This window comes from Magnolia sinica, chromosome 7 (assembly GCF_029962835.1).
Source record: "Magnolia sinica isolate HGM2019 chromosome 7, MsV1, whole genome shotgun sequence".
Classification (NCBI taxonomy): domain Eukaryota; kingdom Viridiplantae; phylum Streptophyta; class Magnoliopsida; order Magnoliales; family Magnoliaceae; genus Magnolia; species Magnolia sinica.
In genome coordinates, this window is record NC_080579.1 from 38,223,592 (window position 1) to 38,295,680 (window position 72,089).

General features: G+C 40.1%; 1 protein-coding gene across 4 annotated transcripts; it reads left to right on the forward strand.

The window, feature by feature from the left end:
• The first annotated feature begins 3,754 nt into the window (after positions 1-3,754).
• LOC131251297 (uncharacterized) lies at positions 3,755-34,465 on the forward strand. Of its 4 annotated transcripts, XM_058251930.1 has the most exons (8): positions 3,759-4,407; positions 4,575-4,688; positions 4,782-4,858; positions 6,026-6,088; positions 6,177-6,278; positions 6,660-6,725; positions 33,271-33,337; positions 33,474-34,465. In XM_058251930.1, exons 1-8 carry the CDS (start codon positions 3,996-3,998, stop codon positions 33,752-33,754), a joined length of 1,182 nt encoding a protein of 393 aa, XP_058107913.1. In that variant the 5' UTR covers positions 3,759-3,995; the 3' UTR covers positions 33,755-34,465. The 4 variants fall into 4 exon arrangements, with proteins under 4 accessions (XP_058107914.1, XP_058107913.1, XP_058107915.1 ...); XM_058251931.1 differs by lacking the exon at positions 6,660-6,725 and having other exon boundaries at positions 3,755-4,407; XM_058251932.1 differs by lacking the exon at positions 4,575-4,688 and having other exon boundaries at positions 3,762-4,407.
• Positions 34,466-72,089: the final 37,624 nt, after the last annotated feature.

A 72,089-nucleotide genomic window follows, 5' to 3' on the forward strand; every position in this document is an offset into this window, starting at 1 on the left:
ATATGGAACGGTATGGGATAGGATACGGGTCTCACACAGCCCTAGCTATAACCTCATCAAATTCTTACAAGTGCAGGTATGGACTTTCATATTTAAGTCCAAGGAACTTTGGAAGGAGATGGATCACTCCAGGCTTGATATCCATGTTTTCTGTATTTCCTGGAAAAACCATACAACAAGTGGTGCTCACCCCCACTGGTTGTAAGTAATTTCATAAAGTGCGAGGCGGGGGTGCTTAATGCACATCATTCTCGTCTTGGACTTCTGCAACTTGAGATTGCAGCTAATTCACCGGTTGATTTACAGGTTAATTTACAACCATAACCTTAATTAACTTTGAGGATCTCGAGTGATGTCTAATCCTGTGATGGATAGATAACCCCTCAACTAATCCTCCTTCACTTAAAAGACGTCGAGTGTTGTCACGGACCCACTTAGGCATGAAACACTCTCAGCCCTCTATTTCAGATTTTAACCTAAACCTTAAAAAAAAAATAGGAATCTAAAAACAGAAAGAGAGAGAAATAGAAAGAAGTTACCAAATTAGAAGTTTCTATATTGGGATCCTACAAAAGAAAAAGGAAAGTGAGTTAGTTTCTAAAAAGAAAATAAGAAAGCAACCTAGTTTCTAAAAAATGAAAAAGGAAAGTTTCTAAAAACAGAAAATGGAAAGTTTCTAAAAAAAAATTATTTTATATTTTAAAAAAAAACAAAGTAGGAAAGTCTCTATCCTAGAATTAGAAAGTAGTTTCTAAAAATAGAAAATAGAAAGTTTCTAAACCTAGAATTAGAAAGCAAAGCTAATTTCTAAAATAATTCAGAAAACCCTAATCCTAAAAATAGAAAATAGAAAAACCATAATCTTAAACTCATTCTAAAACTAGTTAATCTCAGAAAAACGCAACCGTTAGTCTCCGACAATGGCACCAAAAATTGTTCACAACCCAAGGGTAAGGTCACGATGCAGTAATAATCTCGGTGAGACCGAGGTCGAATCTGCAGAGACTAATCTCGTGAGTAATTCTGAAAGCAAGTGGAAGTAGAACTAGAAAAAGATGTGAATCTAAATCTGGAAATTAAAGAGAGTAATTGTGAGGGATTTAATTAGAAACTTAAAAATTTAAAGGTGAGAACTAGGGTTTTCAAGGATCCACTTGTAAAGATCAGGGAGATCTAGTTTTGATTTAAGGACATAACTAGAATCAGAGTCTTATCTTATCCAGTTTGAAGATATCTCAATAAAATCAAATCTGAACTTCCTTTGACCTAATTCTCAATGGATGAGAGTTGTGAGAATTGGAAGTAATTTCATCACAAAACCATACCCAGGAGACAATGGCTCACAATATGATATACCAATATCATAACCAAACATGAGAGAATCATGAAGATTAGAAGGGATTCCATCATCTAACCATGCCCATGAGACGATGGTGAACAACAGGACTTACTAATTTCACAACCTCAAATCAGGAAAAGAAGATACTTAAAGCCATTGCAAATCCATTATAATTTGGGCCATAACAAACCATTAAAAACTGAAAGTTATTCTTAAATATCAAATTAGAATCAAAGAGAGTTGAACTTAAACATGAATCAAAGTAGTAGAAAACATCCCATCATGCTACAAGCTTCACCTCTTAGCCCTAGCTAAAAGGTTTAACCGACTATAGTTATGATTGGATCTAAAACCCTAGAAGAAAGCATGAAAAACTAAGGAAGAAAGAAGAAAGACGCTTGACGATGGCTCTCTGCCCTTGTGCTTCGCTCCTCCAAACCCTAAAATAATTAGATTGATTGATAGATGCCTAAGGATGCCCTGAGGACTGCTATTTATAGTTGTGCAACACCTCCTTTTGCACCTCTTTGGAAAAATTCAGAAACTGCCTCAAATTTACGCACCGTGCGTAACTTCGAGCGCTCCGTTCGATGACATTGAACGACCTTCGATGTCATCGAATGTGTCTTTTGTATGTGCTTTTTTTGCGCATTTGTAGCTTCATCCGAACTCTGTAACCTTTTATGTCATCGAACTTACCTTCGATGTCATCGAAGAGGCCTTCGATGTCATTAAGTATTGTTTAAGGAATCGATAATGTGTCCAAAACAGTCCAGAGAGTTAATTCAATTTTTTTAATAAATTCGATGTCATCGAAGAGACCTTCGATGTCATTGAGCAGTGCTTCGAGTAATCGAAAATGGTGCCCAATATGTCCAGTGAGTTTTGCCAAAATTTCACAGAAAATTCGATGTCATCAAAAAACGTCTTCAATTTGTCTAGCGACCAACTCAATTTTTTGTCATAAATTTGATGTCATCGAATGTGTCCTCGATGTCATCGAACGGTGCTAGATGACACAATTAATGTGTATTCTGCACTTGTTCTTTTGGCTTTGTTCCTTCTCCACTTGGTTTTCTTGAATCCTGGGACCTTGAAATATTTAATCTTTGTCTCCTAAGATCCATTCTTTGCCTTGGTGATCTTTGAGCGTCAAATTCATGCTTTTAACACCTTTTTCAATCCAAGCTCTTAAATTCACTTTGCAACACAAACATGAGTAAAATAGGACATTAAGCAGTATTATGTTCATAAAACCAAGATATAAATAGGGTCTAATATGCAATATTTGACCCTCAACACCTATTAAGGTTAGGATCATGTAGAGGTTATTTCAATTATTTTGGATTAAAGGTTAAGATCACTAAGGCACTCATTTTTAATTTTTTTACTCCATAATGCTTATATACTTTTGTATCTTCGGTCTTCAATTGTTAAGTGCTTAACCGGCTATGTAAGATTGACAAAAAGGTGGTACACTAACGGATGTATGGTGGGACGATGGCGGGCGAAGATGTGCTGGTCACATATATGCAGTGTTTGAATTATCTCCAATATTATCGAAATATCTTCGATAGTATCCATATCTCCATCTCAGCGATACCAATAGCACTGGTAGCGATATCAATAATGCTTGTAATATCAGAAATTTCAGGTATTAACAATGTATTGCTAGGTATGGCCAACGTATCAATATCGCTGATGTAATCGCTAATATTTTCAACTATGTAAATTCTAGGTGTTGCTTGTATTGCCAATGCATTAATATCGCCAATATTTTCAAATATGTAAATTCTAAGTAATGCTTGTATCATAAGTGTACTGACGATATTTCAATAGTAAATTTTTATTTCATTTTTTTTCTCATGGGCTTATGGTTGTATGCAGTGTTCAAATTGTAAATGATAATATCTCGATATTATTGATATCACAACATGCGGGATATTGAGAACACAATCTTTCATTTCATTTTTAATTGTTGATGATTTCTTGGTGAAATATCACGTGTTGTTGATATTTTGCAATATCGATGGATGTTTGGATGGTTAAGTAAGCCGGATGAGATGGTTGGACTGATTCTTATAATAACACATGCTTTTAAAGCCCAATAAAATGGAAAATTGTTACATATGCAATCTTTTTGTAAATTTTTTATTTCTAAATATGTAAATATGTCCATTTTAACATCTCCCGAAGTTTCACTGAAAATTCCACAATTTTTCCCATGTTTTCCTGCATTTCCTGTTATCAGCAATATTTTTGACAATATCGATATTGTTTTCGTATTCGGCTCGGAACTGGTAGTGATATTCTATACTAGGCTTCCTTGTATATTCTAGACTAGGCTCATTTTTCTTGAAGTGCAGGACATTTCAACAGCAAAGATACAAAATGCTAGATGCCAGGTTTGGGGTGTTTTGTTCTAGTTAGCCATTTGTTTCGCACATGGTGGACCACCCAATCAGTTGAGTTGCTTGATTTTGAGCGAGATGAGCAGCTCTGAGGATGCGCGAGCATGCTATGGTGGGACGACGGGCGCGCCAAGATGTTCCGGTCACATACACGCGCAGGGAATTAGCAATCCGCCAATCCCTCGATATTGAAATCTTCTCGCTTGAGTACTACCTAGCTGAGCGCCGCACGTCAAAGAAAAAAGATGGAGACGTGGGAAGCCCTTGATGTCGATGATTCAGATCTCCCCTCCCTCCTACGTCATTCCTCCACCCTTGTTGCTTGCAAACGCGGCACACCAAACAACCATCGTCAAGATCAACAACCCAAAAGAAGCGTTTCAAGCTCGAGCATTTCCCTCTCTTGTCTCCAACCCTGCTTCAAATCCCCTCACAACCCTTGCCAAACTCAACCAGAGAATCCTACCACCGCCGAACAACGTCCGTCCCCTGACGTCGACCGTGCCTACCATCTTATTCCCGGGCCCGCAGGTTCCATTCAAGCAGCCATGCGCCGACGGACCACTGGCATCGAAAATTGCTGCCCCATGCCTGACTACGAAGAAGAAGATGGAGATTTCAAGCGGAATCCCTGGCTTTGCGCCTTGGATTTCATAGGTATCTGATGTGAGGGAATTACACGATACTTTGGGTTTTCAGCTTTGGACAAGTGGGGCCGTAGTTTACTCATTCCGATCGAGACAATTCATTCGTCTTGTTGGGCTCACCCAAGATTCACTGCTTCCCCCTCTGGTTTTTTTTTTTTTTTTTTTTTCTTTTTTCAGTGCAGTTGCTGCATTTCTCTTCTTTATCTTTTATTATTTGTCTAAAAACTGCAAGGTTAGGATTGTCCACTGCACCATGGGATCCACTTGTACAAACTACAACCCAAGTTCAATGTAAATATTCTCTGGTCGAGCATTGTACAGTACATGTATGGAATTTTCATCTCTTCTCTAGCCACCGATCTGAAAAAAAAAAACATCTGCAAGTCTTTTCAGGATTGGATTCAAAGTCGCCTTTGCCACACTCGATCAAGACGAGTAAAAGCATGGACAGGGTCCCTCAGGTATTTTTCAACCTTGGAATATACTATTGTTGGCCCCATTCTTGGGCCAGCATTTCGTAGTTGTTGGCTCACCTTTCATTGATTGAGACCATTCATCTGGTGTGTCCTACAATTTCAATGGGTGGTTCTCCGAAGAACCCTTGCATCAGAAGATCCTTGCCATCCAATATTATACCTGCAAATAGATGGTTAAAAGTAAAAAGAAGAAAAAATGGAATGGGATATCATCCTCTATCATGAAGGCTGGGGTTGTGTGATTGAGGATATCTTTGTCAATCACCCAAACACCGTGGGCCCAACCAGATGAACTATCTGGATCAGTTAAAGATTTGCCTAACCTGTATGTAATGATGGCCCGAATGAGAATATCCATGGTTGCCTCAATGTTATACAAATCGGCAAACCACCCTATTTTTTTTCCATTCCGCATTTCACTTTATGGATTATGGGTCATTTGCAATCATCATCATCATCTTCTAAGCCTTATCCCAATTAATTGGGGTTGGCTACACGAATTTTGTCCCACCATTCTACTCTATCAAGGGCTAGACCTTCAGTTAGAGCATAGGTCATCTTTTCTTACTATCTCCATCCATTCAGATTCATGGTGGAAGTCTTGCTGCCAACCTGATGCGAACCTCCTCCTTCATCTGGGATTGGGACTGGCAATGAGAGCACAAAACTCTGACAGGCGCAACGCAATATAATAGACTATTAATAGTTTGCTTACAATCAATTGCTTTCTAATAGACTACTAGTACATAGGTTGATTACAATCAAAATCAGTACGCTGATTACATGAAACTACATTGCATAGACTTAGTGTGTGTATTGGAGTGGGCCACATGATCCTACCCATAGCATACCATGCATTGGAGGAAGTACTGTACCTGTGCTGGTTCCTGTATGATGTTCTGGAGTGATCCACGATCAAGGTAACCTTGGTTTGGCCAAACCAGATATCATTTTCGCTCAAACTGATATCTGATCGAAAGCTCCCATTCTGCGGTTGTTTTTCCTTATCTTTGATCTTCCTCTCTGGTTCATGCTTTTATATATATATATATATATATATATATATATATATATATATATATATATATATATATATATATATTTCTTTTCACTGAACTGCACAAGTAATGTTTACATTGGATTGATGATTAGGTTGTGGGAATTATCAAATCCTGCACACCCAATGGGCGTGGTGATCTGATTGTGACTCTGAAGGTATCATGCTTACATGATATATATTTTGAATTGGGATTCAAACGCACATGCACCATTGCAATTAAAATATATAACATTTTAATTTCAGGATCCTACAGGTACAATGGATGCCAGCATTCACCGCAAAGTCCTTGCAGAGAGCAAATTTGCAAGTGACATATCAATCGGCTCTGTTATCATTCTCCAGCAGGTTTTGCCTCTTTTTCATCCCATCATGATCTTACTTTATTCTACATTGAGGGTGTGTTTATGTGGGGTTTGAACTAAATTCCCTACATTTTTTGATTTTTCCTAATTTTATCAAGAGGTCCCTGGTGAGAGCAAAGAATGAATTAAAATGATGCTATTCTGAACTCCTTTCGTCTCGTGCTCAAAATGAAATGGATATAGCCATCCTATCTAATGTGATCATGACCACCCACCCCTTCCAACACTGTTCAAATATCATTTGTTTCTCATGAATAGTGAACTGTTGAAGAGCCTTATCTTTTTGAAACTAGGTGACAGCTTGCATAGCGATAGTTACATTGCATTGAAATCTTGTCGCTGATCAATCATCACTGACTTTCAGGTTGTTGCATTCTCTCCTACTCATTCGGCCCACTATCTCAATATTACTTTAAACAATGTGGTCAAGGTGCGCGTTCTTTTTGCTGTTGTGTGTGCCTGTGTTGTTCCTTCTTTACAAAAAAAAAAAAAAAATGATGATTGGAAATTCCACCTCAAAGTTATGTGCTAGCCAATACCTAGCCTGGGTAGAAAGGAAGGATTTGTTTCAGGTGGGTACTCAGTCACAAAACTTTTGGCAAGCAATCATGAAGCTTGTTGTTTGGCAAAACAAAAAACAAATATTGTAAAAACAATTCTTAATAGTTATTGTCATGTGTCATATATGGCATACACAACATATGTGGGGGTGCTTTAAGCTAAATTGTGGCACATGGTAGGTGCTCAAAGTTGTATGGTGGCACATGCGGCACAAGAGATGCATTGGTAGATTTGACAAATGTAGGGCAGTTGAAGCTAGAGGGTAGCATTTGTACACATTGGCACATTGACAAATATGGCATATATGGAGCGATCGAAGTGGATGAAGGCACATGTGGCACATTGGCACATGTGGGTTGCTTTGCAAATGTGGAGAATAGGAAAAGAAGATGGTGGTATCCGTGGCACATTAGCATTGGGATGCAAGAGTAGATGGATGGTGGTACATGTGGCACATTAGCACATGTTGGATGCTTCTCACATGCTGGGTGCAAGAGAAGATGGATGGTAGCTTGTGTGGTGCATTAGCACAATAAGACGCTTTACATGTGCGGTGGAAGAAAAGATGGATGGTGGCATATGTGGCACAAACAATATGGGACACAGACATGTGGCGTACAGTGGCACATGTTTGGGGTGGGGGGGGGGGGGGGTTGATATTGAAGATGGCCAATCATACATGTGGCACATGTGAGGTGATTGAAGATGGGTGGTGGTACATTTGGGTTTAACTATTGAAAAACTCATTTTCCTTCCATAGTGAAAAATGCCTTTTTTAGGGGTGGTGGCACATTTAGAAAATGCCTTCTGTACATGTGAATCTAAAATTATTTATCGTTGAAATTGCCAAATTTTGCACTTTTAAGTACTGTGGTTGTGGTTGATCATGTTCATTCAATGGAACTTCTTGCACCATTTGATATTAGAGCAGTTTTGTCTATGGGTCCTGATTTTCCAACCAAAATAAGAGTAAATACTTTGTGAAGTCTGCCTATGATATTTTGGGTGGAATGTCCATTGGGATTGTACTAGTGGCATTGAGCAAAGACTAAGTGTATTTATGCTTGGTGTATCTATGTAGAATTTCTATTTCCTGCATGTTGTCCAAACCACTTGTTTGTTCGGACATGATTTGTCTTCTTGACTAACCTGTGCACAGCAAGATCTGATCTAGGGGCATTTGTTGTTCATTAACCCAAGTTGAAGAATTGATTTGTTGATCGACCAAAAGGAAACTTTTGTGGAAGTCACTGATTGGTTGATCGATGGTGAATCTACACTTGAATAGTGGTTTCTTTTTCTTTTTTTTTATTCTTTTTTTAAATAATAATAATATTATTATTATTTATTATTTATTATTTTTATTATTATTATTTTTTAATCTTCACAAAAAAAGCCCTAAAAAACAACTATGTACAAAGGATGCAAACTGGCATGCAGTATTTATGATCAACTAGGAATGTTGATGGAGAATGTGGGATGAAGATTTGGATAGGGCAAAGTAGATGGGATTGATGCACACTAATGTGATGAGGAAGAAGAGAGAGGGGGGGGGGGGGGGGGGGGGGGGAATTTCCTTGTTTACAACCTTCTCTCGAACGAAGTGACAATCTACCTCTATATATTTACTTCTTCTATGAAAGACAAGATTATTGGCGATATAGGTTGTCGCTTGATTGTCATAGTAAAGAACCATGAATAACTCATTGAAGATATTAAATTCTTGAAGAAGTGACCTCAAACAGCATAGCCCATGGCCCTATATTCTACTTTAGCACTGAATCTAGCCACCACATTCTATTTCTTGCTCCTTCATGTAACTAAATTGCTTCCAACGAACGTGCAATATCTGAAGATAGATCGCCTGTCTGACACGATCCAACCCAATATAGCAGAATGTGGACTACGACTTTCCAATGCTAAGTCTGGGGCTGATACATAAACCGACTAACAACTCCTATGGAAAAAGATGTGTTTGGTCGCATGACTATGAGATATACCTTTCAGGATTCTCAAAAATTCTCCTTGGTCATTTGTCAATTTACAATTTGCCTCCATGCAGGTGTCGCATGTCTCTCATCATTTTGGTCTCTTCTAACTAAGAGGTTGAGTGCATACTTCCTTTATTTGTGGGTAATCCTAGACGCAGAGTGTGCCACGTCAATTCCATGAAAATACTTTAGGTGACCAAGATTCTTTGTTTAATGTAAAGTTTGATCTCACTAATTCCTCTTGCATTGCTGTCCATGACTATGTTGTCATCAACATACACAATCAGGATCACAATTCCCATTTCACTTCGCTTAACAAAGACTTAATGATCCACTTTACATTCATAAAAACCAACGAGGAGAAGTGTGTTGTTGAAAATTTTAAACTACGCATGTGCTGATTGCTTGAGTCTATATATTGCTTTCCAAAGTTTATAGAGGATTTAAGGACAACTCACTGCATAAACTAAAGATGGAGATGACATGCAATTTGAAATCCATTCGATCATTTTAAAGCCCTCCATAAGTGTTTTGACGTCTAAAATGTTGATTAGAGGGCGGGGGGGCCCCCTCTCCCCTCTACTCTTTTTAATTGTCGGCGAGGCGTTGTCTAAAATGTTGATTAGAGGGCAGGAGCACGGATACCTCCGCGGTATTGCGATGCCTAGGTTGTCTGACCCCCTCACTCACATCCAATTCGCTGATGACACCCTTATCTTCTCTGACGCCTTGACAGAATGCATCGAGAACCTCCTCATTGCCCTGCGCTGTTTTGAAGTGGTCTCTGGTCTCAGGATCAATATGAGTAAATCGAAGATGCTTGGAATTAATGTTCCTTCTCAGACTCTCCAGTTGTTTGCAGCCACGCTCGGATGCCATGTAGATACGTTTCTATCTTCCTTTGTTGGTCTCCCCCTCTCAGTGGGATCCCCGCCGAAATCTATGTGGGATAGGGTCACCAGCAAGTTCCAAAAGTACCCGGCCACTTGGAAATGCTGCTATCTATCTATGGGTGGTCGCTTGACGCTGATCAAAGCAGCCCTTTCTAACCTTCCCCTCTACTTCATGTTGCTGTTCAGATGTCCAGGCTTGGTTTTAAAGTCTATCGATAAAATTAGAAGAGATTTCCTGTGGTTTGGTAAGGAAAATCAGAGGAAAATTCACTTGCTTGAGTGGACCGAAGTATGTAAATTGTTCAGGGAAGGTGGTGCAAATGTTAAGAATCTGAAAGTCATGAATTCGGCGCTGCTAGGGAAATGGTCTTGGAGACTTGGCTCTGAAAAGGACGCTTTGTGGGCCTCGATTGTCAAAGGTAAGTATTGCTCCTCCCATGGTGGTTGGTGGCCTAAAGGCTCTTCATTCTATAAGGCTTCCCATATCTGGAAAGGAATTCTTAAAGCTAAAAGTCTAGTGATCGAGAACAACAACTATGTTTTGGGCAATGGTTCTTCTATTTGGTTCTGGGAAGACTTATGGGTTGGGGAAGAACCTCGTAAATTTCAATTTCCTCAAATCTATTGGCTTGCTCCCGATAAAGATATCCTCATCAGCAGATGTTGCTCTCTCACGTCAGCTCAAACTGTCTGGGACATCAGATATTTCAGAAATCTCAATGATAGCGAAGTGAGGGAGTTCACAGCTCTTTAGGATTGCATTTCTAAGACTATGCCGCACAGTAGCCAGCCAGATAGCCTTGTTTGGCAGTTAGAGAAATCTGGATTTTTTTCCATCAAGTCTCTTTATGCCTACATCTATCCTGTGTCGCACCCTTTGCAAGACGTTTCTCCGTTCATTTGGAAGTACCCTGTCCCTCTTAAATTCATTTGTTTCGGCGGCTTGCGGGTCGCAATAGAATCCTCACTATTGAAAACCTCGCTAAGAGAGGCATGCAGATTGTTAATATATGTCTGTGTTGTATGCACGAGGCAGAATCCGTGAATCATTTGTTGGTCCATTGTTCTTTCATGTCTCTTGTTTGGGAAGAGTTTTGTCAGAGATTCTCGGTTAATTGGTGCACTCCTGAATTGGCCGCCAATCTGCTCTCTTCTTGGAATGGTCTCAATCTTGGGAAAATCAAATCTATCATCTGGCACATGGCCATTTTTGCTATCTGGTGGGCCGTTTGGGAAGAAAGAAATGAAAGATGTTTCAACGATAACTCTTCTACCGCTAAGGTTGTGGGTTCTAGGGCTAAGAAGATGGTGATCGAATGGGCTACTAATGTTAAGGATTTAAATAATTTTGATCTTAGTTTTTTAGGCTGTTAGGGGCTTTCTGCTATCTCAGTAGATTTGCTCCTTTCTTTTCCTTGTTGTGCCTTTCCCTGTTTTCCCTTTTTCCCTTCTCTTTGCATCTCTTTTCTTTCTAGTTTAATGCATTTTCAGTTTGTTGCCTTTAAAAAAATAAAAAAAATAAAAAAAGTGTTTTGATGTCCGTGGAATAGCAAACTGGCAAATTCCGTTGTTGAAATTCAAAAAAAATAATAGTTACCATTGGCACAAAATCTCAGCGGAAGTAAGGTGTTTGTGGAGCCAAATAACCTAAGGATTAAGATTAAATTTTAATCAGATTACTCCACTTGGTCTTGTTTTCCAAAGATTCCGAGTAACGGCCTCCGTTAAAAAGTAAGGTGTTAGGCACCTTCTTTGATTGTGTACACGTGATCTGTTTGTAGTGAGATTTAGTATTTCTATGATAAGGAGAAAAAAGAAAAAGAAAAGAAAAGAAAAGGGATGTTTGCATATTCCCCTCACCTTTCTAATATTTGCATATTGCCCCTTGCTTTTGTGACAATTGCATTTGCCTTCCTTATCGTTCATTAACATTTATAGATTCCCCCTTGCCATTAGTCATTTCTAATGGCTGTTAAATTCAAAATGGATGTTGTCCAAGGTATTTCATAATGGTAATGGTGGGCGCAATGGCCACCACTGTTACCTTTACGATATGGGCTGTAACGGTTGTTATGGTCTCTCTCTCTCTCTCTCTCTCTCTCTCATTTTATTGAACCAGAAAACCTATATCAGCCCTATAAATTATAATGGATTTTTACGAAGCTATTACGTCCTTTACGGGGGGGCTGTTACAGGTCATTTTTTCCCATAACGGCCGTTACAACTCCATTACTTGTAATGGTTGCCACCGTTACCTTTGCGTAATGGCCATTATGGCCTTGTAATGGCCGTTATGACACACCATGTTGTCCCTTTCTAAGAATGAAATGACAAAAATGCCCTCACTAAGGGAAATGATAGATATGCCCTCTTCATTGCAACTCGTCTCTCTCTCTCTCGCTCCCCCCTTAAAAATACCCATCCAACTTGAATATATATATAAAACCCATCCAACCCGATTCCATCCCCACACCCTGTTGCCGTGTTTTGCTGTTGCAACCAAGGTGCCGTCTCTCTTAAGGAACCGAGTTTGGCTAGGGGAGGAAGAGGAAGAAGAGATCGAAAGGTCACACCTGACGCCTCTTCAAATTCTTACTGTAAACCTCATTAATACTCTTATATTAGTTTTCCCTTGATTAGAGAAGCCCATTGTTCTTTGTTTTGTGGTTTTATTACAAACAATAGCACCGTTGGAAAATTTTCATATCCTTTAAGAATGAATAAATATTCTTTGTTATATCATGGTGAAGCTCAAATTATTGATGATTTGAATCAATCAAAGAGCGTGTTCATCCTCATATTTAGGTGGTTCATTTTGTTCGCCATTGATTGAAATGTTTGGATCTTCGTATTAAGGTGATTCATTGTAAAAGGCAAACAAGGTGGGAATCACTTGATGGACAACCTAGGTTGATGGCAGTTTAAATATGAGGACACGCTACTAGATGTCATGCTCTAGATACACAAACTTTGAGATGGGCCTTTTAAATCATGGTGGCATGCACTAAAAACCATCCTCATTCTAGTCTCCAGCTTCCATGTGCATGTGGCATCCAACCTGTCCAACTAGTTGGCCCACCACGAGGATTACACTATGCAAAAGTCAGTCACATCCACTCATTGAGTGGACCAAACTTGTATCTTGCTATTTATTAGTGGCTAGACATTGTTTTCTATGGTGTGGCCCACTTGATGAGCATATGGGATGGATTTTGTATACTAGGCAATCCTCATGGTGGGGCCTACCTTTTGGAAGGGTTTGATGTTGCTTTCACTTAAAGAGGTTGGAAGTTATTTGGTGGGTGGAAGATAACTTGTCATCCAACTGGTTGGACTCTTCTTTATTATGCTTAGCTAGAAATGGGTGTATTTATGTCAATTCCCCTCTAGTGAGGGCATTTCCATCATTTCATTCTAAAAAAGGAACGGAATCCATTTTGAATGTAATAGCCGTAAAACGTGACTAGTGTTAAGGAGGAATTTGCAAATGTGAGTGAATAGTAGGGAAGACAAATGCAATTATCAATATCATAAAAACAAGGAAGAATATGCAAATGTCAGATAAGCGAGTAAGGATATACAAATATCCCTAAATAAAAAAAAGAGTCAGCAATGGGCATATAGAGAAGACGAAAATCTAGCAAGGAATGAAAACCCTATCTAGAGGGCCTTGGCCTTTTGAGATTCTTGTAATAAAGAGGAACTTTCGAATCTTCCACGAGCAATGGTTTGGGAGCCAGATCTCAAGATCCGAGAGGCCGACGGGCGACTCCTTGCTGATCGCCCTAAAGAAGATTGGAGAAGTCTTATCCTTTAACAGTTTGACTATCATTTCTTTAAGCTTAGCTGCTGCTTTTATTTTTCCTCATAAGGTATAAGGTCTAGGGGAATGAAGGTTTTCTCCGTCTTTTCCTGGAAACAAGGGCATAGAGGGGGACAAAGCAAAGAGGTTGAGAGTCCAAACTCCAAAGGGCCTTTGCTTGAAAGCATTGAATCTTATTTATTTAGTTGAGGGAGGTATTTTGTTAGTTTTGGGAACTTTCAAGGGAAAAGGTGCATAATAGACACATGGCACAATCCCATAGAATCTTGTGATGGATTTTTGATGAAAGAAGGAAAGTGGAATGTCAAGGAAGAAGTAAACGTTATGTGGAATGAGATGGCTAAATGTATTAGGAAAGTGGTAATGGATGTTTTAGGATTATCTAGATGAAAATAACTATAATGTAAGGAAACTTGGTGGTGGAATGACATGGACAAAAAGCCATTAAAGAGAAACGTTCATGTTTCAAGGCTTAATAAGGGACTAGAAACAATGAAAATCTTGAACAATATAGAAAAAAGCCAAAAAGATTGCTAAAAAAGGTAAGTGATGCTAAACTTAAGGCTTATGATGACTTTATGATGCAGGACAATTAACCACATGCTTTAAAAGCTCGAACTGTTAGAGCATGGGGAATTAATCCCTTTATCTCATAGCCCAGGCCCTAAGTCCATGGGTTAGGTTCTCGGCTGAACCCTTCTCATGAGCCCCAAATCCATGGGTTCCTCCCTACACGAGCCACCCGCCTCACACAGGCCCCAAATCTATAGGTTATGCAGGCTACCCACCCCGAGTGTGCCCCTGCATCCCACAGGCCACCCCACTTGAGCCCGGTGTGAAAATGCTCCCGCATTACTTTACAATAGATTTGTTACAAGAGAAGGTAAGAAAGATGTCTTCAAATTGCAAAAATGAGAGAGAGAGAGAGAGAGAGAGAGAGAGAGAGAGAGAGAGAGAGAGAGAGAGAGAGAGTAGGGGACTTGATCATGTGAGATGTATTAGGACTTGATCATGTGAGATGTATTAGGACTTGATCATGTGAGATGTATTAGGACTTGATCATGTGAGATGTATTAAGAGCGATGACTAGAGGGTACTAGTTGTGGACAATGAGATCAATGAATGGTGGAGAAGATATTTTCAAAACTTGTTAAATGATAATCACTTTGAAAGCATAGGGATAGAAGGAATCATAAATTCAAATGATGCAGAAGCAATATATACTTTTGTAGTATTAGGATATCTGAAGTGAAAGAAGCTTTGAGAAAGATGAAAATAGGAAAAGACCCTTGGACCAAATGGTATATTAATAGAGGTTTGGAAGTGTATGGGAGACACTGGAATTTTTGGTTGGTAAAGTTGTTCACAATATTGTAAGATTGAAGAAAGTGTCAGAGGAATGGAGGAAAAATACCGTTGTACATATTCACGAGAATCAAGGAGACATAAAGTTGCACTATAATGGAATTAAACTAATGAGCCATACTATGGAACTTTTGGAAGCTGTGATTGAGCAAAAGACTAAGAGGCATGGGAAGAATGTCTAATAAATCAGTTTGGTTTCATGCCAGGGAGGTTTACCACTCAAGTTATCTTCCTACTTAGACAATTGATAGAGATATAGGGAGAGAAGGAAGGATCTCCAGATGGTATTTATTGACTTAGAAAGTTTATGATAGGGTCTTTAGAGAGTTCTGGAGTGTTGGGAAGAAAATAGTTTCAAGAGGATATATTGACATGATTAAGGATATGTATGAGGAAGTAGCAACAAATGTGAGGATCACTAGTGGAGAGACAAGCGAGTTCCCAATTACTGTAGGCAATGTTTTCCATATTGTTATCGCGTAATGTATCGAACCCTTGGGGTACGGATACATATCGATTATCGCATGGGATGTATCGGTTGTATTGCGTGATGTATCGCTGTTGTTAGGAGACATGGGGAGACATTGGGAAATTGGTCAAAAATTTTAATGACACTTCAGGGATTGTTAAAAGACATCAATATACACTTAAAAATCAAAATATCATAAAAAGTAAGTGCACATAATAGGTTTCCTTTGTATGGAGTCCTAATCTATGTGCCGTCTAATTGAATTGATGCTAGTATCTTCAAAGTCTTCATATAATTTATAAATGTAAGAAGACATGTATGGACACACAAGCAATACATTCAAAAGCAAAAGAAGAAGTGGGAAACTAGAAATATACTTGTAAATAATGTGTGTGGCTATGGCCTGGACCCACATAGAGCTGCGTGATGGCTTAAAATCATCACCTCCATCTCGGCAGGGTTGGGCATAGTACTGCTGCTCTACAAATTGACAATACTATGCCCAGGTCATAGTAGAATGATACCAGTGAATATACTCTCTAACTCATCCTCTTCGATTTGAGAAAATTTTGAAATTTCCCTAATTTTCAGCAAATTGACCCATCTTCCCCCAAATCAAAAAATTAGAGTGTATGTTATGATGATTTCATCAAACACTCCTGAATACTTTGAAATGGGGGCTAATTGACTGCTAATCGAAGTGGAATTTTTAAAACATTTTTAATTAAAAATAATATATTTTTTTTTGAAAAATCCCCAAATTATTAAGAGTTGCTAGATCAGGTTACATATATGTTTGATTTTATATTTGGACACAAAGATTGCAACCAATTTGCGAGAAATTGGGAAATTACGATTTTTCTCAAATTTTCATAGCTCAGCCCATCTCCCCCAAATCTCAAATTCGAAGCTCCAAATCCATGATTTTTCATGTAAAACATGAAGAATCATGGATTTGTAATCATTTGACATTGACTTAACATGATTAACAAACAACAAAGAGAAAAAAAGGGATAAAAAATGTAAAAAAAAGAAAAAACGCTAACCAGATTGAACAAATGGGATACATTAGCATTACTTGTGTGTTTCGTATCACACGAGTGGGATACAAGATATATCATAGGATATATTAGCGAATATCGTCAATATTGAAAACATTGACGGTAGGCTCACTAAGGGCTGGCATTGAGCCCATATTGGTTATATTAATGAGTTAATGAGGCATTTGCAAGAAGAGATCCTACGGTGTATGTATATTGTTTGCAGATGGCATTGTTTTGATTGACAAGATAAGGGAGGGCATAACACAAAGCTAGATTTATTGAGGGGTGCTTTAGAATCTAAAGGATTTAAAATTAGTTGGACTAAAACAATATATGGAGTGCAATTTTAGTAGCAATAGGAGTGGGAACAAGGAATTAGCTAAGATTGCTGAATAAGAAGTTTACCAAAATGACCAATTCCGATTACTTGGGTCGGTAATCCTTGACCGTGAAGAAGTTGAGAAGGACGTTGCCCATAGAATTTAAGTGGGGTGGAAGAAATGGAGATGTGCCTCTGGAGTTTTATATGATCATCGTATACCACTTAAACTGAAAGGGGAATTTTATAGGATGGTTATAAAGACTAACCATGCTTAATGGGACAAAATTTTGGGCAGTGAAGGAATAATATGTTTATAAATGAATGTAGCTGAAATGAGGATATTGAGATGGATGAGTGGCAAGACAAGGATAGAATTAGAAATGAATGTATTTGAGGGAATTTAGGAGTAGCACCAATAGGTGATAAGATGAGGGAAAGTAGACTTGATGGTTGGGTCATGTGCAATGGAGACTAAGAACTGTGCTGGTTAGGAGTGACTTGGTACAAGTTGAAGGCTCTAAAAGGGCAAGGGGAAGTCTCAAAAGGACATGGGTGGAGGTAGGTAGAAAAGACTTGATGACCTATGGTCTAATCGAAGTTATGGCTCTTGATAGAGTGGAATGGTGGAAAAAGATTCATGCAGCCAACCCCAATTAGTAGGGATAACATAGATGATGATGATGATGATGATGTTGGTTTGGAACATTTCTCTGAGAAGAAACCTAAAAGACGAAGAAATTGAAGGCTTTCAGCTGCTTTTGGGATATAACAGTTCAGTAGTTTTCGTGCCTAATTAGTATAAATCTAGAAGATCAAAGCAAAATGCATCAAGAAAATTCTTAGTAGTCCATTTTTTTCCCCAAAAGATTACAGAGACAGAATCTTCTTTTCGGTTTCAGTTTGGCAATCAAAGGCTCCCCAATGAGTGGTTCTGTTTGTTTGGTCAGCTGTCAAATATAAGATTCTATTGGTTGATAATCTTAAGAATAGAGGCCTCTCAATGCCCAATAGATGTATTATGTGCAATGCTGAGGAATAGTTTGTCCATCATCTCTTCCCTCATTGTCTACTGGGATCTGCATTGTGGAGTCATTTCTCCCTCTTTGGCCTAGAGTGGATACTGAAGTAGAGGCTCCATGAGGTGTTCAATGGTTGGGAGCAATGATCCTTTATGGAAAGAGGAAAGGTCATGTGTTGATTGCTTCAGCCATTTGTTGGGAGATTTGGAAAGAAAGAAACAATTATATTTTCAAGGATGAGCAGATCTTGTTGGCAACATTACTTGATAAAATTAAAGCCTACGTAGTCGATTAGCCCTTCCTTTCCCTTAAATGTAATGGTTGTTTGTTCTTAAAATGTTTTTGGAATGGAGTCATGAGGTGTTGTCCAAGTTTCATTAGCTGGTGAGGTCAATGGTTTTTTTTTTTTTTTTTTTGTTGGGGGAGGGGAGCTAATTTTGGGGGTCAATAAATGTTTCTCATTGGGATCTAGCCTCATCTTTTGGTTAAATATTTTGTTTAATCTTGTGTGGTGAGAAATTTATAGATCTGTTGGTATTTGGATTTTGGAGGTGGTTGTCCGGTCATTTGTTTTAAGTTCTCTTTCATGCTTCTGTTTCAATAAAATTTCTTGCTGCTTTTTTCTTTTTTTTTTTTTTTAAAATGTAGACCCACAGATGGTCAGGTTGATGTGGTTGGATTCTTCTTAAAAAAATTTTAATTAGTCAATATAGTCATAGTGCCAACTAGAAGTTGACTAGTTGCTCATTGCTTCAGTAATCAGTTTCCTGTTTTAGAAAGTCATTCTGCATCTTGTATGTGTTGGAACATGTGAACTTAAGAATCATGCAATCAAGTTTTCTCCTTCCTGTATTATTCTGCGATGAGATTGTTGAAGAGTGATTCAGATTCTTCAACATGTTGGTGGGGCTCCACCCAGCAAAATTGCTTTTCAGAGTGGTGCCTGAACCGATCTGCGAATTGTATGTTTACTGCTCTATCCTTCACATTCTACTTTAATATGATTTCTACTCATAAATCCTTCTGGCTATTGGTCAAGAAATAAAATTTCAGATTTTTATTTGTGTTCAATAGCAATTGGCTGGAAATTTCAGTTTCTTTGCCTAAATTGAACACTTGTGGCTACAATTTGCACTTTTTCAGAGACTTTCCTTCATATCTGACTGAGCCACTAAGAAGAGGTGTTCAGGACCTTGCACCCTGGTGAGCTGTGGCTTCTATAATGCCAGTGATGCTTCGAAGAAGGTCCCTTCCCAGTCTCCAGCCTTCTAACCCATTGAAAGGGAAGACCTAAGGATATCAAAAGAAGTTTCAGTAGTATATTGTGAACAGGGTACACAGGCACTGCCCCATGTTAACTTTCTTCTAGTGATGGGCCACATAGTGGTCCTTTGCAGCTGGTAGATTGAAAAGAATAGAAATGAGCTTTGGTTTATATGAACACAGTGCAAGGACACAACTGGGGGGATTGGGTGGGTGCGGTCATGGAAGCTGATGGAAGAGAAAGTTCCCAGACACAAGAGGAATCCCTAGGCTTACCTTGCTCACTTTGGCTGTGCGTGAGAATGCTGCATAAACATGTTTAAAAGACTCAGTTCACGACCCAATGAAGGAGTACCTTTGGACAAAAATCTTGAAACTATCATCCTCTTGTCCTTAAATTTTGGGTTGGCTTTATGATCCTATTCTGCTAATCACAAGATCTGAAATAGGGATTCTCATGACTGCTTAAAAACAATTAACCCTTGTATTGTGTTGTACACATAAGAGATCCAGACCCCCTCTAGGGGTCCTACCACTGATGGGCCACAGCTGTCTGCTCATAATATTGTATATAAATTTTATTTGGGCCATGCTTGCCTGGGCCATGGTCAGCTTAGGCCAGGGCACACGCCAAGTAGCCATCAGGCCTGAATTGAGGTATGCTTATCATGTCACAGTCCAAACCTAGCTTTGAGTGGGTTGGTCACAAGGCGGGTAACACCATTAAAATCCTTGATGCATGTGTTCCATTCCTGTTGACCAACCCGAGGCAATGTTTAAAAGATGGCCTTGGGTTTGAATTTATCAGGTTTCGAGCTGGGTTCCGGTCAGACAATGTGTCCTATTTAATCAAGTGTTGAGTTTATGGTTGTCCTTGTCCCGGCAACATGCACAAATGTATTATTTATATATGAATAAATATAAGCAATGCTTAACAACTACTTGGTTGCTTTAGCAGTAGAAATGTGTGGAACATTGCACATGTTTTGGGTTCAAACTTCACCAATGCATTTTTCACAAGTGGCCTGGCCTGTGCTTGGGCTTGAGTTTTGGGCGTATTTCGTAAACATGTTGGGCTTGGGGTTAACCAAACCTGGCCATTGCCACCCCTAATTATTGTAGCCTTGTCCTGCTATTTGAGTTAACTTTTTGACTCCTACTTAAGTAACCATTCCTCTCTATGGCCTATCCTCAGTAGGTAAATAAAGCTTTCATATCCATTCTCACCATGATGGGGACATCTCGCGCACACGCACGCTCCTCCTACGCACGTATGCAAGGAGGAGGGCCCCACCATCGATCTGGATTGATGACGACGTCCAGGGAGGGCCTCCTAGTTAGAAGACTGTCTTGGTTCCTTGGAGTGGACCCGATCATCATGGGGATCCCACCATTGGATCTCATGATTGTGGCCCACTACTCTAAATAATCTAGTTCTTTGGGTTTTGCTTATTATTGTTATTAGGAATATCATGGATGGTTTAGATTACTTTAATTAGTTGTTATTTTTTATTACTTCGTTTCCAAGTAATAGGGTGCACACATGGCACAGTTTTTGGGGCATAGGTTTTTCTTATAAATAGGCAACCCCTTGTAGGATTTTTTCATTGAAGATTGAAATAAAATTTCTGCGTTTTTTGCTTCTCTAAATCTCTGAGTCGTGGGAGCCTAATTGGGTGTGAAACCCTCCCTTCTTCGAAGGGCTAACTACTGTGGTGCGAAGCCACACCCATCTTGATTCGCCCTCACCTCCTACCATCCATAATTAGAGAATGGTTTGATGATTATAATGTGAAGAAAAGAGGAGAAATTGAGAGAAGAGGAATGAGGAGAGTTTGGGAAAGATATTGTGTTAGGCTATCTTGCCCTAACACACAATATTTTATTATAATAGAGCATATAGTACACCGTAGGAGAAGAGGAAAGTGTGCAAATGCACTTACACCAAAAAGGGCCACTACGCTATACACTAGCATTCTCTATACTCCCCCTCAAGTTGGAGCATAGATGTTAATCATGCTCAACTTGTCACAAACATGATGAAGAGCATCTTGACTCAAGGACTTTGTAAGAACATCAGCAAGTTGATCCTTAGATCGAACAAAAGGAGTGAGGATTTCCTTATAAGCTACTTTCTCCCGAATAAAGTGACAGTCGACCTCAATATGCTTGGTTCGTTCGTGGAAAACCGGGTTACGAGTAATATGGATGGCCGCTTGGTTGTCACAATGAAGAGGAACAAGATCCAAATGAGGAAAGCCAAGTTCTTCAAGAAGGTTGCGAAGCCACACGAGCTCACACGTTGCATGAGCTGTAGCACGATATTCTGCTTCAGCCGAGGATCGAGCAACAACTGGTTGCTTTTTGCTCTTCCATGTTATAAGATTGCCACCTAGGAAGGTACGGAAGCCAGATGTAGAGCGGCAATCATAAGTACTACTTGCACAAACAGCATTGGAATAGCCAGAAAGATGAAGATGACCATGCAACTGAAAGCGAAGGACAAGACCCGGGGCTGATTTTAGATACCGAAGTACACGGTAGACAATCGTGAGATGAGAAGTACGGGGAGCTTGTATGAATTGGCTAACAACGCCCACCGCAAATGAGAGATCTGGGCGAGTAATAGTCAGGTAAATAAGTCGGCCTACAAGTCATCGATACATCCCAGGATTAGTAAGTAGAGTACCATCATCTGGTCAAAGCTTGATGGGGACATCACACGCGCACGCACACGCACGCCGCCCCCCTACCCATGTACGCGAGAGAATGACGGTCCCACCGTCGATCTAGATCGATGACAACATCCAGGGAAGGCCTCATAGTTAGAAGACGAAGTTTTGATTCAAGAGAGTGGACCCGATAGCCAAGAAAAGCCCATCATGAGATCTCATGATCGTGGCTCATTAGTCAGATTGATTTTATATTTTAGGTTTTGCTTATTAATGTTATTTAGAACATCATGGACGCTTTAGATTTCTTTGATTAGTTTTTATTTTGGTTTACTTCATCGCCAAATAATAGGTTGTGCACATTGTGCAAGTTTTGGGGTATATGGTTTTCTTATAAATAGGCACCCTTTTGTAGCTTTTTTCATTCATTGAAGATTAATAAAAATTCTGCCTTTTCATACTCTCTGAGTTGTGAAGCCTAATTGGGTGCGAAGCCTTCCTTCATCAAAGGGTTAACTACCGTGGTGCGAAGCCACATCTATCCTGATTCGCCTCCATCCATCGCCATATCTATTACTCATCTTCTATCATATCTTCTTCTCATCTCACCCCATCATCTACACTTCGAATCAATCATTTATTGCAGCAATTCATCTCCCTACAATAAATTTCCAGAATCTTGCCCTGTAGGAGGGCTGAAACTTCGACGGAGCACTGTGTTCAAACCGATTATCCGTTTGACCTGAAATTTGGAGGGAAGGTGGCCCATCCTTGGCCGACCAGACCCTAGCTGGCCAATCCTAGATTCGTGGGCCCCACACACGTGCTGGCCACCATCCACGCACGTGCGTCAAGTCGATTTGTTGTCTGCTCGTGCGGGCCGATCATAGGTGCTCTCTCTCATCTCCTTCACTCCTCTCTCACCTAATTTCCCTAACCCTAACCCTAAATTGTCCTAAATCCCAATTTCTATGCCCTCTTTTTTAACCCTAGGTTTTCCAGAATTGAAACATGTGAATCTCTTGGATTAGGGACTGATTCTTATGCGTGTGGTTGATTTCTATTTTTCTTTGAGCATCGTTTGGTCCATAATTTTATTGATCCAGTCCTAGCCTGTGTAGGCATGGACCCGTGCAAATTCCTCTTTAATTGAATGTTTGAACTTTTATGCGGGATATGGAATTTGTGTAATTGTTTTTGAACTAACGTGATCTTAAGCCTGAAATCTTTCACATCATATTTGAATTTCCTGTCTTGCATCAAAGCTTTTGTGAAGTATTCATGGGAGTGGTAGCAGGCTTGCACCCTAACATGCTGGTCTCCATGAGAAGATTGAGCGCATATTTTCGTTGTGACAAGACCAATCTGAATGATGAGCGGCTAACTTCAATTCCGAGGAAGTAGTGAAGAGGACCAAGGTCCTTGATTTCAAACTTAGTCTTCAAAAATTCTTTGACCTCTCTCATTCCAACCGAATCACTACCAGACAGAACAATATTATTCACATAGACAATGAGAATCATGCTGCCTGTTGATGCAGGGTTGTGAGAAGCAATAAAGCCAGGAGGTTGATGCATGTAAACTTCCTCTGCAAGGTCCGTATGGAGAAATGCATTCTTCACGTCAAGTTGAAACAAGTGTCATGATAAATTAACGGCTAAGGAGATCACAACGTGAATCGAATTAAGCTTAGCCACCGGAGAGAATGTCTCGAAGTAATCCGCACCATGAGTCTGTGTAACCCTTAGCAACAAGATGGGCTTTATAGCGATCAATGGAGCCATCCGGAAGAAACTTGATCGTATAAACCCATCTACATCCAACAGATTTATGCCCTAAAGGAAGTGGCACAAGGTCCCAAGTATGATTCTTCTCAAGAGTAGACATTTCTTCTATCATCGCCTTTATCTAGTCAGGACTTTGAAGAGCATGTGAGAGAGACTGAGGAATAACAAACGACTGAAAAGACGGTGAAAAATGATCATATGAAACAAAATTACTAATGGGGTGTTAAGTATAAGATTGTGACCCTTTGCGTAAGGTAATGGGGAGATCTAAACTCGAGGTAGGAGAGTCACTTGAGCCAACATCTAAAGTGAGCGAAAGAGTTAAGCTCACCCAAATCACCAACAAGATGCTGAGCGGAGGGGAGATGAGTTTCCCCATGATCACTAGTGGAAAGAGGGAGAGGATAAGAGTCATACTCTCTCTGACTCGCAAGAGGATTACAGAGAGATTTGCCTGGAGCTGAGAAAAAAGAAATATCCTCAAAGAAGGTTACATCGGCAGATACATATTTCTTGCGAGTCAATGGGTCAAAGCATTTATACACTTTCTGACTCCGAGTATACCTTAGAAAGACACATTTAATTGCCTTGGGGCTAAGTTTATCATTACTTCTATCCAAAATTCGAACAAAGCATGTGCAACAAAAAACTTTAGGTGGTAAAGGAAATTGATTATCATGAGAAGACAATATAGTAAATGAAGATTTGTAAGACAAGATACGTGAGGGTATACGATTAATAAGAAAAGTAACAGTTAGAAGAGCATCGCCCCAAAAATGTTTGGGTAGGTGGATACCAAGCAGAAGGGTGCGAGCAACTTCATGAAGATGACGATTCTTTCGTTTTGCAATACCGTTTTGTTGAGGTGTGCGAGCACACGATGTCCTAGACAAAATACCATGTTCCTGCAAGAAGGAAAGAAAGGCAGTAGACATGTATTCCCCCCATTATCAGAATAGAGGGTTTTGGTGGAACATTGAAATTGAGTGCACACTTCATGATAAAACACTTTAAACGCATCAAATACTTCACTTTAAGATTTCAAAAGATAAATCCAAGTCATGCGTGAATAATCATCAATAAAGATAACAAAATATGTAAATCCAAAAGTGGAGGTAACTGGAGCTGGTCCTTAGACATCCGAGTGAATCAAAACAAAATGTTGAGATTTCCTCCCAGAAGAGATAGGAGGAAACGTAGCATGATGATGTTTAGACAATTCACAAATATCACAGCATAATGGTTTAGTGACATATGAGGGAAACAAAATTCACAATCTAGCTATTGATGGGTAGCCTAAGCGGCAGTGCCATCGAGTCATGGACTCTCGATCTAGAGAAAGGGTACTAGAAGCGGCAACAGGTGTATCATCGAGAAGATAAACGCCTTCTCGCTCATGCCCTCACCAATCACTCTCTTCGTCTGTAGGTCCTGAAACAAACAATAAGAAGGGAAGAAGGTAATAGAACAATTTAATGATTTAGTAAGAGAGCGAATAGACAGTAAGTTTAATGGAAAACGAGGCACATGTAAGACTGAGGACAGAGACAGGGAAGAAGAAAGAGGGATGAAACCAATCCCAGAGATGGGAGTTTGGGTTCCATCTGCGACTGTGACATACTGAGTGTGGGGAGAAGGAGAATAAGAAGAAAAGAATTGAGACTTACCAGTAATATGGGAGGAAGCTCCAGAGTCTATGACCCAGGAGGTAGGAGAGGATGACGCAAGAAGAGTAGTACTTGACTGGGCCGAAGCTGCATGAGATAGCTCAAGAATATCACGAATGTGAAGCTGCATAAGGGCATCATATGCAGCCCGAGAAATGATAAGAGACTCCTTTGAAGTAGACTGCTCAACTGTCGGGGTGGAAGACTGTTTCAGGAGCAATTGTGGATGCAACAGAAGCAGCGACATATGTAGGATGACCATGTATCTACCAGCAATAATTAACAGTGTGATTAGTTCCACCGCAATGTGAACAAATGCAGGAATCTTCATATCCTCGTCCACGTCCACCACGACCACGAAGACTGCGACCGCTACGACTGTGATCTCCCTTGCGGCCTCTACCACAACCAGCAAAAACAGAAATGTGCCCTGAACTCAAGGATGGTACCTGAAGGCTAAGAGAGGACTGATCGCCCGCAAGATGTGCCGAATGCTCTGGTGGCACAAATGAATGAGAATGAAGAGTAGAGACAGTAGCACGCTGACACATGGCATAGACTGTCGTTAATGGGGGAAAAGGATCCTACATAACAACTTGATCTCGAACATGAAGATAATCGGAATTCAACCCAACTAGGAACTGCATGATACGAGTATCATCCCGCTACTTATGAGCATGTTCATGATCCTCTTTACATTTGGAAGGAAGCGGCTGATACATATCTAACTCATTTTACATATCCCGAAGCGTCGAATAGTAATCTTTTAATAATCTTGAGTTTTGCTGGAACCGATCAATTTCTTGAATAAGCTGGAATACACGTGAAAAATTCCGAGATTCTGAGAACATATCATGAAGCGTATCCTAAATGCCTTTAGCTGAGGATAAAAACATCACTAAGTGGCTAATCGAGGAATCCATACTATTCAACAACCATGCAATAACTTGATAATTCTCCTTTGTCCAAGACTTGTAGGTAACATCTGTAGAGCTTGGGGGATCATCTAAAATATACGACAATTTCTCACGGGCTCTTAAGAACACTTTTACAGATTGTGTCCATTGAAGATAGTTGTCACCATTCAACTTATTAGAGGTAATTTGCAAGGGGTTGGATTTAAGAGACCCTATGCCAAGAGATGAGGGCGCTTTGTCAGCTATAGGAGAGTCCAAGAGAGATAAACCTATGCCAAGATGAATTGATTCAAACAACTCTACCTCACTCAATCCTTCAAGATAATAAAATATAAACCTCCAACAAATAACAATCATACAAAATAACATGAAACGTAGTAAAAAACGGCCCAACCGAGTGAAAAATGGCCCAGCCGCACGTCTATTTGAGGTTAAAACCCTCTCAAACATGGTTCTTAGGTAAAAACTCCTCAATGAGTAGCTTGGGAGGAAGGTTTCGGTCCATCTTGAGCAAAGAAACCAAAGAAAAGCTTACCGATTTGAGATAGATCGAAGAAAAACGGAAAAAGGGCCCGATTTTTGAATTTCTCTATTTCACCTAAAATACCATGAAAGAAGGTCCAAAAAATTCTGAAAAAAATCATGACAAATCTTCTCAAATCAAGATCTATCAAACCCCTAAACTTTTAGCTCAAATGGAGTCCATGCGTCCGTACAGCTGCTGACGGCTGCAAGGTGATGTGTCGCCCCTTAATCTGTTGGATGTGGAATGCCTAGATCTATGCTTTGATACCAAGTAGAGAATGGTTTGCTGATTATAATGTGAAGAAAAGAGGAGAAATTGAGAGAGGAGAGTTTGGGAAAGATGTTGTGTTAGGTTATCTTGCCCAACGCACAATATTTTATTATATTAGAGCATATAGTACACTGCAGGAGAAGAGGAAAGTGTACAAATGCACTTGCACCAAAAAGGGCCACTACACTATACACTAGCATTCTCTATACCATATTCATATTCTCCTACAATCATCCAACCTTCAAATCCACTGTTATTTTGTAGCCAATCCTTCTCTACAACAGATTTCCAGAATCAGACTCTGTTAGAGGGCTAAAACTTCGGCGGAGCACCGTGCTCAAATCAGTCATCCGTTCGATCTGAAAATTAGTGTGGGTGGCTCATCCCTGGCTGACCAACCCCTTGCCGGCCCTTTTTGGGTTTGTGGGCCCCACACATGTGCTGGCCACACTCCACGCACGTCCGTTAGGCCCACTTGTTGCCCACACGTGCGGATTGGTTACAGGTTCTTTCCCTCCTCTCATTCTCTCCTCTCTCACCTTATTTCCATAACCCTAACCCTAGGTCATCCTAAATCCCCAAGTTTTATTATACTTTTGCAACCCTAGGGTTTCCCGAATTGAAATGTGTGAATCCCTTGGATTGGGGAAGTAATCCTTTGCATTTGTGGATGAATCTACTCTCCTTTGATAATTGTTTGGTCTATAATTTTAATTGATCCAGCCCTAACATGTGTAGGCTTGGACCCTTGTAAATCCCTCTTGTTGAATGCTTGACTTTATGTGGTATGTGGAAGTTTTGTGAATGTTTCTCAATTAGTATGATTTAAAGTCTGAAATCTTGCATATCATGTTTAATTTCCATGTCTTGCATCACACCACCTACTTCGGGTCCTCTTAGGTGTTCCTCTCATCTTCTTTTGAAGCCCCTTTTAACCCTAATCATTTCCATGGACTAGAATTGCATTACATTAGTGGTGTTAAAATACTTCCATTTTATTGAATGTTCATTTCACCTTTTTGAATTATTCTGAGACTATTAGAAGCCAAGTTGCTGAGTACCCACACTCTTAGGTTTGGCTCGGGATTGAGTTCCTTTATTATGGTGTTTGGAGAGACAGTGGCCCCGACATCCCACCAGAAAAAAAATGAAAAGAAAATCTGTCCAAGTGTATGCATGCAAGTGAGTGTAACCCTTATATCATAGTTACTATGTAGTTACTAAACAGGTTTCTTGGCAGGAACAAGAGTCTGATTACTGCGTTCAGTTCCTATATTCATCTTATAAGCATTCTTTTGGTGAAATACAAAACACGGTCATATAATCCTCAATACACCATGTGAATTGGTTGAGAACTGTACCTTTAAGCGGAGGATGGAAACTGCATCTGCATTTTAATTTTGACGTCTCCCAAAAATGCTCCTTTGCAAGGACTTTTAGAGTAGTTAGACATCACTTTTTAAGTGTTAAACATTCCAAGTTTAAAAGGAAAACTGAAGAGAAAACCCTCAATCATTCAAAAAAGTTCAAACAGTTGGTGTTTGCCAGTGTTAGTAATCGTGCAGTTCTATTTTAGATGACTCACCAGTACTCTCATTTCCATTGGAACCATGGCAAATGTTTTTTTTTTTTTTTTGTTCCTTCTTTATTTTTAAAACATACAATTCCATACCACCGGTGCTAACATGCTTCTTGAGCTCAACCATGAGAGCTTACATAGTTACCTTGACACCCCCTCCCTAGAACAGGCCAAGTGCTTTTAGAATGTTCTGAACCAGATTACTGATTACAGAATTTCAATACAACTTTCACTTCATGTTAGTGAAAGCTCCTTGCATTTCTGGCATCGCTTGCCCTCTTACTGCCACTTTTTCCTCTATACACCTACCTGTTTGCTGAAGCTTCTGGCTTTTGATTAAGGCCCGTCTATGTTCATATAAGTAAGGGAATGTACCTCTTGCAGGGAGTTGTTTGTCCCTTTGGGATCTCTTCTCTTCAATGTTGTCGAATCGCATAACAATCGCATGTGGCCGCATATTAAAATTTGTTTTTTCAAAAAAATAAAAAATCGAAAAAATAAGAAAAAATGTAGAAAAATATGTAGGGGGAAATTTCCCAAGTTAATAGATAACTAGTTTTACATATTTAAAATACATTCGTGTGACAGAAAATCAATTAAATAATGAATTAAGACATCAAGTCATCAATATTCAACAATACAGTTAATAATTAAAACTTAATAAGAAATAAGAAATAACAAGTAACTAATTTTAACAACAAAATGAAGAAGCTATTTTTTTTACTATTGATTTTAGAATATGGAAACATAATTTATAAATTCCAAGTCATACACCAAATTACTAACAAAATAATACTAAATGCTATATACATTGATCTATTTTCCTTTGTGACATTTGATTACCACCATCGTCATCATCGAAGTTATCTCTGTCTTCCACATATACTTATTCTGTTTCTTCATCATCTGTATGTACTAATACTTTATTAACATCCAACGGTGGAACTTTAGCTTGATCATCATCTCCTTCTATCTCCTCAATCTCTTTCACGGGTTGATTGCTGCTACTCACCCCCCTTCTTCTTCGCCTTTGAGCAGTACCTTCTCCAGGTGTTGATCCATATGTGGCATCTTCAACTTAGGCCCATATCAAGTCCTCACCAGTAAAGACCGGCTCATCCATCTCTATGAGCCACTCATTATCTATATCCAGCTCATCTAAGTGGATAGGGTCAAAGAAACAAGGCTTTTTCTTTTCTAGCTTGAAATCGTTCTCACAATTTCTGATTGTATTGGACGAAGACAAAGTCATTAAGTTTCTTTTGTTCAAGGCGATTCCTTTTCTTGGTGTGAATTTGCATGAAAGAAAGTGTATTAGGCATTAACTTATACAATTACACTTATAAGTTACAATTATCCCAAACTATAACATATTAATATTTTTCTTTTTTTCTTGAACGTGCTCCAGTTGCGCTTGCAACCGTTAGCAGAGCACATGAGTTTAAGAATCCTTAAGATCAGTTTCTTTAGTGCTGAATCCTTCATATTTAGGTCCACTCCATAAGCAACCCACCAATCAGCTGAGAAAACAATTTCAGTATATTAAACTTTGTATATTAGATAATAAAAAACTATTTGTAAGAAAGCTGAGAAATTCATACTGTTTACTGGGCAATTTCATTGTCTGATGCTTGGCGACAGTCTCCCTTGAGAATACGATCCTACTCTTTGTATATAAGTCCAGTAGAGCTGAGATCTTGTCCTGTTCTTCTCTTTCTGGAATCATTCTTTCTAACATGTAAATAAAACCAACCATATGTACATTAATGCTTTTGCTGGGTCGGGGGAAGTTAATAAACAGGCCGGTTAATGATGCAGGAAGCCGAATACAATGGAGATGATTGATTACCCCATCTTTTATCTATAATATCTATATGGGATTGTAATTACACTCTTTGTAGTTAAAGTGGTCCATGTTCTTATTTCTCGCCTTCTTCATTGTATCATATATGTAATCCATTGCTAGCTTTTCTTACCCCCGTCCACCAATCGCAACACAGTGAGTAAGGGCTCAGATGCTTTTAACACCTTTATCACTAGTGTACAAAATTTTTGCGGAAGGATTATTGTTTTTTATCCTATTTCCCTTCAACTTTTCAACTTTCTTTAACCAAGGCCCATTTGTAAAATTGGTTGACACTATAAAGCTTCTCAGTTTCGATTTTTTTTTTTTTTTTTTTTTTGCATTTAATCTTTCTAGTGTTAAGTAAGGCTGTAGCGAAACGGGTTACTGCTGGACGTAGCAAGTTACCCCCAATGTGTTTTCTCATTCGACTGAGAAGAATGGCGTATTTGTACATAAAGATGGTGATTTGTTTTGCCTTTGCAATTACATCTAAAAATAACTTACCTATATCTTCTAACATAAGATCTACACAATGGGCCACGCAAGGGGTCCAAAATAAACGATGCCTCATCTTCATAGGATGATGAACGACAATTACATATGAGGTTGTGTTGTTTGTAATTACCTCGACAACGTATTCCTCCCCTACTTCCTCAACTACACTATCTAGTAAATGAAATAAGTAATTTGCAGTATGAGAATGGGCCAATGCATCCACGGATTTTAAGAACATTGTCCAAACTGGACAATTCATCATAAAGTTTATGAGAGAACGATTGGATCTATTGGTCAATTTGTTGGCCATGAGTGAACAACCATATGTTTTTTACGATTCATTATATTTGATTACGAAGGATTGTGTGTAATCAACCTCATCTTTGAGACATGTCTCTCTCATTTTATTATATGGAGGTTTAAGCCAATGTCTAAATTGACTTGTTGCCTCAACTATAACTTTAAATCTTTTTGATTTAACTGAGTTAAAAGCAATGACGGTTTGGTAAAACCACTTAGCAAAATATTGAATAGTGGTTTTTTTTTTGTACCGATTTTTTAAAAGTTTTTTGAGCATGCCGACCGCTTTGGTCAACCACATCCTCGGGGTGTGGTCTACACCATCTATTCATGGGCCCATGCCCACGAGCTCTTTTCGAGGGCTAGTGCTTACTTCCTCTATATTAATTACGTTTATATCCTCGTACGCATCTTGTTGCATATATTCTTCTTGACGCAGGACACTGTTGCATCTCTTTCTTGATTGTTTATCCATATACTCTATGATCTCCCTTCGGATTTTTGGAGTAATTTTATTGCATATTTTTGTATTTGACCTTGTTAAATGTGCAAGGTGTTGCTTGTGATATGTAATGCCACCGGAACCCACATATCCACATAACTCATATACTATGTGAGTCTTATCTGTAGCACTATGATAATGCCCATACTTTCAAATCGGGTCATTTGACCTGGATTTCAAAGATGAAGATTAGGAAGAATACATGGTATTTGAGTCTTCTTGTAATAACTTGTAAGTTGTAATTTGTAAACTAAAAACTAAAAGGCTAAACTAAAGTAAAGAGTAAAGACTAAAGAGATGAGAGAGAGAGAGAGAGAGAGAGAGAGAGAGAGAGATTTACACAATTACAATTACACCAAAAAAGTTTGAATCTAAATTTCTTCAATCAATCAATCTTGTCTTGAGTCTTGTATTTGTAGACTTGTAGTAGAATGTAGATTATTGCCTTCTTTGAACTGTTGCTTGATTCTTGAAATTTGAATATTGACTTGTAACATGTAACATGTAAAAATAAAAAATGTCTTGCTTGACTCGTCTCTTGATTTAAATGTAGAGAAAGAGAGATAGATTCAAATTTCAATAGAAATGATTAAATGAATGTATAGATTGTAGAGAATGAGAATGAATGAATGTAGCTTTGTAGATTGAAGAAATGAAAATGAATGAATATAGATTATAGATTGTGGAAATGAGAATATAAATGTAGAACTAGAAAATGAAATGAATGAGAATATGAGATAGATGTAGAACTATAAAATGAAATGAGAGAATGTATCTAGTTCTAGATACTTAAAACTAGAAAATGAAATAAGAGAATGTAGAAAGTGATATGAATGAGATAGATGTACAAGTAGAACTAGAAAATGAAATGAGAGAATGTATCTAGAAACTTCAAAATAGAAAATGAAATGAAATGAGAGAATGTAAATTACTAAATTGTACTAATAACTAATAGTAATTAGTAAGAGAATGTAGAAAATGAAATAAATGAAACGAGAGAATGTAGAACAATGTAATGTGAGACTCAGAATTCACTGTCATCTTCTTGCTTCTTCTATCTTGAATCTTGAATCTTGATTGAAACTTGAAAGAAGTTGGAGCTTGGGCCTTGGAGACTTGGAACTTGAGAGTTGAAATATGGAGAACGTAAGAGAGAATGAGACATTTGAAAGTATGAGAGTATAGGAGGGTTTGAGTGAATGAAACTTGCATATAGAGGGGACTTGAAGCCCTTTTTATAGGCAAAAAGTCCGGATTTTGCGAAAAAAAAGAGGTTCTCAATGGTTAGATTTCTGACCGTTGGATCACATGTGATCACACATGACAACAATGCTCCTCATTCTTTAACAGGCCAGACTTTGTCTGAACAGTTCTGCATGCGGCTCTTTGTTTGAGCTTTCCTTGGTACTAGTAAAAGGTTTTACAAGCTATAAGACCAATGTTCGAACCTTAGATCACTCACACACGCGATACCGTTTCTAACAGCTCAGCTAACCAGCTGGAGACAACTGGTTTTACATTATGAGGCAGATTTCTTGAAAAGATCAAAATGCATTTTCAGTCACTGTATCAAAGCTGGTGTTTATTTTGAGAAAGTTAGGAGTCTTGTCATGTTAATGCTCCACTTTTGCTTAGGAAAATAATCTGATTTATTTTCATCAACAGATTTTCAGTAAAGACAGTGGACCTCCTAAACAATGCTTCCCTGTGTTTACGGTCAGATGTGGACCTGGTACAGCAGCTGTAGTTTGTTTGTTTATTATTATTATTATTATTATTTTTTAGTTTTTTTAGTTCATTGTCATCCATATCTAACACATACATTATCAGAAGAATTCATGTGTTTATGTGACCATTTGAATCTACAGAGGAATCTCTGGGGACTGGGTCAGGGATGGCTGCAGTGCACATAGTCATGGAGGGAGCTGATGGGATTGGTAATGTGAAAGTAGGAAGAGAAGCTAGTGATGTTGAAGTGAAGGTGAATGAAAGATGCTTTGGCTGCAGCAGTGGCAAGGATGCTGTGGTTGAGGAGCCTAACCATGAAACCAGCGGAAGGAGTGTAGTGAAAAAGCCGATGTTAGGAGCATCACTTCCAGATTGGACAGATGAACAGCTAAGTGAGCTCTTTGCCGATTGTGAAGACTAACATTCATCTGCCACTCCGGTATGAATTTGTCTTCGTTGATTTCTTGTCTGTTTCTGGAGCATTTGGCAAGTGATTGTTACCAATTCATGACCATGCAGTCAACGTTTCCGAAATTGAAGAATATCGATGCTGAACCCAAAAAAGAAAAAAGAAAAAAAGAAAGAAGAAAAATTAAGTTTTTTTTTTTTTTTTTTCTGAGAAGAAAATCTAAAGTAAAAATACATTTAGAAAGGTTGGTGTGGCCCTAGTTAGTGCGACCCATTTGCATAAATTCCATAGGTGGCGCGGCTTAGGGGTTTGGATCATTGATAGGGGGTGGTTGCGCCAACCCATATTTTAACCAATTTCATGGAAATTGGCCTGTCCGAGTCAACTCCCCTGCCACATGGATTGAGCTGAGTTGGCATTTTGCCACATCATCATGTCAGAAAAATAGTGTGGTACAACTGTCAGTTGGCACAATTTCAATCAATCAGGAAGCGACATGTCATCATTTCAGGTCATTGGGATGCCTATAAATACCCTTTCAAGCCTTTCATTTGTACTTTTCCACTTTTGAAATTCCAGTTTTTGCGCTAGGGCTTGTTTGGATTTGTGGTAAGCATGGGAAAGGGAGCATTATTTCGAAACCTCATTTCCATGAAATTGTGGGGAAGGAAAATTTGTTTTTAAATGGCACTTTTTGCTAGAAAATTTGAGGCTTGTTTTTAATTTTGTTTATTTTTATTTTTATTTGAAGAGTCTTGTTTTTAAATTTATTGTACAGTAAAATAAAATAATATCTTGAAAAAAAATTTCCCGTTAATTATTGGCATGTGCTGCATTAACATGTGACAAATGGAACGGCAGAAGATGGATGCTATATAGCATGTGTGTGCTTATATAGCATATGTGTGTGCTTAGGCTTAATGGTGTGAAACATGACACATGAGGGGTGCGGGTGCTTGAACTTATATGGTGGCACTTGTGATACAAGCGACACATTAGCCCATTTGACATGAGACACAAGTGACAAATTGGCACATATGGGACGTGGGCATTTGAAGGTATATGGTGGCACGTGCACATATGCACATGGTTACAAGTGATATGTTGTCACACATGGCGCATATAGAGTCAATGGAGGTGGACAATGGCCCGTGTGGCATAGTGGTGCACGTGGGCACTTTGCACATGTGGGGTGCAAGCGAAAGATGGATGATGGCACATGTATGACATGATAGAAGACGGATAATAGAAAGCTGGCACATGTGATGTGCTTTGTATATGTAGGGCTCAAGTGAAGATGGATGGTTGCACATGTGCGACCCAACAAAAGATGAACATTGGAAATTTGGCACATGCGGAACATTTGAGGTGCTTTGTACATGAGTGGCTCAAGTGAAGATGGATGATGTCACATTGGGCGCATTGGCACATGTGGCATAGTAGCATGTATTTGGCATAATAAAAGTGGACGATGGAACATTTATAGACGTAGCATGTGAGGTGATTGGAGATGGGTGGTGGCATGGTGGCACATGGGTGTTTTGTGAGACCTGACCCGAATTTGCATATGTGCATGTGTTTGTGTGAGTGTGAATCTTGTTCATTTTGGTCCCGCGGTCCTACCGGTCAAATTCCGACGACCCGCGACATTCGAGTAGTGTTTGCCGTCATCCTTGAGTTCGATCACGTAGACTTGACTCGGATCGACCCGAAAACTATGCCATTGTGTTCGCATCATCGTTGCTGTTCCAACGACGCGTCTTATGCGTCCATCTGATGTATAGATCATAAGTTGTGTGCAACTCATGTTATAGCCCTTGATCATGATCACATGGCCCACGTAGGAGTGGTGTGCACGTTTTCCTAAATGGTCCCATCCCTAATGCACAAGTTTCAACACACACTACCCAACACCACCTAAAATCCCATAATTTACACTACCCATCACCTATACACCACCCAAACCCTAGCCTATAGCCTCCAGTAGGCTTTCTTTTGATAGCCTATTATTATTTCTCTAACCAAAGTCCCATTTCTCAAGGGAAAAGCTGAAATTTCTCTTCCCCAAACAAGGTTGCAATCATTTCTCTCCTTCAAGCATATCTCTCTCTCTCTCTCTCTCTCTCTCTCTCTCTCTCTCTAATTTTCCTCTTTTCTTTTTCTTCCTTCTTACTAGTAGAAGGTGGGACGTCCCCACCTCACTCTCCATTTCCAGCCCCTTCTTTCCCTAATCTCTCTAAATCTATCCATTTCAAGTTCGTCTCATCCATTGAGTTCCCTTCCTTGGAGCTAGAGGTGCAAGGAGACCTAGATTTTTGTAAGGATCAAGTGCTCTCCATATCATGTAGATCTCTTCTTCTTAATGTAGATCTTTCCCTCCTCATTTGGGATGTCTAAGACCCACCAATCAATGGTGGAGATCCTACACAACCATCTAGATGTGGCCATGAGGCCCACATTGTACATGCATGTCCATGCATGGGATTCTTTCCTTAATGGACCCTTTGCATGGGGATTTTCCCTATTTCTCTAGGTATGATGGGTCATCTAGACCCTTGCATGTGGCTAGGATGGCATCCCAGCCATTCATCTCAAAGATCTAGGCCATGCATCAGAAGATCTATGTTGTACAATGTGTTTATATTGTTGATTGTGGTTATGATTGTGTGGGGACCGTTTAATAGTGGCGGAGCCCTCCCCTGATGGCCGAATGCTCTTCCTTCTCTTTCCTTCTTTTATAATATGATGATATTATTTGTAGTCCACTTAGTGGGCCTGGATTGCCCAGAAAAGCCCAGTAAGGAAGGGACATCTATACTCAACCTACACCATGGTTTAGATGCCCCCTTTTGCCACCTTAAATGTTCTTGCAAGGGTGGGAATTTGAGATTTTGTTCTGGACAATTGTGGGGCCCACTAGGGTGGGCCATGACACCCAATTTATGGGCCAATCCTTTCCTTCATAGGCCCATACAATTATTTCATTCCATGCATGTATTGTTGTCCAGAAATTTCTAGTTAGATTTTTGTTGGACTTTGAGCTTAAATTTGGGACTGATTGGGGGAACTTTTGTACCAATCAAATATGTTTTTCTGAAAGGTGGGGATTTCATCTTGATGTTTTCCAAATTTCAGCCCAATCTAACCTTGATTGAGGTCCCAAAGGTGTGACCCAAGTGAGGTGGACAGTCTAGATTTTCTGCACTGTTCCATCAACATGACAGTTTGAAAATCCTAGATTATAAAATAATTTTTGCATTGGTGAGCCACTTGTGTGGACTCCACCCTGTGGTACACATATGAGGGGACATAAAAACTAATTTTTTCCAATTTTTAGATGCCGTTAATCCACCCCATTGGAAGCTCAGATCAGGGCCTGTCAAAAATCTGCACTAAACAGATTTTCTGGACAACTAATGTTCTTAAAATTGAATAAAATACTTTTGCTATTCCAAAAATTATGAAATTTTGTGGAGGTGTGGCCCACCCATGGTAGGACCTACCTACCAAATTTTAGGGCCAATGGACCCCTGTGCACACCGTGGCAAGGGCTGGACCGGCCCACCATGTTGGGACGTCCAGGATGACCAGAATTTTTGGGCAGACTGTTTTTCGTAAATAAATTAAAATACTTCTGATTATCGAAAAATCATGAAATTTTGTGGAAGTGTGGCCCATCCATGGAAGTACCAACCTACAAAATTTCAGGGCCAACGGGCCCCTGTACTATTCGCGGTGCGGCCTGGAGTGGCCCACCAAGCTGGGATGCCCAGGCTGGGCCGTCCAGTCTTGGCTGGTCATCCAGGCCACTTTGTGGGCCCACCTTAATGTATTTTATATCCCACCATTCATCCATGTGGGTTTATAGGGGCAGTGATCATCCTCCCTCTGTAGTTTTCCAATTTTGGGGCCCATTGGATAAGTTTTGGGGCCAAATACCCAGGCTCATAGGACTACCCACCATGGGATGCCCAACCCATTGGGCTGTTGCTGGACGTCCAGTCTAGCAGCATGGCCCATCTGATTTATGTGTCTAATTTACTCCCTTCATCTGGTGGACCCCCCTATGACATGTATGGGTCACTAGGAATTAAAATAAATTTATAAATTAATTATTTTTGAATTTTCAGTAAGCCCAGCTTGTCGGTGGGCTGGAATTTCAGCAATAGGCCCATGGTTGCCGCCCATAAATGGATGTTTTGGGGCAGCATGGTCCACCAAAATTTAGGGACATTATCACACACATCTTGCCCCATTTTAATTAGATTTTTTTGGGCTTAATTAGTACATATTTAAGGCCCATTCCAATTGGATTCTTATTGAATTAGTCTTCTAGCTAATTGTTGGGCCTTATAACCTTGTTTAGGTTGAAACTTTCGATAGGCCCATTAGACCATTGGGGCTTATATTTATCATGCCATTGTGATGAGTTTTATGAGTCAAATACTTAAGTAGTTGGGCACTTGCTTTGCCATACTTGGGCCGAGATGTGAGGCCTAACTTACTTGTTTTAAACGTAAGGGTCACCCATATGTTGGAATAATGGGTTGCCCATTAGGCCCACCACAATGAGTGGACCCATGATCTTTATGGTTGGGCCCAAACCTTGCTTGAGGGCCCACCATGTTGCCTATGCATTGGGCTTAGTGTATGGCCCACTAGGCCATGGATTGCTTGGGCCTTGGATTTTACTTTTATGCGTAACGGGCTGCCTTTTGGGACCCAGTTGAGGTTAGATGTCCTCCTTGGTGGCCCTAAGGTAGGCCCATAGGGTTCCTATAGGTGGTTAAAGGTCCACCTTGGGCCATTGATTAAGATCGCTTCTTCCTTGGGTTTATGACTCCCTTAGCTTGTGGGTCACCCCAAAGTGTTGGGCCCCCACTAGAGGACTCAACTTCTCCTTAGAGTATCTGTCTATGTATCTAGACCTTGTCTCTCCTTGGGAAGAAGCAATGTATTCTACAAGTAGCGCATTTCCATCATTATGACCCATATGCATCATCTGTATGAATTGATTGCATTGTATGGTAATCTCGAGGGATGAAGTTTCTCCCCTCGTGCACATTGAGTGCTTGAAGCTTGTACATGATCTGTATGTGTGACTCATGCATTGGCATCGCATTTTCATGATGATACCGCCTTTGCTTTATCAGGGCTTCGCCTCCACATGGATATTCGTAGATGGATGAATGTGTGGACACTGAAAATAATACTTAAGCATACCAGTGCATAGGATGTCTATGGGTGAAATTTTCAAAACTTCCATGGTACCCAGGGACTGCCCCAATGTGATGACTGAGTGGAAACTATGAGCGCACGAGGGCCTTATACCGTTAGGCTGCGACTCCCACTGTCGTGTAGTCGGTTGGGGAGGGATGTGGACTTATCCGCCTATGAGGGAGGGCATTATTAGGCTGAGTTTGACCAGCTCGTGAAATGGGTCCGCTGCTGTCGAGCCTTATTGGTGATTGGTTGTCCACAGGTGGGTGGTGAGGTCTCTTACACTCGTTTGACTGTGCGGGGTCTATAAAGCGACAGTCATCCAGCAGTGTAATGGACCTTAGTAATTTCCTTATGATTGGAAATGTACTTGATATATAGATTGGATATGAGCACTGGCATCACTTGCATCGCATTCGCATCGGCTGTATAAGCCCCTTCATGCATCGCCTTGGTATGACGCCCAGTACTCATTGCATCGTATTCATGATAAGCCTTGGCAAGGCTAGTGATATTATCATTGAGTATGTTCCTCTTCCTATACCTCCTTTTATTCTTCTGTGCACCATTATAACACACTTCCACCATTCTCTAAGCTTATATAAGCTTATGCACGATTGATGCGTGCAGGTGATCATAGACGGGTGTCGTAGCAGCAGAGCTTGGAGTATAGTTGAGCTTAAGGACTCCAGTGTTGCTGACTTTTCTCTTCTTTTCTATTATCTTCTGTATGTCCTTGTGGACCTTATGAAAGCTTGTAAAAGTTCAAATTCTTAGTGGATTTTGTGATCTGTGCCTTGTTATTCTCAGATATACTTGCTGTGATCTTGTGTATGCTCGTATTGGAAATGATTATATTGTTATGGAAATCCTCCTTGTAGGATCCCAGGATCGGAACCTGCCTCTGGAGCCAAGAATGAGGTACTACGGAGGTTATTGCGGCCAGAACCAGCCAATGGGTTCCTTGTGAGTCCGATTACCGAGTCTGGGGTGTGACATGTTTAACTCTCAATCAATTCATTTTGCTTCAGTTGTGCAAGAATCCCTTTCTTAGGGGGGAGGTGGGAAAATAAATTTGTTGAAATTCCAATAAAAGAGTAAACAAGAAATGGTGTTTTCCAACAATTCTCATAAAGTCTCCACAAACAATAGAAAGTTGGTTTTATGCTAAATGGTGTTTCTTTTCCTTACCTTTCCATGAATCCAAATAGGGCTTTATAGTTATTGCAGCCATGGCCGCTACATCCCATATGCCACCCCACTTGAGCCCAGTGTGAAAATGCCACCGTATTAATCACCCCCGGTGAGGAGTCTCGAACACAAGACCTCTCTCTGATACCAATTTGATGTAGGATAATTAACCATTTGCTCTAAAATCTCGAACTAATAGAGCATTGCGAATTAATCCCTTTATCTCATAGCTCATGCCCCAAATCCATGGGTTAGGTCCTCGGCCGAACCCTCCTTGTGAGCTCTAAATCTAAGGGTTTCACCTCACACAAACCACCTGCCTCACACGGGCCTCAAATCTATGGGTTCTGTGGGCCACTCACCCAGAGTGTGCCCCTGCATCTCACAGGCCATCCCACTCAAGCCCGATGTGAAAATGCCACCGCATTAATAATGTTGATATAATTGTTCATGCATCTGCGCCAAACCTTGATTGGTCATACAAAACTCCATTTTAGCAATTCATTATATTCTAAAGCAAAGCTACTTAAGTATATTTTATCCATTTTTAAGGGTCCTCATTCTATTTTATTAATGATTAATAAGCCTTTCATGGATTCTAAACATTTCATTATTTTAGTTCCCTTTCACGGATGAGCTTTATTACTTAACCTGAGCTATGTGACTACTCACGTGATGAGGAAACATTGATTGTAGCATGGGATATTCACTCCCTCCCTCCCTCTCTCTCTTATGGAATCCAAGATATTCCACACATCCATTATAGTGCGAAAACACCATTCCTTTGAATACAATGATACATTTTCCTATAAAGACAGTATTTTGCTCCGTCTTTTAGATACATGTGCAGAATATGCATACTCTCTCATCTCGAATCCATTTGGTACTATTATGAATTCTATATTGGAAATGAGAACACCAAAGAAGGGTGCTTACCCCCAATACCTCGCCATATGAGGAGGCCATAAAGCCCAAATTGATGATCGCAAAGTTGATCCCTAGATTGTCTGGAGACATCCACACTTTGCATGCATCTCTTGCATTTTATTACATATTACCTACTTTCGTTATATATTTACCATAGTTTTTCTTATATTTTACCTTAGAATCAAGGGTTATTCCTTAGAATGTAATTAAGGGTCCATGATATACTACAGCCTGGAATGTTATAAAGATTCAGGATAATAATAAAAGCCTTCCAATTATATGTGCTTTTGTCTTTATTGTGTGGATGTGAAAATGTTGTGAGAATGTCTTGTGAATGTTTATGAATGAATGACAATGAATCCGATTCATGATGTAAATTTACACACGATCTTAAATTGATATCAATAAATAGGCAACTTTTCTTGTGAATGTTTATAAATGAATGATAATGAATATGATTCTTGATGTACATTTATATACGATCTTAAATTGATATCAACAAATGGGCGACTCTGCTTGGAATTGAACCCAGAATCTCTAGTCTACTCCGAGTAATGCCAGAGCTTCAGGAAGAATCTTACTCACAAAAAAAAAAACAAGAACAAAAAAATACAATTTTACATTTTTAAAATACTTGCTAATACACTAAAATGCACACAGTTGGAAGGCTCAATGATGTTTATGGAGCTAAAGGGGCTACTTCCAACGGATACATTTCTCCCTTTCATCTCTAAGGTATATAAAAAGAAATTACCTCACATGCTCTAATCGAAATAACCCAACACAAGGGTTTCAAATATAAAGAAAAGATGTTGAATCACAATGAGAATACAATGAGCAACTAAAATCAGTAAGAAAATGGACAAAAATGCACTTACAAACAAGCAATGGAGGATGGGTGACTGAAGGAGGCACCGACGAGCCGAAGAAGAAGAAAAATTGGAGAAAAAGAGGATTTTTGCACTTTTAAAGGGTGGACAACATGGTCTTTAGTTTACTAGACTCCACGTTCAGCCGACTGGACAGTTTGATCACTGTTTGATTAGTTGAGTTTTTTAATTATTATTTTTCTTTAAAAAGCCAAAATAAAGACAATTAAAAAAAATAGCTTTAAGAAGATTATTATATAAAACACAAACCAATATTATGCCTTAAATTTAAAAATTTAACACTGTCAAGTGGCTTAGTCAGTATATCTGCAAGCTGCTTTTCAGTTTGAATGTCTTTAACTAACTCTCGTATATAGTGACATCTGATGTCAATATGTTTTGTATAAGAGTGTTGAATATGATTTTTAGATATATTAATTGCATTGGTGTTATCACAATACAAATTTATTGTATCTTAAGTTATGCCGTAATCAGCCAGTATTCGTTTCATCCACATAAGTTGAGTACAAGCATTTTCTGCAACAATATCTGCAGTAGATAAGGATACAATGTTTTGTTTTTTGCTCATCTAGGAGACTAGATAGTTTCCAATGTAGAAACATCTACCACTAATGGATTTTTTTATCATCGATATTTCCTGCCTAATTTGCATCAATATATCCTGCTATTTGAATTGATGTATCATGATGATACACCACAGACCAAGATTAGCAGTGCTTGCAACATATCTTGCACAAATACTAACACTAAATGAAATATTTGGTCTATTAGCAATTAGATAAAACAAACTACTAATCATGCTTCGATAGAGACGAGAGTAAACACTTTTATCGAATTCATCCATGGATAATTTGAGTGTTGTACTCATAGGAGTATTGAAATTTCTCCCATTTTCAAATTCAAACATTTAAACCCAATTCTGTGCATGCTTAGTTTGGGAAATGAAAATTCCATCTTTGAGCTGCTTTACTTGAAGTCTAAGAAAATATGTTAACTCACCAACCATACTCATTTCAAATTAGACGATAAATTAGTACATGTAGATTCATAAATAATATCACCAACATAAATTTGAATAATCAAGATATCATTATTGGATTTTTTAACAAACAAAGTTTTGTATACACTTCCCACCCGAAAATCATGGCTAAGCAAAAATTTAGTGAGCTTTTCATACCATACTCCAGGGCCTTGTTTCAGACCATACAAAGCTTTCTTAAGACGGTATATATGATTAGGAAGTTTGTGATCTTCAAAACCCTTAGGTTGTTTAACATATACTTCCTCATTCAAGTCACCGTTTAAAAAAGCACTCTTGACATCTATTTGATATATTTTAAAATTTTTATACCAAGCAACAAAATTAAATAGTCTGATTGATTCAAGGCGAGCAACCAGTGCGAAGGGTTCATCATAATCAATTCCTTCTATTTGAGTATAACCTTGCACAACTAGTCGTGCTTTGTTTCTAGAAATATTTCCAAGCCCATTTGATTTGTCTTTAAAAATCCACTTGGTTCCAATAACATTTTTTTTTTATCAAATGGTCTAGGAACAAGATACCATATGTCATTTCTTATAAATTGATTCAGTTCATCTTGCATTGCCAAAATCCAACTTTCATTGGCCAACACTTCATTTATGTTGGCCGATTCAATCTGGGAAGTAAAGTAAATATGATTGCAAATTTTTTCCAGCTGTCTTCTGTTTTGAACACCAGAAAGAGGGTTACTAAGAATTTAATTTGTTAGATGATCTTTTACCAATCTTAAATCAGTAGTATATGATTTGGATGATGTTTCACTTTGATTAACCAGAATGATATCACCATCACCATCATCTTGGTGAAGACTGAGATTGATCGAATGATCATCAATTACAACATTTATAAAATTTTAAATTACACCAGTTCTCTTGTTTAGAACATGATATACACGACTATTTAATGCATATCTTAAGAATATGCCTTCATCACTTTTTACATTAAACTTTTTTAAATTTTCGCGGTCACGTTAAATGTAACACTTGCTTCCAAAAGTATGAAAATATTATACATTGGACTTTTTCTCAAACCACATTTCATATGCTGTTTTATTTTTTCCAGCTCTAATATAAACACGATTGATTATATAGCAAACAATATTCATAGTTTCAACCCATAGATATTTAGGCAATTCCATACTAATCAACATAACACTTGCCATTTCCTGTAACACACTATTTTTTCTTTTAACAATTTCATTTTGCTGGGGTGTTTTAGGTGCTGAAAATTCATGCAATATACCATGGTCATTGCGGTAATTTTCAAAATTACAATTTTCGAATTCTATTCCATAATCACTTCTTATTCTGACTACAAATAGTTCTTTTTCAGTCTGGATGCATTTAATAAGCTTTTTAACCTCATCAAAAGCATCCAACTTTTCTCTTAAGAATGTTACCTAAGAGTATCATATGTAGTCATCAACTATGATTAAGAAGTATTTCTTTTCTCTACTCTCCTTGTTGATCCAACCAAGTTCGTGTGGAGAAGTTTAAGATGTCTAGTAGTGGCTAAGGGGTTCACTTTCTTGTGACAACTCATAATTTACTTGCTAACTTGACAAGCACCATATTAAATTGTGTGCTTGTGGCATAATGGGATTACCACGGCTACACTTACGGAAGCTTGATGGAGCTAAGGAATGAAGGCTATGCCGAGGGGGGGGGGGGGGGGGGGGGGATTAGTATTTATTTAAAAATTATGCTTGTTTAATTTCAGATTGCCTAACTTAAACTAATTTTCAATTAAACTAAGCAATGCAATTTAATTCTAAGGCTTCCAAGCCAATGGAGGGTTTAATCACATAGACTAGAAATGATATGCAAATAAGCAACTAGTCTATATCAAGATAGTGTATATGTATGTGTGGGATGTGCTGCCTGTCAATCACTAAGTATTCATCTAAACATGTATGTATACTGCAAACATTCAAACTCACAAGCATAATTAAACAAGTGCAAAAAAGACAATCCCAAACACAATCATATATAGTGGTTCGACTACTTACCTACTCCACTCTCGAAGGACGCATTCAACCCATGAGTGTACCAGATTTCACTATCGAATGTTTTAAATTAGGTTCACCTCTAACATTTATAGCCCTACACAAGGACTCTAAATTTAGGTTTTACTCCTGACCCAATGTCATACACAAGAACCTAGCGTTTTAAGCCCTACGGAAGAGCCAAGGTCCTACATAAGAACCTGGAGATTTAGACTCTACTCTCGAGCCAAGGTTCTACACAAGAACCCAAAGGTTTAGGACCTACACAAGATGTAAGACCCTAGCTCGAGTATCCGTTTTGTTCTGTTAGGTCCTGCGGTCCTATCGGTCAAATCTTGGCGACCCGAGACCTGTAGATTCCCTTTGCGGTCACCGTTAAGTTCCATCTTACTTTCCTGACCTGGATCGACTCGAAACCTATCACATTGCGACCGCATCGATGCCGCGGTTCCAACGCTGTGTCTCATGCATGAATCCAACGTGTACATCTTGAGATATTGACCGCACCATTTTTGGCCATGGATCATGCATGTGGGACCCACCTAGACCCATGGGCACGTTTCCCCATGTGGGCCCCACTTAGTGCACACCCTTCTATGATAGCTACTCCTGGCCTAACCATGATTGCCTCTTTTCTCTAAAACTCATCATGGGCTTCTTTTTCTCTTTTCTAGAGAGCAATCATGGGATTTCCTCTCTATCCCAAGCAAATCCCTCTTTCCTAAGCTACCCATTCTCCCAAACTAATCATCACTTTGCTAGAACCCTTCCATCCATCTCTCTTCTCTCATTTCTCTCCTTCTCCCTTTCTTGCATTGTGGAAATGTCCACCAGTCCTCCATTTTTCCAGCAACTTCTCCTCCATCTCTCTCAATCCCACCATCTTCACACCATCTCCTCCATTAGAACACCACCCTTAGAGCTTTGGAGCTGGTACCTTGAAGGAGAGGGCGAATCTTGAAGGTGGGTGTTACCTATTGAAGCTTCTCTTTTTTTTTAAAAAAAAAAAATTTATTTTTCATCTCCTTTTTATCATACTTGGGAGTATGTAGGACCCACCAATCAATGGTGGAGGTCCTACATGGCTCCATGAAGTGAGGCTAAAGGCCTACTACATGCATGCACGTTTCCATGGTAGGTCATTCTCCATGGACCCACCATGATGGATTTCCTCTTTAAATCTAGATTATTTGGGTCATTTAGACTTAAGATGCCATCCCCACCTCAAAATTTCTTGGATTTGTATAGATTACATGCATACATTATGACGCCTCGTCACTGTTGCACATGTGGGCGGACGCTGATGTGGGCGGGGCCTAAGGGCTTGGGCGAGCTACCAGTGGTTGACAGGCTACTGTGCTGATAGGCTACTGGGTATGCAGTGGGAGGTTGAACGTTGTCCCACATCGGAACCGCTGTCCGAAGTAATGGTGGTTATATGTGGACTTAGTACCTTCATAGTATGAGGCCTTTTGGGGGAAACTCTAAGAACAAAATCATGCGGGCACAAGCCCAGAGCGGACAATATCATACTATGCTGGTCGGGCTGTTACATACATGATCTATGTAGATGTGTGGTGTGGATGTGTTGATGGAGGGTTCATAGTATCGGAACCCTCCCCTTTGGCCATAATCTCTCTCTCTCTCTCCCTCTTTTTCTCTCTATTTCTTACTCTTTTGCTATTGATGGTGGTGGCCCACTGATGTGATCAGAAAATCCCAAATCCACCAGAATTTTGGGGACGTCCAGGCCCACCTGATGGATTTCCAGGCCCACCCTGACATGTATGGGTTGGATGGCCCCTTAAACCTTGAATTTCTTGGAGATCTTTGCAAGGTGATGGGTTTGGAATTTTTATGGTCCATCTAGGTAGACCCCACTTGTATGATTTGGGCATAAATCCCTCTGGATATTTTTCTATGGGCTGAAAATGGACAACATATGTTGCTGTCCATATTTCAGGCCCATTTGCTGCATAGTTTTTGGGCATTGTTTTAGGCCAGTTTGTGGAGATTTTCTCCCTGATCTCTTTGGGGGTTTTCTGAGGTGTGGACCCCACCTTGATGTAGGATGGAGCCCACACCCTCTATCCCTTGATTGAGACCTATGGGATGGGCCAAAGAGGGCTGGACATCTAGAAATTTCTGGACAGTCCAACATGGTTGCATGTTAGAAATGGACCTACTACACCTTGATTTTGGGGAAAGTGGGCCACTCCGGTGGACTGCACTTACTGTTCATACATGGGAGCATCAAATCCACCTATTTTCCCCTTGGTTTGGTAGGCCTAGGCCCACCCCATGAGGTGCCAAAGATGGGGACAACAACAATTTCAGCAACAGATTTTTCAGAAACACCTTGCTGTCCATAAATTGTAAAAATTATTTGGCATGTCTAATGACCTCAAAATTTCCCTTCACTATGGCCCACCTTGCTGGGACTCATCATATATGATTGGGGGCCATTTGGACGACTAGAATTTGGGGGACATGGCTAGCCAGCAGCCATGCTGGACGTCCCATGGTGGTTGATGTCCAGCATGGGCTGGTCATCCCACCTTCATTTGGCCCACCATGATGTAATGTTTTATCCACCCCTCCACCCATCTGGTGTGGCCCACTTGGACGTGGCCCTCCCTTGGAGGGGTGTCCATGGTGGGGCCCACCTTTAGTTTATTTTGGGCAACCGTCCAAGCCATTGGACCACCCACCTGATTGGGCGCCCACTGTTATGGGCTGACTGTTGGACTTCTAGTCCAACAGTAAGGCCCATTTGATTTATGTGTTGAATAGACACTCCCCATGTGGTGGGATCCCCTGTGTATGTTGCTGGTCACCCTGAGAATTTTATTCACTTGATTTTATATATTTTTGGACCTCAGCAGGCCCAGAAAGATAAATGGATTGAAAATCCAGCTTGTTGCCTTAAAAGAATGCATTGTTTATGACTTGAGTTTTAAGGGTGTGGGGCCCACCATATTGTGAGGATTTGTGAAAATGTTTCATGCTTTTGTTTTCTTAATTTTGGGCTTAATTAATGCATCTTGAAGGCCCGCTTTAATTGGGTTGTAAGGACTGTTAAACAACCAGATTTTTAGGACTCCTTATAGGCCTAAATGAGCTGGGATGTCCTAGCTAGGCCCAGTGGATTTATGGGCTATGTCCATCATTATGTTGGGCTGGTTGGGCTGAAGTATGTATGTGTGGTTGGGCCCTTGGTTGCCCACCAAATCAACTAGATTTTTGGGCCAAGGTTTTAAGGCTTAATTGGCTTAACTTGGACGTGATTCTTGTCCATGAGTTTGGAATAATGGGCTGCCCACTAGGCCCACTATAATGTATGGATTTCGTGACCTTATTCTTAGGCCATAACCTTCCATATGGGCCCATGTTATTGTATGTGGATTGGGCCATGCATTGCCCCTTTTGAACCCATGTAATGTATGTAGGCCTTAGGACACTTTATTGAGGCCCAACATGTGATGTAAGTAGTATATATATAGCTGCCCATTTCTTGTTTATGATTGTGCTCGGGCCATGGGCCTTGATTCTTGGTATATTGTTATTGGGCTACCTTTTTGGGACAAATGGTGGTTGAATGTCCACATTTGTGTACCCTTTTAGGCCTGGCTAGGCTCACTTGCATCTATGGGTGGCTAAATGTCCACCATAGACCATTTGCTAGGCCCATTCTTATCATTTAGGCCCATGTCATTGTCTATCTTAGTCTCGTGGGCTACTCTAGGCTATCGGGCCCCCCACTAGAGGTTGTGTTCCTTATGAAATTTGTCTAAGTAGCTAGACCCTACTTAGTTAGAAGGAGAGTACAACATTACCGCATGGCATACTTGCTTATCTTCATGACGCATTCCCACATGCATCATATGTGTGCTTAGTTGAGATTATGATTGGTTATGGTTATGCCATTGGGCAGGATATTATGGTATTCCCTAAGAGATGGAGTTGCCCCTCTTAAGCGCATTGGATGCTTGGGATTGATGCATGACTAATTGTGCGATTCATACATCTGGCATTGTATAGCATGTGGATATTCACCTTTTCTTCATCAAGGCCATAGCCTTCACAGGTATATCGTGGATGGTTGGATTTAGACACCGAAAATGTTACTTGAGCATTTAGGGCATGTAGGATGTCCTTGGGTGAAAGCCCCTAAACCTTCTGGTACCAAGATATGCCCCAATGCCGAGACCGAGTGGAAAACATGAGCGCCGGTGCCTTTATCATTTGGCCACATCTCCCACTGTATCGTGGTCGGTTGAGAGGGGGTGTGGCCTTACCCGCCTGAGTGAGGGGCAATAACTACGCTGGGTTTGACCAACTTGTAAATGGGTTCGCTATTGTCGAGCCTTGTTGGTGATTGGCTGTCCACAGGCAGGTAGTGAGGTCTCTTACGCTCGCTGGGCTATGCGGCTAGGAGAGCTGCAGTCAGCAGGTAGTGTATTTGATCTTGGTGATTTCCCAAAGAGGAACTGTACTGATCGTGGACTTGATATGAGGATGAGCATTATCACATTGCATATTGCATATAACACTTGGCTGTATAGCCCCGCATTGCATAGCCTTTGATTGGTAGATGATATTCCTGTCTTGTATTGCTTAGCCTTGTGACAGCTAGTGGTATTCATGGTCTTACCGCATTCTTCCGCATACTCTGATATCGCACTCATGACACTTGTCCTGCACACACTTACACTGCCCTCTAAGCTTTCTATAAGCTTATGCACAATTGATGTGTGTAGGTGATTTTAGGCAGCAGCAGTAGCAGGGTAGGAGCGTGGAGCCTGCTGTTGATCCTTTTGGAGCTTTCTTTATATAGTTCTTGTATTTCCCCTTCAGCCATGTATCTTGTAAAAGTTTAAATTCTTAATGAATTTTGTAATGGTGTTCCTGTAGTTATTATCTGTGGTTACGATGTTATGATCTTAGGTATACTCATTATGAACCAAATTTATGTTATAGAAATCTTCCTTATAGGATCCCAGGATCGGAACCTGGTGTATGGGTGTCAGGAGCCGAGAATGGGGTACTATGGAGGTTGTCGGCACCGGAATCAGCAATCGGGATTCTTATGAGCCCGGTCACCGAGTCTGGGGCATGACACAAGAGCCAATGTCCTACTCAAGAACCTTGAAATTTAGGCTCTACTCCCGAGCCGAGGTCTTATATAAGAACCTAAGATTTAGGCCCTACGCAAAGGCCAATGTGCTACACAAGAACCTAGTTGAGTTTGGATTTATAAACTCTTACCCTTAATCTTACACAAGCAAAAAGAGTAAATTTATACTCTTACAATTGACAACTTACTTATCGGATTGAGCTCATTTTGTAGTGCCTCTTTGGGTTGCTTGATCGTTGCTCTCTGGTGTTTCAATCAGCTCCTCGATGCTCCCTCAATCATATTGCCGCTCCTTTGCCAATGCTTCAGTTCCAAGATCAATCACCTTGCATTTGATGCTCTTCCAAGGTGACCAAGATGATGGGAGGTTGGTTGAATCTCCTATAAGTAGTGGGAAGTTATTTTCCTAGGGGATTCAACTAGATGGGTTTTCTAGATGGTTTAGACAATGGTTTGCCAAGATTGCTTAAGTACAATCTCTTGAAAATAGAAGAGTTCAAGCACATCTTCAATGTTGAGGCTGGAATCCTCATTAGAGTTGTAAAGTTAAAGAAGATTGCTTAGAACTCAATGAAATAGAGGCCTGGAATGAGGGATATGAACATGGATTCTCCTAAGCTTCTATTGTACTAAAAACCCATCAAAATGCCAAAGAACCGATTGTCCTTTATAAAAAGTTCAAGCTCCAACAGTAAAAAAAGGGCAGAAAATGGTTCTGTCGATGCCATTAAAGGTCCTTCGATGTCATCGAAGGTTTCCTTGATGTCATCGAACAATCCAGATATATATGATATTTTTTTTACTGGACATATCTGGGGTATCTTCGATGTCAATGAACTCCCCTTTGATGTCATCGAACTTAACCTTTGATGCCATCAGGATTTTTAGAAATAAATCCAATTTCTTTCTAGACTATTCTGACTCTCAATCGATGCCATCGAGGGGTCCTTCGATGTCATCGAACTTACCATTTGATGTCATCGAAGGTACCTCGATGCCATTAAGAAAATCAGAATAAATGTCAATATCTTGTTGGATAGTTCTGACTCTTGATCGATGATATCTACCAGGCCTTTGATGCATTCGATGGCAGCTTGATGCCATCGAACATCAATCAAAATTTACTGTTTTGGGCTATTTTTTACACAACAGTTTCGCTCCTCTTTTTGCCTTATTTATCATGTTTCTCTTAGTCTCCTAAGGCTAAGAGATGATCAATTAGGTATTCCTATTAGGTCAAAATCATCTAGAGGTATATGAGTTATTTTAGGTCAAGGGTTATGGTCACTAAGACACCTACTTTACCTGTTCGTTGCTCCTTGATGCTATGTCTTCGCTTGTGTCTTTGGTCTTCACTTTCTAAAGGCTTAACCGACTACTTGACACAATTTAAGTGCTTACACTTAACACACATTTTAGTTTGTCAAATTTTGTAGTCCGGTTACGATCGCAAGCGTGACTGAAGATAAGCTATCAACTCGATCAAGCATTTGGAAAGAAGACTTAACATCTCAAAGCAAGATCATTCATGGTTTGAAGTTCAGAACACTTCGTATGAGTCAACCTATAGGTGGTATAAAGCTACTTTGACCATAGGTTAGGTGTATTTCATTCATGCATATTTAGAATCATATTTGATGTTAAATACACTCAAGTTAGGCCAGCCCGATGTCTTGTTCGACCAGCCTAACTATTTGGACTAACCCTACAAGATTCGGTTAAAAAGACAGATCTCAAAAGATCTTTTTGTGGTAGGTTCGGCTAGCTGAACTTGCCTTCGGCTAGCCTAAGGTGGGTTCGGTTAAGTTTCCAGCAATGGAATAAAAATTGGATTTTGGACCAGTTAGGTCAGTGGAACCTGGCGTTCGGCTAGCCAAACTTGGGCTTGGACTAGCCGAAGTTTTGAAAGATTTTATCTTGCGATATCTAAGTTCCGTTGGAACGTAATATTTGAAGTTCGGCTAGCAGAACCAATTCTCAGGCTAGTCGAACTACACAGATCCTTGGCTATAAATAGAGGATTTCTCTTACTCTTTAAACAACGAAAATTCATAGTTTCATATTGTGTTGTAAAAAGAGATTTTTCAAGCCTCCTCAAGCTATTTGTGTTGTAATTCCTATTTTTTATTAGCTTATTCTATTCTCCTTCTCAAAGTTAGATTAAACTGTTTTTGATAGAGTAATCCATACTCTACTTTGAGAAAAGGGAGAATCGAATTTGTAGCAATAGAGTTTCATTCATTTTATTGAAAATCTATTAGATCCCTTTATATATTTTTGGGTTGAACTCATACAAAGACTTCGTCAATATCCCAAGAAGAAGATCGCTGCATTTAAGCTACAAATACGACTTCGACTCACCAAATCGAAGATAAGTACTGTCTTTTAAATTATTTCTGTTTGGAATTTTCTAAGATAGCTCGGAAATCTCAGCGGATTTGGTTGTGGTGACCCCGTAAAAATCACAAAGTGGGTTTGATTGTGATAGCCCGTGAAAATCATAATAACTGTATAAGGTTGTTAAGGTGACCCTGGAAAACCTTGAAATAGTGAAAGCCAAAATTGCGAGTGTAGTAATTTTGGGAGTGGAGTAGGTTGCATTGAAGCACTAAACTACTATAACTTGTTTGTGCATTATGGTGATTGGATATTATTATTTGTGCTATTATTGTGATTTATTTATTCATTACAATAGTTTGATATTTTGATTTTAAAGGCGTCGTAAAATAAGGTTGTCCTACCTAAATCTTTTAGGTGTAAGGTTGTCCTACGAACTATTTGATATCAAGAATTCAGTACTTTGTAAAATTTTATTCAATTGATTTATTATTCCGCATTGTATCAAAATATTTAGTATTATCCTATTCACCCCCCTCCCTCTAGGACATCTATAGTTCATCCTTTCACACAATGACTCACGTGGTGGACAAATAGGGTGCAAAAATTAGTGCACTAATACCACATACTTTATTTTCTTTATTTCCCAACTTAGGTAAGCCTCGCAAGTGATCTCTTTTACTCAACTTGTAAAATTTTTTGTAATTTATATGTCTAAGACGTTAGTGCTATAATTCAGTCTCATATATTTGGACCATGTAACATGAAACGTTTGTTGAGGAAGTGTGATCATTTATATTGCAATTTTCAGAAGTTATGCAACCATTTAATATCACATTTCATTCTTTATTAATTATCTCACATTCACGATTAGGAAATCTTATACTATGATTATTGTCATAGATTTGAGATATACTAAGAAGCTTATGTTTTAATCCTTTAATATATAAAACATTATCAAATATAGGTAAATTAAGAAGATGTATATTACCTTTACCAATGATCTTACAATTGTTACCATCTCTGAAGGTAACTGAGTTACCATAAATTTGGTTAATATTTGAAAGAATGACTTTATCACTTGTCATATGTTTAGAATATCCACTATACATGTACCATCTTGAATGGTTACTTACTTTGAAATCTATGTGAATGACAAGATACTTTACCTTTAGAACCCACTTCATGATAGTTCTATGCTTTGGAGGGTCTCCTTCCTTTTGTTGTCTTTGGGAGTTAGGATTTTTTCTTTTCATGTTTATTCATTTCTTATTTGAGTTGGCTTTCAACAACTCTTTGAGCAAGTGTGAGACCCGTATCCTAGCTCATGCCATTCTGTACGCCTCCGCCGTCCTCTTGGTCAAATTTTGATGACTCGCGATCCATTATCAACATTTGCACGTGACCCTAAGCTGAGTCCTGCATATCAGAGTCGGCTTGACCCAGGACTTGTACCCTAGTGACTGCGCCGTCATTGCGGTTACGATGCCGCATCTCACGCACCGAGGCGATACCCAGGCCAGGAGATGTGGGCCCGCATTCAGTTCGAGGAAAACACCGCGTGTTTGCAATCCTAAGAAAATCTTTACAACATGTCCCATCAATTAATCACTCAATCAATCAATCAATCACCTCATGTTAAGTACAAGAGCAACCCCAAAGTAAACTCTTTCTCACCCTCTCTCTTACACACCCATACATGTCAAGTATACCTATCATCTCACATCCATCACCTTTATTACAACCACCCATCCTCTCTCTCTCTCTTTCTCTTCACATTTTCCAAGCAACAAAGATGAAAAGAGAGGTGCACGTCCAAGCTCTTCCATGTGAGAAAAGAGTGCATGTGTGTGGCCCACTTCCCACCTAAAAATCCTTCATCCTAGCCATTCACTTCTCATCACCATCCATTAAAGTGAGACATAAGGAGATCGGCGTTCCATTGGACCAAGAAGATCGAATGGTGGGTGCTTTATAGGCCAGATTTTCATGTTTTGATGATGGGCCAAGTGAGGCCTACCGATTGATGGTATGGATCTCACTTTGGACCCTATATGTGGCCAATAGCCCACCTTGATGCTCATGATCATTCCATGATGAGGGCATTCTTCATGGACTCCATCATGATGTTTATTTTTCTTGCATGAAAAGAGGTCATCTAGACCTTGCATTTTGGTGGAGAAAGGATCTCCACCGTTGATTTTGATCGGTGGGCCCACATGTAATGGGACCCACTTGATGTATGATGTGATGTATGGAAGGGAGGGCCCATAGTGCCGGGGTCCCTCCATCTCTCGATTTTTCTCTCCCTCTCTTCCTCTCTCTTTCATATTTTTGGTGTGATGATGTGGCCCACCCGGATGGACCCCACCTTAATGTGTGTCTTTTCTACACCATCTAGCCATTTGGTGGCCTACCCTGGTAGCACGTATGTAGGTGGGGCCCACCTTAAAAATGTGTTGTATGCAACCGTCCAGTGTCCAGGGATGCTGGACATGGCTACTCAGTGAAGTGTGAACTGACGGTGTGGTGTACTGTCAAGAAAACAAAAATATCAGTTTGATTTAAAGCTTTGAGGTGGGCTGCTCATGTAGGCCCCACCTTGATGCATGAATCTAATCCACGCCGTCCATTCCATCTACCAACTCATTTTAGGCGTTGAGCCAAAAAATGAAGCGAATACAATTATCTGGTGGGCCATAGTGTAGGAAATGGTGATTCTTACTGTTAAAATTTGTTAGGGCCCACCTTGATGTTTCTACTTGCCAAAATATATTGGATATTGGGCTCTTTTGGACTGTCTTGAGCCATGGAATCCAATAGGTGGGTTGGATTCTTCGGGTGCAGGCCCCACTTAGGAAAAACCATAAATATTCATAAAAAAACACAAAGCAGCAGGAGCTGCTGCTGTCGTCCAAAGGATGCTGCAGCAGTGACCTGCGCTACTATGTGCTGGAGAGGCAGGGACCATGGGTCCCAGCCGAAGTCCCCACCGTGATGTGTGATGAACATCAATACCGTGCATTGGATGGGGCCCTCTTAGTTGTGGGGCCCCCTAGAAGTTGAGTCGTACACAGAGCTCAGGTGGTCCACGTCACAGGAAACAATGATGAATTGAACGTCTACCCTTGAAACTCCTGTGGTCCAGAAGTTTTGGATCGTTATGAAATTTTTCTTTCCTCTTCATTTCGGTCCTTGTGACCTTATCAACAGATTGGATGGAACATTATGGTGGGCCCTACGTGGGACCCACTCACGTGGATGAGGATTGGCTGGTGTACCTTTCACAGCTATTTAGCTGTTGTCCTCACGTCAGTAAGCCACGTGGGCCTGGTAGTATCTCCATGGACGGTGGGACCATATATATATATATAGCTACTGTATTTTCAAGCAGCAAGTTCCGTGGACCATGCCATGATTTATGTGTTATATCCAACCGCCTATCAGGTGGACCACACTGTAAAATCAGTGGGGGTGTACTAGCCAGCTGCAACAAAAATAGAATAAAATATATAATTATTATAAAATGTAATATTATATGTTATTGGGGAGGGTGGCCCATCACGTGGGACCCACCTCATGTATATCATCCTCATCATCATTGGACCGTGGGACCCACTCCACACGTGTGACACGTGTGGAGGTGGGGCCACCTTGATGTATGCATTCTACTTTCACATCGTCCATCTGGATGGTGTGGTGTAAGCCCACCGTGATGTATTATATATACATGTCGTCCATCTATTTGCAGGGTGCGGGACCCACCTCACACGTGATGCATGTGTGAGGGTGAGCCCACGTTAATGATGTATTGTATATCCCCACCATCCACATGGACAGTGGGGCGGGTCACGAGGTCTGTGTTACAGCCATACCGTCCATTTGTGCTGAGTCCCAGCAGTAGCTGCTGGTACCTGCTGACGTCAGCATAGTTCTGTGGGCCCCACGTGTGGGCATGTGTTGTATCCACCACGTCCATCTAATTTAAGATATATCATTTTAAGGTATGAGCCTAATTTGAGGTAGGTCCAAATCTGGTGGGGCACGTGGACAGTGGTAACCCATTGTCGATGTATGTATTGTATGTCCATGCCCTCCATCTACTAGGCCCCACCTTGATGTATGTGTTGTACATACATGCTGTCCAGCATGTGGAGCCCACGTGTGATATATCTGTTTTATCCAGCTGGCACCATGAAGTATTTATTTAATCTATACCGTGAAGAATATTTAGACGGTGCTAGACAATGTTTGGACGGTGTTGTCCAATGTTTGGGCATTGCTAATTTACATGGACTATGTTTGGGCAGTGTGGATCATCGTTAGTGAGTCATGTGCCCTATAGAATGATAGTGTATAGTAATACACATGTTACACCTGTAATTATTGAAATGATTTTTGATGTAACCCAAGGCCCATTGGTGCGGCCCATTGATGCGGCCTACTTGATGTATGAGTGGCCCACTATGATGTGTATATTAGGCCCATGCGATGAGGCCCATATTGATGTATTTGTGGCCCGTCCGTTAAGGCCCACCTTGACAGATATGAGTCCCATGGCCCATGGGTTGAGGCCCAATGGGATGTACATAAGGTCCATTGCAATGTGTAATTCCACCATGGTTTATGTAATGATGCTTATGGCGGGCTATGCCTTGGGAGCAATGATGGTTTGATGTCCACATTGTAGAATAATGTTGGTTAAATGTCCGCATTGTAAATTTCCCTAGGGCCCTTTGATAGGCCCATATAGGCTGATTCCGATTGTCAAGGCCGAGTATCGAGGCCAATTCTGATTTACCAAGGCTGATTTCGATTGTAGAGGCCGAGTATCGCGGCCGATTTTGATTTGCTGAGGCCGATTGTATAGGCTGATTTTGATTGTCGAGGCCGAGTATCGAGGGCGATTTTGATTTATCGAGGTCAATTGTATAGGCCGATTCTAATTATCGAAGTCGAGTATCAAGGCCGATTCCGATTTGTTGAGGCCGATGGTATAGGCCGATTTCGATTTGTCAGGCCGATTGTATAGGCCAATTCCAATTGTCAAGGCCGAGTATCGAGGCTGATTCTGGTTGTCGAGGCTGATTGTATAGGACGATTCCGATTGTCGAGGCGGAGTATCGAGACCGATTTCGAGTGTTGATTCCGATTGTCGAGGCCGACTTCGATTGTCGAGGCCGATTTCGATTGCCAAGGCTGATTGTCGAGACCTATATGATGTACATGCGACCCGTAGTTAAGGCCCATTGTGATATGTATTAGGCCCATGATGCATGGTCCATTTGATGTATTCAAGACCCATGTGTAGGGCCCACTTGTCATGTATTTGAGGGCCGTGGGCAAGGCCCATTGTGATGTATTCATAGCCTATGGGCAAGGCCCATTGTGATATGTATTAGGCCCATGAACAGGGCCCACCTGTTGTGTATATGTGGCCCTTGAGTAAGGCCCATTGTGTTGTATATTAGGCCTTTGTGTAAGGCTGTGGGCCCATTATATGTTTGGATCTATGTGGGCCATTCCTTGGGGGCAATGTTGGTGGTTAAATGTCCACATTGTCAAGGCTGATTGTCGATGCTGGTTATTGATACCGATTATAAGTATGTGACAGCATAGCATCATGATACATGCTCATATGCATCATCTGCATGTTTATTGTGAGATGTGATTGACCCTTGCATATGCCATAGTACAGAGGGTTTATGAGACTCCCTGATAGGTGGACTTATCCCACATGAGTGCACGGTATGCGTAGGATTGATACATGATTGGACTACATGATTCATGCATCTTGCATTTGCATGGCATGGTTATTATTCGCCCTAGCGTCATCAGGGTCGTAGCCTCCATAGGCACATCATGGATGGCCAGATTGGGACATTGGAAATGCTTGGTTCTAGCACTGTGGGCATGTAGGATGTCCTTGGGTGAAATTCTCAGAACCTCCTTGGTACCAGGAGATGCTCCAACGCCAAGACTGTGTGGAAAACATGAGCGCCGTTGCCTTTACCATTAGGTTGCTTCTCCCACCGTATCGTGGTCGGTTGGGAGGGGGTGTGGCCTTACCCGCCTGAGTGAGGGGATAATAGCTAGGCTAAGTCTGACCAGCTCATAAATGGGTCCACTACCGTCGTGCCTTGTTGGTGTTAGTTGTCCACAGGCGGGTAGTGAGGTCTCTTACGCTCGCTGGGCTATGCGGCTAGGAGAGCGGCAGTCAGCAGGTAGTGTATTTGACCTCGGTGATTTCCCAGAGGGGAAGTATACTGATATGTGGACTGATATGAGGACTGACATGATATTATGACACCCTGTCACTGTTGCTCATGTGGGCGGGGGCATGTGGGCGGACGCTGATGTGGGCGGGTGTAATGTGGGCAGGGCTGAGGCCTGGGTGAGCTACCACACTAGGTGAGCTCCTAGTGGTTGGTAGGCTACTGAGCAGGAGTTGCATACTCATTCATTCATCCATTCACTATCCACTCAGGCTGGTGGTGTGCAACTATTTGTTACGTGTACCTTCGCAATGACTAGGATTTTGGTTGGGGCACTCAACTAGCCTAAGATCAGGAGTTTACCGCATTGTGTTTGACTATTCAAATTTAGGTATGGGACTAGTTTGGATAGAATTCCCTTGTGATGGACCCCATGGCCTATGATACTACGTACTATCATTCCAACTTCACTCCAGCTTGGTCATTTCAGTCGCATCACATATTACATTTCAACCACGGCATATGGCATTTTGGATTGCTATGTTTCTGCACTTATATGGCTTAGACGGACTTGGCAGGATCTGCATATTGCATTGCATCCGTAGTATATGATATTTGGCTCACTATGATCTGCATTGCGTACTCTGATATTATATGATTCATAGACTTACCAGTATATTTTCGCTTACTTTGATATCGTATGATTCATGATCTTATCAGTATTTCTGCTTATTCCGATGATGTATGATTTATGAGCTTTATTGTATACTTGGTACTTACCTTACACACACTTTCACCACCCTCTAAGCTTTCTATAAACTTATGCACAATAGATACATGCAGGTAGCGTTATGTCGCAGCAACGTTGAACTTGAAGCTTGCAACGGATTTCTGGAGCTTTGATTTTGATATATATGCATTTCCCTCAAATGTTTATATTAGTGGATATGTGGTGATATTGTTTTGTGACTTGGTTACGCTCCATTACAAAAAAAAATCTTACACTGAAAATCCTCCTTGTAGGATCCTAGGATCGGAATCTGGCACATGAGTGCCGGGAAGCCGAGAATGGGGCACTACGGAGGCTGTCGGCGTCGGATTCAGCGATCGAAAATTTCGTGAGCCCATTTTCCAAGTTTGGGGTGTGACAACAAGTCCACAATTTTATCAGTAAGAAGAGGATTGTTAATTTCTTTCCTTTGATATCTCTATTTGTTGATAAAAGTTTACATTTTAAAAAATTCTTGGAGTAATTTTTTATTTTTGAAAATAGTCTTTTTGTGATCAAACTCATTTCCTTTTTGAGTTTCTGCTTTAGAGTTCGAGGATTTTCATTTCACAAAAGTAGGAGTAGAAGTCTTAGACTTTAGATTGTTATATATGTTATAGCCAAGGTCAGACTTGTCACCAACTTTGAAGTGAAGAACTTCAATTCTCAATTTCTCATAATGAGTTTAAGATTTTGAAATTATGCAATTTTCAAACTTAAATCTAGTTTGGATTTTTCAAAACAATTAGAAAATTGAGATTTTTCTAAGATAATTTTTTCAAGTTTTAATTGTAATTCTTCACACTTTTTCTTTTGCATTTTCAATTTTGATGCAATTTTGCAACTTTCTCTGAAGAGAGCATCATAAGCTTCTTGAAGGTCTTCTTCATTTTTAGAGTCACTTTAGGGAGTTTCATATCCTGATGTTTCACTATCTTTTAGAGTGGTGACTTTGGTTATTGTCATAAATGCATTTTGTTCTCTTCTTTTTTATATGATTCATTAGTTTCTGAATCAATTTTGGATTCTAATGATTCATCCTAATTGGTAATTATGCCATTTCTTTTTTATTAATCATTTTTAGGACATTTTGAAGCAAGATGCCCAAATTCAGAGCAGTTGTAACATTGAGTGTATTTGGATTTAGCTTTCCAATAGTTAGAATTGCCATTTCTCTTGTCAAAAGGTTTTTGAAAATCATTTTTCCTTTTATTTTAAATTTTTTTATGAAATTTCTTTGCCGATAATGCTATATCATCATCATCTTCTTCATTATTTGAATTTTCATTCATTATATTTAATTTGGACTTAGATGCTTTGAGGGATATGAATTTGTTCTTCAGAGCTTTGAAATTCAACTCATATGTTTGAAGAGATCCAACCAATTCCTGAACCTTCATTTTATTGGTATCCCTCAGTTCTTGTATAACATTAAACTTGGAATTATACCGTTCAGGAAGTTATCTTTGTATTTTTGCACAAACCTTATTTTCAGGGATACTTTCTCCAGGACCCTGCATAGAGTTAATTATGTCATTTAGTTTTGTATATAAGTCAATGAATGTCTCATTTTCTTCCACACAAATTTCTTCAAATTTAATTGTGAGGATTTGGATCTCAGACTTTTTCATAATATTAGTTCCTTCATGTGTCATTTCAAGTATATCCCAAGCTTGTTTTAATGTTTCACATGAAATGATTATTTTGAATTCATCCGGTGATGGGGTACTAGTTATAGCATTCAAGGCTTTTGCATTAGCACTACTTTCGCTTTTCTGAGTATTTGTCCATAGATTGTAGGCTAATTCTTTTATGGACATGGTTCTATACTCGGTTATTACTTCCACCGTAGGAGGAGACCATTAAGTCATTGTGGCTTGCCACACACTTTAGTCTATGGATTTGAGGAAGATTCTCATCTGGATTTTTCAATATGAATAATTTGAACGATTAAAGGGAGGTAGCCTGGATATGGATGAGCTTTCGAAATTTGACATCTTGTAGATCTGGATCTAGCTTTAGTAGGTGAATCTAATCAAGAGCTACCTCGCTTTGATACCACTTATAAGTTGAGCTCTTAATGTCTTAGAGTGTAACGCCCTAAAAATTGGGGATTGAGTATAACTCAGCTCCCGAGTTCCAAAACATCACTTATGCAACATGTTTAATGATGGTTGTATGTTGCCTGTATTAGTGCATGAAACATGAAGTAGATTAAGCCAAATCAGCAAAACATAATCCAGGGACAGTTGTAATACGCAAGCGGAAGACTGAAATGAACATATAAACTAGTGTAAGTCCCCAAAGGATGTATGCAGTGCCAGGTTAATATTTACGAGTGTTTGTCTCAAAATATAAGTATCAAAATGAAATAAACCACTACAATAATAACCCTGAATCTCCGTAGCTCAGGACACGACTCACATGAACCCTCTTGAGAACTGCATAAAGGAGAATGCCTCCTCATCATCCTCATACTCCTGCTCTACCTCGTGGGTCACATCATCATTTGCATCTAAGACAGAGTCTGGTTGGTGCTTAAACACCGACCCAGAACGTGGGAGTGAGTGATCAACTTAGTGGAACTATATAGCAAAGGTTAACATGTTATCAATTCAATCAAGCAGTAATGATAAAGCAGTACAATCAAACAAGTCTTAATTACTCTTATTAATGTAAGGATGTATGAAGAAATGATGCATGCCCTCGCCTGCACTCCCTCAACGTCTTCATTTTATGGTACGCATGACAACCTCCCGCAGTGCTCCACAATGCCAAGGTACATGCAATGCGGTGCATGACATGAATACAAGTTCTTATTAGTCCTTTTTATACGGAAGGATTGAGAAGCTAAGGTACCACCCTTTATATCATTTGCCCAACATTGATCCATCTAGGGTCGTTAGTCCTAGTTAATCACATACGATAGGCAAGTTCAGGTCACTATCACCAATGCCCTACCAACTGGCAGTCTATTTTCGAAGGCGCGTCACCAACCCAACCGGGGACCACAGCCAGGTTGTGCCGAGGTAGGCCTGCTCATACTAGAGGTCACTCCACTGACGCCCTACCAACTGGTAGCCTATTTTCGAAGGCTCGTCACTAACCCGACTGGGGACCACAGCTAGGCTGCGCCAGTGTAGGCCGACAACTCGAATACAGTGTCCCATACCACCGTATTCGGCTCACGAGTGTAAGTTGCTCACTGGTCACTACGGGGAGGCTCGTCGCCCCAGCGTAGGCTGACAGCTTGACCACGGTATCCCATACCACCATGCCCAGCTCATGAGTCTTAGTGGATCGTGGTACCAAGGTTAAACGGGAATTTCACTAGTAAGTTTGGTACTTCAGATTCAAGCAGTAGCGTTCAAACATGGTGAACATACATTGGGTCAATCGGGTTAATTGATGAGCTCGACTAGTGTGAGTGCACGTTGAGTTGATTGACATGAAGTGCATAAGCACTTCGTGTGGCCTAACCACTGCGGACATTCCAAGTACAGCTCAGATTTATCGAACACATCCTGTGTGGCGAAAACAACCTCAGCCACTAGTTCGAGGCCTGTTACCGATTACCTGGACTGTGATATAGTCCCAACCATGTACAATCATAACAATTAAGGATATGAGATAATCAACATAGTAATGAAGACTTAAGTCAAATCCTACAATCATTTGAGCATACTATGGAATATAACTTAAACATGTTTATATAGTACATGGAAGAAATCATACACTTAGTTAAACATGAATTGTATACAGTACATGGGGGAAAATCATACACACAGCTAAGGTAGTTGGGATTCATATCTCAACTCCCTACAAAACACAATTTACTAACTACTAACTCATTCAGTCATTTTTACAAACACTCGGACTACACCTTCCAACATATATAACATATGTTAGTTATAATACGTATTTGGGTAAAACCTTTCGTCAAGGAAGTGTCATCTACACAACGATCATATACCCACAATAGTCAATTATGGAAAGCACGAATAGACATTCTATACTCATTCAGACTTTTTCACAAACACTTAGACTACACTTTGTAACATGCATCATGTATGTCGGCCATATTACATATTAGGGCAAATCCTTTTTGCCAAGGAGTTGTCACATACATAATAATCATATTCCTATGACAATTAATCATGGCAACCACAACATCAGATTTCAAATGCATACAAACATTTCAACAAACACAAGAAGCACTCTATTTACAACATAGGTTATACATATACGTAAAACGAAACAGATATCGCATTTGGCATATGAAATGGCACCCACGTCAGTAATAAATCATTATCTGATATTGAAAGCCTTTAACACCATAACCCATACGTATATAGTCCGCACCTTACGCCGGTAGACACGTAACGAACTCAATTCGTCTGTTAATACATCGTTTACGGCACAACGACAACCTATAGTATGAAATAGGTTAGCTATTTCACCTATTACACTATTTGAATCCCTAGAACGGATTAGGGTTAGGATTTCTTACCCAAGTATGGAGTCGGAATCATCAGATTAGCGACACAGATGTGGTAGCCAAGCCCGTGGAGCGATGGGATGGAATCCCAGGAACTCTCTCCCAGTCTCTCTCTCACTTCCTCTCTCTTTCCTTCTCTCTTTGCTCTCTTCTCTCTCCTAGGTTTTTTAAATTCGTATAGAATGAGAGAGTGAGGGTTTAAGACCCTTATATAGGCCCAGAACTAACGAAAATAGCCCCAAGGCCATGGTATACTTAGGTTATAACCAAATCGGGCTTATTCCGATCCAACGGAGAATTTCTAGAGGTTCTTTTGCTGAATGCGGCCGGACTTAAGCTCACAGATATTGGATCTTGATCAAGTTAAGTTTTCAGTCCGATCTGGTTTACAGATCGCCTGTGGCGGACCAGTTTCAGTTCAGTGGTCATCGAAACTCGATCAGGGCCACAGGTATATTGGCATATGTGGGCCATCTTCCCTAAACCAAGGGTGAATTTGGGTCAGAATTCAATGGTCAGAATGCTTATAATCAGCGTGCAAGCGATACAACTCAGATTACTTAAATTCATATTTAATTTTTAAATAAATTCACCTTTCTCACACTCTTCACTCCGGACTCAAGCAAATCGTCCCAGGACATCATCTGGACTTGATTTTTGAGGTGATAGTCAAGTCCAACTAGGCGATCATAATTGTCTAAGTCTATCACTATCGGACTTTCGACGTGCGGTTCAGGTCTGTTACAGAGTTTCTGAATGCTCCCGTGAGCAACTGGGTTTAGAGTTGGATCCTAGATTTCAGGGTAACGTAGCGTTAATGATTCTACAAGTTTTGGGTCTTGCAAATCATATTTAAAGTGATTGGTGCTAATTTCACAGGTAATTTAGTTTAACGCTAGTTAATCCTCGTTAATTTCTAAAGGATTTGGTCCTAAGTGGTTTCTGTTTGAGGTAGTGCTCGAGTTTCTGTATGGATTTTTTCGGGATGTTACATAGAGGGGGGTGAATAAGACTTAACCAATTTTTGATAATCAATTGCAAAAAATAAATTCACAATGGCAATTAATATTGATTTCAATTGAGCCGTAGAACAACCTTCATCTAAAATTTTAGGTAGGATAACCTTATTTCATGACTTCCTTGACTTCAATATTATGAGATGATAAAAACAAGAATACGATTATCAATCACCACAACACACACCGAGTTATGGTCGTTCGGCATTTAACACATACCTACTCCACTCTAAAAATTACAACTCCATGTAATTTTGGCTTTCCACTATTTTCAAGGATTTTACTGGCTAACCTCAACAACCCCTTATAGTTTTTGTGATTTTCATAGGCTATCACAACTAGCCTTTAGTGATTTTCATGGGAATAACACTCCTTTACCCAATTAGATTTTCTGGCAACCTCAATAAACCCAAACTGAAAGTAATTTACCAAAATTAAAAATTTATCTTCTTGAAGATGTGAGTCGAAGTAAAGATATCGATGAAGCCTTTAAAGATGAGCTTTAACAGATGCATCAATCCTTTTTCTTAGATGAAGATGAACCAATGTATGCACAACTAAGAAGGATCTAGGTATATATGATTTTTCAAAGAACATAATCTTAAAAGCTACAGATTCAATCATTTAATATTAAGTTGAGTATATGACACTCAAATTTAACATTACTCAAGAAGAGAATTGAATAAGCTACAAAAATAATATAAGAATGATAATGCAAATAGCTTGAAAAAGAATAAGATTTCTCTCTTTTGTTTTTAAAAGTTTTTTTCTCTCTTCTCTTTTTCATGTTTTGAAATAGTGAGAAATGATATCTATTTATAGCAAAAGATCTGGATATTTGGTGTAAAACCTGACCCAAGTTCATGCGTGTGCATGTGTGTGTGTAAGTATGCATTTCATTTCTCTTAGTCTTACAGTCCTACCGGTTGAATCCCAGCAACTCGTGACCCTCGGATAGAGTTTGCGGTCATCTTTAAGTCCGGTCATGTAGACCTGACTCGGATCGAGCCGAAACCTATGCCATCTTATTTGCATCGTCATTGCTGTTCCGATGATGCGTCTTGTGCATCCATCCGATGTATAGATCATAAGTTGTGTGCATTTCATTTTCTAGCCCTTGATCATAGTCATGTGGCCCACCTAGGGATGGTGTGCACGGGTTTCTAGGTTGGTCCCATCTCTAAGCACCAATTTCCAACACACACTATACACACTACCTAAAACCCTATTCCTACACCACCTATCTCTAAAACACCACCCAAAGACCTAGAAAGCCTACTAACCCTGCAACATTGTTTCTAACTCCCTATTTCAATCATGACCTTTCTCTACCCAAGGTAAGAAACAAATGATTGCTAGGCTTGAACCCCTCCCCCCCTCCTCTCTCTCTCTCCCTCTCATATCCTCCCTTTCTCATTCCAATTTCCTCCTTAGCAAGAGAGGGTGGGACGTCCCCACCTAGCCATCCTATTCCAGCCCCTTTCACCTTAAATTCCTCTCAATCCAACAATCCATACCCCATCTCACCCGTTAATACATCATCCTTGGAGCACTGGAAGCTAGGTGATACAAGTTTGAAAGAGATCTAAGGTGGGTATAGTTCTAGGATGTAGGATTTTCAATTCTATGTTCTAGATCTATTATTTCTTTCATATGGGAAGTGTAGGACCCACCAATCCATGATGGAGATCCTACACCACCCCTTAAATGTGGCCAAATGGCCTATTTCATGCATGCATATCTCATGCATGGGGTTTTCCCCTTATGGGCCCCATCATGGAGGAATCCTCGGATTTCATTGCATGATAGGTCATTTAGACCTTAGAATCATGGTTGGGATGACATCCCAACCATTGATCTTGATTCTAGGACATGCATGTGGTTGATCTATGTTGTAACATGTGAATCAATGAAATGTGTGATGTGATTGATGAAGGGGAGGACTTCAATGTGGTGGACCCCTCCTCTTGTGGCCGATCCTTTATTTTTCTTTGATGTTAATATTCTAATCATGGGTGTGTGGCCCACCTTGTGGACCAACGAAAAAAATCCAAACCATCCATGGAGGTTGGACGCCCATGGTAGTCCATCCTTAGACATGTGGCCCCAAAATCCACCTAAATGGGGCACATGCAAGGGGTTCTTGATGATGGGGAAGGTCTAGACATTTGTGGGGCCCATTGGGGTGGTCCACAACATGATTTTCTGGGGGTTAAATCCCATTGTAAATGATGCCTGTATTTAATTCCTTTCAATTACATGTTGCTCTCCAGAACTGTCTGGATAGATTTTTGGGCTAACTTGAGGCCAGAATTTGGGGTTTTTGGTGGAGAGTTTTGTACTAAGTAATATATAATTTTTCAAATTGTATGTCTCACCTTTGATCATGCCAAATTTCAACCTCAACTGACCTCATTTGGGTCTCCAAAAGAGTGGGCCAATATTGGTACCTTGCTGCATTTTCTGCTGTAATTCCAACAACATTGCAGTTTGGAAACTTGAAAATATAAAATAAATTTTAAATAGGTGGGCCACTTTGGTGGATCCGACCTTGTACTATACATATGTGGGGATCTTGAAATCAATTTTTCCTAATTTTTGGAGACCCTGGGCCCACCCCTTTTGGGTGCCCAATCAGGGTCTGTTCAGAATTTTGCACTTAGCAGGTTCTCTAGATAGCTTGTATTCCTTAATTTAATTGAAATATTTTTGATTATCCAAAAATCCTAAAATTTTTCAGAGGTGTGGCCCACCCATGATAGGACCTACCTATAGAGTTTCAGGGTCAAAGGACCTCTGTACCGATCGTGGTGCGGGATGGACCAGCCCACTAGGCTGGGACACCCAGGCTGGGGCGTCCAGCTTTAGTTGGCTGTCCACCCCACCTTGTGGGCCCACCTTGATGCACTTGTTTCACCCACCATCCATCTAATTGTGGTCCATGTGTGACACGGCCATCTCCCACAGTGGCATCCATTTTTGGGACCCATTTGGATGTGTTTTGGGCCAATTGCCCAGGCCCATAACACTTTTCACCCTTGGGACGCCTAGGCCCATTGAATCACTGCTGGACTTTCAGTCCAGTAGCATGACCCCCCTTATTTATGTGTGAAATTCAGTCCTTCCCTCTGGTGGGACCCACAGAGATATATGTGGGCAATCAGGGAACTCATACTTAACCCTTTATGAATATTGTTGGGCTCTAGCAGGCCCAGAATATGGGTGGGCTAGAATTTCAGCAAAAGGCCCAAACTTGCTGCCCATAAGTGCTTGTTTTGGGGTAGGATGGCCCACCAGATTTGGGGTTTTTTACACACATATGTTGCCCCATTTCCTATCATGCCTTGGGCTTAATTAATACGCATTTGAGGCCCACCCCAGTTGGGCGTAGTTGGATCAATGTACATATTTAATTGTAGGATTCTATAGGTCCAGTTGGGTTGGAACTTTCCAGATAGTCCCATTGGACCTTTGGGCCTATATTTACTATGCTATTATGATGGGTTTATGGGCCAACATACACTAATAGTTGGGCCCTTGGTTGCCCACTAAGTTAACCACATACTTAGGATAAGATGTGAGGCCCAATTCACTTATTTTAAACATGAGAATTTGCCCATATGGTTGGAATACTGGGCTGCCCATTAGGCCCACCACAATATGTGGGTTTGTAGCCTTTTTGGTTGGGCCCAAAACTTACTTAGGGGTCCATAATGTTGCCTATTAGTTGGGCCATGTATATTGCCCATTAGGCCCATGGATTGTTTTAGGCCTTGGGCCTTGATTCGCTCTAGTAGCAGGCTACCTTTTGGGACCCAGTTGAGGTTGGATATCCTCCTTGGTGGCCCTAATGTAGGCCCATAGGGTGGTTATATGTGGTTGAAGGCCCACCTGTACCCTTGTTAGGACCGCTTCTTCCGTTGGGCTTATATGGTCCGTCTTAGCTTGTGGGCTTCCCCAGAGTGTTGAGCCCTCACTATAGGATAATCCCATAGTAAATTGCCTAAGCACCTAGACTTGTTTCCCCTCCTTAGGAAGGAGTATACATGTTAAGTCTTCATTGTCGTATGACGCACCATCATGACCCATATGCATCATTGTGAGATTGGACTGCATTTGTACGTGGTCATAGAGATGATATGGTAGAGGGATGGAGTTTCCCTCTTATGTACATCCAGTGCTTGGAGCTAGTGCATGATTTGTATGCGTGACTCATGCATTAACATCGCATTTCATGTCAGTATCACCCTTGCTTCATCAGGGCCTTGCCTCCATAGGGACATTCGTGGATGGCCGTATTTATAAACACCGAAAATATATTATCTTAAGCATTTGGGGTACGTTGGATATCCCTGGGTGAAAGCCCCTAAAACTTCAAGGTACCTGGAAGACACCTCAACGCCGTAACCGAGTGAAAACCATGAGTTCACGAGTGCTTTACACCGATAGGCCACGTCTCCTACTGTTGTGTAGTTAGTTGAGATGGAATGTGGCTTTATCCGCCTGAGTGAGAGGGCATTGCTAGGCTGAGTTTGACTAGCTCGTAAATATAGGTCTACTACTATCGAGCCTTGCTGGTTATTGGATGTCTACAGGCCGGTAGTGTGGTCTCTTACACTCGCCTGACTGTGCGGCTTGGAGAGCGACAGTCATCCTTCAGTGCATTAGACCCTGGTGGTACTCCTTATGATGGAAACATATTAGATATGTGGACTGGTTATGAGCATTGGCATCTCCTTGCATTTGTATAGCCCTGGTATGGCTTCTTGCATTCCTTGCAGCCTTGGTAGGCTTGTGGCATTAACACTGATCATATTTCCTTTCTACATTCCTTATTATTCTTCTGTGCACCATTATCACACACTCTCACCGCCCTCTAAGATTTTTATAAGCTTATGCATGATTAATGCATGCAGGAGATCCTAGGTCGGCATCTTAGTAGTGGAGCTTGGACAGGAGTTGAGCCGTGGACCCCAGTGTTGCAGATCTTCTTCCTTCTTTCGTCATTGGGTGTATTTCCTTTTAGTATTGTATTAATGCTCAAATTTATAGTGGATTTTATAATGTGTGCCTTTGTTATTTCTTAGATATACTTGCTGTGATCTTGGGTATGCTCGTATTGGAATGGATATGTGATTATGAAAATCCTCTTTGTAGGATTCCAGGATCGGAACCTACTTCAGGAGCCGAGAATAGGGTACTACGGAGGGTGTTACGGCCTGAACCGGCTATCGGGATCCTTGTGAGTCCGGTTACAGAGTCAGGGGTGTGACATTTGGTTAGCCTAATATTGTTTTTAACTAGCCGGATTTTCATGTTTCTGTTTCAACAACTAGTTAATTTCGTGGAATCTTATTTTGAAACAAACTTAGGTTAGCCCGAGCCAAACTTTGGATGGCTTGAGATACCTTTGGCTGACTGGATACAGGGTTCAACTAGCTTAAGTTTCTGGGAAATAAAAAATTCGCATTGCTGTATACTTGACTTAGGTCGCTCTCAAGCTGACCCTAGTTGGTTGAGCTAGCCGAAGACAGGGTTTGGGTGGCACAAGTTCCATAGGAATCAAAATCATTTATTGTTGGAAACTTGACCTAGGTTGATCTCGAGCTGACTCAAATGGTTAGTTGGCTGAAGGTAGGGTTGACCTCATCGAACACCTTTTAATTTTTATGTAAAAATGCTATAAGTTAAATTGCAGAAACCTACTAAGGTGTACTTTAACCTAGGGCCTTTCCTAAGGTCTTCTTTACCTATAGGTTAGCATATAAATGATTCTTCTCTTAAAATCCTTTTGAGCATTCTAATATTGAGATGTTAAGTCGTGGTCTGGTCTTGAAATATTTGAAGTGAGTTGAAGTTCCATACACTATACATTTTGTATACGAAATTTGATAATCTACTTGTGTGCTTAAAACATTAGCACCGAGTTGAAGTTCCATACACTATACATTTTGTATATGAAATTTGATAATCTACTTATGTGTTTAAAACATTAGCACTTACAACTTTGGCTATCTCTTGGAAATCAATTTGGTAGTAAATGATTTGATGTTCAACAGGAGGGAGGACATAATCTATTTTAAGGGGACAAGGAGTGGGGTTACAGTTCATAGTTTCTCATCCAAAATTGTGGTATAGGTTATCCTCCTTAGAGTGATGGATGTCAATGACTAGGATATTGAGCTTTTTCAAGTTTATAGCTTCAGTAGGGAGAATCAGCTTGGGCTCAACTAAAATAGAGATGACTATCTCTGGAGATGTACTTGACCCTTCGGTGGAGGTTTGAATGGATGGCTCTAACTTTGTTTATTCAGAGTCAACCAAGAAGAAGATTGAATGAAGCAAATATGTCTAAGACTTGAAAAGTTATGGTTGATGTGTTAGAACTGATTTGGATTTTGATATCAATTTCTTCTTCTATTTGTTAGAGCTGTTATAGGCTCTCACATTCATGTTACAAGGCGTAAACATGAATGGATCTATCCCTAGACAAGTAGCAATTCAAAGTGGACACATTTAAGTTTGAGCCATTGTCGATTTAACACAAATGGGACTTTAAGGTATTAATGATGAACGACTATGTTTAGTGAGCACCCACAGTCGTGGCCTTCAGGTGGGAGCTCCTAATTGGTGAATGTAATTGCTTGAGGTGTGAGGAGCTACCCGATCATGTAGGTGACCATTTTGGGTAGTGTCTCTTGAGAGATTTGCGCATTATTGAGGGTTTTAACAACTAGTGTGAATTTAGAGCACTTGGGATGGTGCCATGGGATTGCATTTTTATTGAAGAAGGGTATCATTCTTCTTGAAGAATCAGAGGAGGTTGTGATGCTGGGGGTGAAGGTTAGTAAGAGATGGAAGCTGTCGCGCCCCAAATTCAGAACCCAGGCCCTACTACTTGTAAGACCCATAATCTCGTGAAACCTTCCGTGCACTTCTACTTAAACAACGGCATGTTCCCGGCAGACCAGATCGACGAGTTTTGATCGTTACTCTACTTTTATACTGCGATACCCCGAGACATGTACCCTAGCGACCGCACGGGCGTTACATTTCCAAAGTTGCGCGGCACGCCCCATTTTGACCCTTAGATTAGAAGT

Excerpts from the sequence above, each read along its gene's own strand:
- LOC131251297 (XM_058251930.1), top strand. The coding sequence starts at position 3,996 with ATGGAGACGTGGGAAGCCCTTGATGTCGATGATTCAGATCTCCCCTCC. Across the intron at positions 4,859-6,025 it reads GCATGGACAGGGTCCCTCAG|GTTGTGGGAATTATCAAATC; the intron begins GTATTTTTCAAC and ends ATTGATGATTAG. Across the intron at positions 6,279-6,659 it reads CTGTTATCATTCTCCAGCAG|GTTGTTGCATTCTCTCCTAC; the intron begins GTTTTGCCTCTT and ends ACTGACTTTCAG.